Source organism: Halichoerus grypus, chromosome 7 (genome assembly GCF_964656455.1).
Source record: "Halichoerus grypus chromosome 7, mHalGry1.hap1.1, whole genome shotgun sequence".
NCBI lineage: Eukaryota > Metazoa > Chordata > Mammalia > Carnivora > Phocidae > Halichoerus > Halichoerus grypus.
Window position 1 is genome coordinate 151,081,813 of NC_135718.1, and position 52,836 is coordinate 151,134,648.

At 43.1% G+C, this 52,836-nt stretch overlaps 1 protein-coding gene, 1 non-coding gene and 1 pseudogene across 5 annotated transcripts; all 3 read left to right on the forward strand.

Annotated features, from left to right (window-relative positions):
- Positions 1–634: 634 nt before the first annotated feature.
- SLAMF6 (SLAM family member 6) lies at positions 635–31,985 on the forward strand. 4 transcript variants are annotated; one of them, XR_013449995.1, is made up of 9 exons: positions 635–781; positions 22,049–22,381; positions 26,285–26,569; positions 27,013–27,141; positions 27,382–27,420; positions 28,549–28,628; positions 30,216–30,290; positions 30,663–31,388; positions 31,646–31,985. XR_013449995.1 is itself a non-coding variant. In XM_078078456.1 (8 exons), exons 1-8 carry the CDS (start codon positions 733–735, stop codon positions 30,708–30,710), a joined length of 1,038 nt encoding a protein of 345 aa, XP_077934582.1. In that variant the 5' UTR covers positions 635–732; the 3' UTR covers positions 30,711–31,985. The 4 variants fall into 4 exon arrangements, 3 of the variants coding, with proteins under 3 accessions (XP_077934582.1, XP_077934584.1, XP_077934583.1); XM_078078456.1 differs by having other exon boundaries at positions 30,663–31,985; XM_078078457.1 differs by having other exon boundaries at positions 637–781; positions 26,309–26,569; positions 30,663–31,985.
- Positions 6,097–6,203, forward strand: LOC118521746 (U6 spliceosomal RNA). The gene has a single exon (XR_004910273.2). It is a non-coding gene; the product is annotated as a U6 spliceosomal RNA (small nuclear RNA).
- Positions 31,986–48,765: 16,780 nt separating the features above from the next.
- The window catches only part of LOC144382662 (ubiquitin-conjugating enzyme E2 variant 1 pseudogene), a 7,342-nt pseudogene continuing 3,271 nt past the window's right edge, over positions 48,766–52,836 (forward strand).

The window sequence follows — 52,836 nt, forward strand, 5'->3', positions numbered from 1 at the left end:
CATAAAAATATAATAATAATGAAAAACTTTGAAATATTGTGAGCATTGCCCAAATGTGGCACAAAGCAAGTAAGTGTTGGAAAAATGGCGCCAATAGACTTGCTTGACCCAGGGTTCCCCCACAACTTCAGTTTGTAAAAAGCACAATGTCTGCAATGCTCAATAAAGTGCAGCGCAATAAAACAAGGTATGCCTGTAATGTTGGTTCACTGAATTGAACAGTTAAAACAGTAATTTTTTAAAAAAAATATTTTATGTATTCATTTGAGAGAGAGAGAACGAGCATGGCAGGGAGTGGGGGGACAGGCAGACTCCCGACGTGGGGCTCGATCCTAGGACCCGGAGATCATGACCTGAGAGCCAAAGACAGACACTTAACCATCTGAGCCGCCCAGGCGCCCCTAAAACAGTAACTTTCAGCTTACAACACCACGACATGTCATTTAGGCCATTTCACCACACACACACAAAAAAAAAAATGAAAAAAGGATCTAGATGGAAAACAAAAATGCCAATTCACAGTGCACACTTAAGGTCTTTGTGCTTCGCTCAGAAAAAAAAGTAAAGGGAGTAGTAATAAAATCAGGCCTGCAGCATGTGGTCAGAGGGCTTACCACACCTCTGAGAGGAAGGGGAAGTCTCCCTGAGAACGAATCTCATTTATGACAGAGGAGAGAAGAGCAGGTGCCAGGCACCGGGAGGCCACCAGCACAAGCCTCTGCCGCTGACAGCATGCTCTGGTTGCTTCTGCCCCTCACGCTTGTCTTCTCCTTCAGCCCAGGTAAATGCTGCAGCAGATTCAGGTAGCCACTCACTGACGCCCTGGTTTTGTGCTGCTTGCTCGATCTAAGTCACTTGTGCATATTGTCTGTCTGTCTCTCTGCCATCGGACGGGGTGGGGATGGGGGCCTCTCGGTTGTGCCTGAGAAACTGCCACCTCCTCTCAATTTAGCACATGAGGTGCCCTCGCTCCTTCAAAGGTCACGGCTTCACCTGTGTCTGCCTTTGAGGGAAGTCTCTGCGGGGCATGGGAGGTGAGCTGCTTCTAAGACCAGACTACTTGGGCTTTACAACCAGCATGCTGTGGTATGAAGAGTCCTGAGGTTAGGAGAGTGATTTCTCTTCCCAAATTAGCTACTATCTTGCTCTGGAACCTCAGGTAGGTTACTGATTCTGCCTGAACCTCACTATCCTTATTGAAAAGATTGAAGATATATGGCTCAGCGTACCCACAATTTCTGGGCACAGTGAAGACACTAGAATAGTCCTATTAGTTTTTGCTTACTGTGAAAAGAGACATCTCGCAATCTCTCATGCAAATCAGGGTCTAGGCAGTGCAGCAGGACTTTAGGTGCCACAGAGAAAGGAACGGCTCCCCCTGTCCGTTATACGTGGAAAACATGAAGGTATTCTGTTCCGGGCCTTGGGCTAAGTGCTGCACATGCATTATATACATAAGCCTCAGGACTGGCCTGTGAGTTTGTATTATATTGACCCCATTTTAAAATGAGGAGCCAAGATGATTTAAAGAACTTGCCCAAATTTCATTAGCTAGCAGGTGGCAAGCTCTTGTAACAGTTGCAACAGTTCTGAGAAACAGTGACAACTGACGAAGCACTGCCCTAGCACAAGAGAAAAGACAGAAGTGAGAGAGTCACCACAGATGTGGAATTAACTAGACTGACTGGCAGCAGGAGTGAGGGGAAAGGCTGGTTTTCTACTTTCTGGGGTGTATCGTGATCAAAGCAGGCAAAAACCCCCATCCTTACCGAGTTCATTTGAGCAGGGGAAACTAGATGAATAAGTGAAATGGCATATTGCACAGAAATCGATGATAACTAAGGCAAGCAGGGAAGGAGGGTATGAAGTACGGCGGAAGCGGCAGGGAAATTTCAGAGTAGCCAAAGGTGGTGAAATTGGGTGACAAAGGGGAGGGGAGGAGGGAGCAGCCATGGAGAAGGTGAGTTCAGTTTGGGACCTACTGATTTTAAGACATCAGTGTGATATCCATGAGAAGATTTCCAGAGAGCAGCTGGGAACTGAGGTCTAGGGGCTGGAGGCTTGGGAGTCATGGCACGGAACTAATAAACAAAGCTAAGGAGAAAGTGCAAGGAGGACAGAACCCTGGGCAGTATGGGTAAGGTGCAGAAAGAGGGAGAATTTGTTCATATATTCGAGAGCCACTCCCTGGCTTGGTGGCAAAGCCCCGCATCTTTGCCTCACTTTTACCTCTGACAAAACCGAACCCACCCTAAAATGAAATATTCTGAATGTGCTCAGGTTAAAATTCCCCTGTTCCTCCCCATTTCCATCGATATCTCTCGTAAATACCCTATGAAATAGACACTGTCCTTATTCCCACTTCAGGGAAGAGGAAAGAAGGCACACGACACTTAAGTAACGTGCTTCGTGTCACACAATTATGGGTTGGGGTGGCACCGTAAAAAGAAACACATGGGAATGCATTTGCAGGTGTTCTGAAGCCCAGGAGAGGAGCAATGATTGCCAAGGTTGGACATCAGGGAGCCTGGCTCCAGAGTCTGTGCTCATAATCACCTGGCTATGCTACTTAGTTTACACATAGCTATGTATTCACATGAATGTATATATAATTACAAAATGTGACACCAGGAAGAAAATCAGCAGGGTACCATGAAACAGAAAAACAAGGGGATCTCCTTTGCTTGGGGTCAGAAGTTTGAGGAAGGGAAAGAAATCTGCTGCAGCAAGGATCTGGCACAAATGAAGTCAATTTTGAAAACAAGCACGAAGGAAGATGACTCATGCCATCCAAACTTCTTTCCAGTTGGTCAGACACTGTAACTTGCTATTTTTTTAAAAAGTTAGCTGAAAAGATAAACCATATTGGGAAATAATTCCCGTAGGTATAACTGGAATCGGGCATCATCATGCCCTGGAGAAAATAAATTTCATTAGTTTCTCTGTTTTATTCTTTCTAGATGGAAACTTATCAAGCATTGACATGCATACAAATTACTAGGGAGTCTTATAATACTGATTCTGAATGCAGACAAATATTCTGCATTCATAATAAGCTCCCTGGTAACCCCAATGTTGCTCGGTGGACCACACATTGAGTAGCAAGGATCTAGATTTCACGGGATTTTAGTCATATTGGGGTTGAAGGGAGGGAGAAATAGGGACTCATTCTCTGCGTATATTTGCCAGAAGCAGATACGGGTATTCTAATGTTCAGGAGAGAAGTGGTTGCAAGCATAGGCCGAGCCAATACATGTGAATTAGCCACATGATTCTGAGGTCCTGAGTCAAAACTTTTCTGCTAAGAGATTGTATCCAATGGCTCCCTTCCTCGGGGGCAGTGTTAGCTACTTCTCTTACCAACCATCCACACCTTCCAATGTTTATTGTTGCTCACCACGGGCAAGGAGTTGTTTTGCATTTTGACATTATCCTCAAGGACAACTGTACTTCTCCACCTCTCAGAGTCGTGGTCTGTCCCATGTGACCTCCAGCCTCCCGTGCCTCTCAGCTTCCAGCCTCCCGATCCCCATCTAGCCTCAGCTGGGTCTCCCCCTACAGGCAGATTTTCTTTCTTTCTTCCATTAAGGTAAAATTCACAAAACATAAAATAATAATTGTAAAGTATGTAATTCAGTAGCATTTAGTACATTCACGGTGTTGTGCAACCACCACTTTTATCATTCCAAAACATTTTATCACCCCAAAAGAAGACTCTATGTCCATTAAGCAGTAATTTCCCATTTGCCCCTCCCCCCAAACCCCGCTCACCCCCTGCAAATACCAACTAGCTTTTTGTCTCTGTGGGTTTACCTATTCTGGACATTTCATATCAGTGAAATGGTATGATGTGTGACCTTTGTGCCTGACTGCTTTCACTTAGCATAATGTTTTTGAGGTTCCATCACATCGTATCATGTATCAGCACTTTATTTCTTCTTATTGTTCAATAATACTCCGTGTGTGTGTGTGTACCACATTTTATTTATCCACTCATCTATATAGATGAACACTTGGCTTGTTTCCACCTTTTGGCTCTTGTAAATGGTGCTGTGATGAAGATTTGTGTGCAAGTATTTGCTTGAGTACCTGTTTTCAATTCTGATCCAATTCTGGATCATACGATAATTCTAGGATTAATCTTCTGAGGAGTCACAAATAGTTTTCTACAGTGGCTGATCCAGTTTACATTCCGACCAGCAATGTATGAAGGTCTTAATTTCTCCAGCACTTATTTTCTTAATAATTATTTATCTTATTAATTCTTACCAGCACTTACTTTCTGATGATGATGATGATGATCACTCTCCTGCAGTTGGTGTTCAAAAGGTTTCTTTTCCTGTTCCAGCAATTCATTAGTTAGTTTCTAAAAGATAAAATTCATAGGCAGAAGCTTCTAGGAGTTTCCTGAGTCTAGGACATCTCATTGGTGACAAATTCCCTTCTCTAGTTTTATTCTGCTTCTCATTCTTGAGGGGGCATGGGACAATGGATCATCTTCTGTAGTTACTTCCTGCTGGATGTGGGCACCATTGTGGGAATCAGCAGAGGTGCAAAACCTCTTTCTAACTAGTCTGAGATATGTGAGTCACCGGGCTCAGCTCTGAGCTGTTCATACCCTTGTGTTACCACCATCTGTAATTGTATGGCCTCTGTATGCTTGGTCACGAACTGTACCAAACAGGTAAGTATGCAGGTCCAAAAAGTAATGAGTCGCAGGATTATTAGTGGCCGCAGGAAAGAGAGGAAATTTGTGATACTGGGTCGTGCCGTTTGATAGTCGGCCAGACTTAATCAGAAGATCCTCTTCTGGTCGAAGGTACGCAGTCAAGCCTCCTGATCAAAGATTTTTTTAATATCCACTTCTACTTCATCTGAGGTATTATCACCCCAGGTACAACATGAAGTATTAGTTATTACACAGATTCCCCCCTCCTTCTGCTAACAAGTAGTCCAGAGCTGGTCTATTATCTCACACTACATTAGCTAAGGAGTCAAGGACAATTTTTAATTTCTTGAGGGCACTGCCGGTATTTCTAGCCCATGTTTCTATCGTGCCAATTCCTGAAGGGTGGCTTCATGATATAAAACCTCCCCAAGGGGCGGTTAATGTGATGGCCAATCCAAAGCTGGCCAGAATCAGTCCCAGGGTTCTCTTTCCCCGATAAAGATTGAGTAGGATTATGTAAGGTCATCCTCACAGGACTCATGAAGCGTACAGTACATTGCCCAGTGAGCTGGACATCGTCAATGGACACGTGAGCAACAGCAAGAAGCAGGGAGATAAAAATCCCAGCTGGAGATGAGTCCCTTGGGTGCCTATGGTAGGATGATCCACAAATAAAAACATATCCTGGGGTGTGCAGGCTCAGTGAGTCTGCACTGAGTTAAACCAGTTAAGCAATTTGGGACCCCAGCTCGGGGATGCCATTGCATTCAGGAGACAAAGGTCCGCTCCACAAGGCTGTGTAACTGATTGGACCCGTGGCTGCCTTTCCAGGGGCCTGATTATATAAATAGGTACGTCTCCAGCACCCTTAGGTTTGGTCAGTCTTGTCCTTGCCTTACATTGACTTTCCCACGTCCCTCTAGTGTTGTCGCATCCCTTCACTGGACACCAATGAGCTTCACTTGGAAAGCAATCCTCAGTGACGTTGAAGGGCTGTGGATGGTTCAGGGGTACACCCACAGCAGGGCCTGGCGCTGACATGCAATTTGGGTATAGCACCCCTCTCCTCCCAGTATCATTAACAATGGGGGTAAGATTTACACACAGAATTTCTCTATGGGAATGACCCAGCCGTATAGCTATGGAAGGAGAATTTTTATTTTACTTTATTCTTAAAATTTATTTATTTATTTATTTGAGAGAGAGAGAGAGAACATGAATGGGAGGGGCAGAGGGAGAGGAAGAGAAAATCTCAAGCAGACTCCCCACTGAACACAGAGCCTGACTCTGGGCTTAATCCTACAACCCTGAGATCATGACCTGAGCCGAAACCAAGAGTCGGACGCTTAACCGACTGAACCACCCAGGCACCCCTGGAATGAGAATTTTTAAAGGAATTCGGGAGCCCATAAAAAAAACTTACATTAGTTCTTGCTTCGGCATCACATACACTAAAATCGGAATGATACAGGGAAGATGATCATGGCCCCTGAGCAAGGATGACACGCAAATCCATGAAACGTTCCCTATTTTTATGTATTAATCGAAATCAAATTTTGCATTGTAATTATGTGTTATTTCCTAAGCCCAAAATGTATGTATTAAGCATAAAACCTGTTATAACTTAAAAAAAGATTTGCCACTGCTGCATTAGAATAGAGTGGACTTCACATCTAACATTTTTTTTAAGAGCAGAAATTTTTTTTTCTCTGATTTTTACCCTTTAGAACGTATTACTTAGCAAACAGGACATCTTCAGAATAGATTCAGTAGCATTTTATTAAAGGATCTGTGTGCCAAGTACTATGCATATTTGTATGTTGGCCGGTCATCTCTAACAATTTAATGTTAAAAATTGTGTGTTTATCATACAGCCCTAAGTGGAGGTAGCCGGACCTCACTGATATGCCTTTCAGTCTCATTGAAAATTTATACCACAGCTCATATCGCTTGTTCTCTGAAATGTCTAAAGGACATGAGCTCTCAGCCATGAAGAACTTTGGCTTCTCAGAAACAGCTTGTTGCCAAGGTCAGGCTAAGAGGAGACCTGTTTACCCTTGTGGTTGCCCAGCTCATGTGAGCCGTCCCCACTTTCCCACTTAGCTAGCTCGCCTCTGCGTATGAGCTATTGACCTGAAGGTACTTAACTAGTAGTCTGTTACTAGTTAGGTACCTACACAACATATCTCCGTTGACAAGTCATTTTAACATTAATTAAGTGAAAAGAAAACTGATTATTCTTTCAGTAGTTTGGAGCCTTTGTGGTCTCAGATGTCCTGATTTCAATTCTCTTTTTTTTCAGTTGTGTGCTTGGAAACAGCATATATATATATATATGATATAATGATATATATATATATATGATATATATATATATATTTTACTGTGGTTTTCAGGATTTTTTTTTAACACAATGAAGCCTTAAAAAAAAAAAAGATGTTCACACATTCTCAATGTATGGTAAAACAGATAGAAATAGCTTCTCTGGGTCCAGAGCAGGGTCCAGAGTTCTACTCACTGGGCTAACTCTCCTAAACCAGCTCCTGATGGCACCTGAATCATCTGCACGGGGCTCTTGGAAACCACTGGTCAGGAGCATTCCTTGTTCTCATTAGCCAAATAACAGTACTTCCGTCACCACTGTCAAATTGATTTGGTCTTCATAATTTTGTATTCTGGTTTCAATCAGAATCATTCCAATTTGTATTTTATTTTCATTCCAATTTTTAAATTAATTTTTTTATTCATTCTTAATCAGGTTCATCAGTAGATGCTGTTATTCGGAAGAACTGTGATTCCAGCAAATGAGGATAACTGATGCCTTTTTTGCAGTTTTGAACAAAAGCATTTACAACTTCTAAATTATTATTTTGTAAAATTCTTACAGCCTCACCATTTCACCTCAGCACATGCTGATTTAATATTGTTTTATGTAAAAATAGTCCTTTTCCCATTGTGTCGTTAGTTCTTAAAATGCATTAAAAAATAACCAAGTTGACTTTCAGACCTTATGTAACCAGCTGTATTACAAACACATATTGGAGTGACAGTGTCCTGGAAAGACATAATGTTTCTCACATATGACTTTACTGAGGAAATAATATACCAGTTAGCATGGTCATGTCACCTTGTGCTTCAAATTGAAATTTTTAGGATCATGAAATTACAAAGTCAGATAAGGGATTTATAAGTATTTTTTTGGTAATGCCTTAGGCAGCCTTTCCAGAGTAAATTCTGGGCCCCGTTGCTGTTTATGTTTTATTGGATATATTTTGCCTTTTTCATTTTATCAATTTCCTGGAAAACCATCTTCAATAAATTTTTCCTAGTCTCTTTAGGTGTACGGTTGGTAGTCATGGGAGTGACACATAAGGGAGGCCAGAAGTTGGGTTGAGAGTGCAAGAGACTATATTGTGCTTTAATATGTCATACTTGGTAATAAGTGTATAAGTTACCAATATATGAATTGATGTTAAATATATCTCCCACTTAGGGGCGCCTAGATGGCTCAGTCTGTTAAACATCTGCCTTCAGCTCAGGTCATGTTCTCAGGGTCCTGGGGTGGAGCCCCATGTCAGGCTCCCCGCTCAGTGGGGAACCTGCTTCAGGAAAGAGCCTCCCGTAAGTCGTTCTGAATGGGCTAGATTTTTGTTTACTCTTTGGGGCGGCTCTTACCCTGGTGGGAGCTATCGGTAATAATTTTAAACAGTTTTGCTCTGTTTCTGGACACAACTTCACCAGGGTCTTTTCCAGAAGATTCTTTTAGCTCCTCCTGTTTTTCTAGAGGACTGAGGTCTCCAGGCACAGAGTGTAGCCTCCATTTGATGTCCAAAGCTCTGGCTACCCCAGAAATGACCTTTGATATGAAAGCCGACCCATTATCACTTTGTAGTGACCTTGGTAACCCAAATCAGGGAAATCCCTCTTTTTCTTTCTTTTTAATTTTTTTGAGAAAGAGAGAAATGCGAGCGGGGGGGGGGTGAGAAGGGTGAGGGGGGTGAGAGGGGTGGGCAGAGACCGAGGGAGAAGGAGAGAGAGAATCCCAAGCAGGCTCCACGCTCAGTGTGGAGCCCCATGTGGGGCTCGATCTCACGACCCGGAGATCATGACCTGAGCCGAAATCAAGAGTCGGATGCTTAACCAACAGAGCCGCCCAGGCGTCCCAGGAAATATCTCTGTTGATAAGGCCTTTGGTACTTAATTTGCCCTTTCTGTCCTACAGGGAGAGGCCTCCATCCATCCCGTGAATGTATCTACAAATACCAAGAGGTATTTGGAACCCCAGGTGCTACTGGCATAAGAGTAAAATCCACTTGCCAGTCTTCCCTGGGTGCTGCCCCCCAGTCTGAGTTGCCGTGGCTAAAGGGGGTACCAGAGGCCTGGCTTGTATATTATTTGTCTGACAGTAGACACACCGGTTTGCTATTCTTTTAATAATCTCTCTCATCCCTGGAATATTTATAATCTTTGTTAACCACAGGCATAAAGCTTCTTGGCCATAATGCGTTGCATCATGTGCACTCTTAGAAACCCCCCAGACAGTTTGCTGGGTGCCTGGACTTTCCCACTGCTCTTTGTCATCCAGTCTCCGATTATCAGGGACCACGGGGAGCCCAGCTTTGCTGCCTCCTCTGTTTCATCTCGGGAGTAGGTGGGGGTGGACTGATAAAGAGGCAAAGAAGGGATTAATGGCCTCTGCAAACTCTCCCCTGATCTAGCAGAACTTTCCATGCCTGTGTCAGCCAAACGACCTCTCGGTATTATTTCTGGAATTTCCTTTCTGGTGGCATTTACAGTGAATGCCCCCTGCCACCTGTGGTGGCTTCTGCCCTGCTTCCAGCAGCCTATGGATTTCTTTGCCATATCTGATTTCTTTGTTTCCAGCATTTGAGAACCCTCTTTCTTTCCATATGGTTCCATGAGAGTGGATTACAGAGAAGGTGTATTTAGAATCAGGGTGAATAGGTACCAGTTGATCTTGACCTGACTCTAAAGCTCTGCTTAGCACAATTATGTCTGCGTTTTGGGTGAGGAGCCTGGGGCCGGCCTCTTAGCCTCCACAAGAGTGTTCAGGGACACTCACACAACCTGCCTGTCTTGCCCATTTCCTGTGAAACTGCTGCCGCCTACAAACCAGCCTTCCTCTGCATTGGACAAGGCTCCACTTTGGACAGCTCTGGGACTCGAGTACACTTGATCCGTTACTTCTGGGCAACTGTGGGTAGTAGGTGGATCAAGATCAGGAAGTGGGGTGGCTGGGTTGAAAGTGTGGCATGGGGTCTAGCTGCATGGCCTGACATCGCAGTAGTCTGTGCCGGGATAATCACAGAGGTCCTTCGGTTTCCGATAGACCGGAGACCAGGTGTGGGGTCCAGACTATTGCGGGCTGACCTGTAGTTTTTCTCTGCCTTTTTGATCGAAAGGCATGTGGCTCAGGCAGGGAGTCCGACCATTTAGAGAAATAAGCTACCGTTCTCTTCAAGGGCCCAGCATTTGGGTTAACACCCCCATAGCCACTTCTTGTCTTTCATGTCCATATAAATCAAACGGCTTTTCAAAGCCTGGTAATGCTAAGGATGGGGCTTCCGAAAGGAGGGCTTTAAGTCTATTGAAATCTTGATCACATGCTTTATCCCACTCAAACAGGTAGGTCTCAGGTCCCCGAAGCTTATCATAAAGGGATTTCACGATTAGCCCAAAGTTAGGAACACGGATGTGGCAAAACCCAGACATTCCCCCAAATCCCCCGCAATTGCTTGCGGGTCCTTGGTGGGCCTGGCTGGCATATTGCTTTTTCTTTCTTGAGGAACACCTTGTTGCCCCCTTAGAAATAATAAGCCCCAAGCATTTTACAGTTTCCTTAGAAATTTGAGCCTTTTCTTTTGATACCTTATATCCCTTGCTAACTAGAACATTTAACATGAATATAGTATTTTTGTCAGAATATCTTGGGTGAGGCTGGCTATTGGAATACCATCCACACGTTGCATGAGAGTACTCTTTTCTAGAGTTAACTCTTAAAGCTTGTTCTGGGATTTCTCCAGAGAGAGTGGGGGAGTTTTTTAAATCCCTGAGGTAGGGGCGCCTGGGTGGCTCAGTCGGTTAAGCGTCTGCCTTCGGCTCAGGTCATGATCCCGGGGTCCTGGGATCGAGCCCCGCATCAGGCTCCTTGCTCTGCGGGAAGCCTGCTTCTCCTTCTCCCTCTCCCTCTGCTGCTCCCCCTGCTTGTGTTCCCTCTCTCTCTCTGTCAAATAAATAAATAAAATCTTTAAAAAAAAAAAAATAAATCCCTGAGGTAAACCAGTCCAGCAGTATTGTTTTCTTGGGGGGCTGACGCCTTCCCACTCAAAGGAAAATAATTCTTGGGATTCAGAATCTAGTGGGGAGCAGGAAAAGGTCTTCTTTAAATCTAACACAGTGTAATATTTACTATTACTTGGCAAATTGACTCACGGTATACAGATTGAATACTATCGGATGTACGTTAATGAGTAGCCTCATTAACAGCTGGAGGCCTTGAGCAAATCTGTTCCTTGCTCCCTGGCTTTTTAACGGGTAAGCTGGGGTATTGCATGGGGATCTGCACGGCCTGATCAACCCTTGCTCCAAGAATCTATTTATTACCCAGAAGATCCCTTTTACAGCTTCCAGTTTTAAGGGGTGTTACCTTACCCCAGGCCAATGATCAATCTGTTTTATTTTTTTTTTAAGATTTTATTTATTTGTCAGAGAGAGAGAGAGAGCACAAGCAGGGGGAGTGGCAAAGGGAGAAGCAGACTCCCCGCTGAGCAGGGAGCCCGATGCGGGGCTCCATCCCAGGACCCTGAGACCATAACCTGAGCTGAAGGCAGACGCTTAACCGACTGAGCCACCCAGGCGTCCGATCGATTTGTTTTAGTTCCACCATCACGGGTGTGGCACTGCGGGCACATCCCAGTTGTCCTGGTGCTCAGACGTCCAGGTTAAGCTGGCTTCAGACACTGGCAGACTGTGTAGTAGAGCCGTGACCTGGACACTTGGGTCTCTATCCTGTCCTGCTCCCAACTGATTACGGCTCCCAGTTTGGATAAAATGTCTCCTCCTGGAAGAGGAACAGGACATTCTGGTGCATAAAGAAAAGAGTGCTTTCGTCATGTTGACCCGATGCCACAGGTCAGAGTCTCCAGAAATCTTTTGGTTTCTCCTCTTCCCGAGACTCCTTTTATACTACATTTTGTGTTAGAAAGGCTACGCTTTTGGGTGCTCGGCACAGAGAAAGCGGCTCCAGTATTGAGCGAAAATTCAACCGACTCTCCTCCCCACTGCGAGGGTCACCAGGGCTCCTCGTGGGAAATGAGGATCTGGTCATCTGAAGCTGGCCCGGGAGCCCCACGGCCCCGTCACATCCCATCTTCGCTGAGGGGCAGCTGGGATGATTCAATTTTGCCCATCCTCCTTTTGGGGCGTGTGAGCAATTCTGTTTCCATTGCCTTTCCTGTTTACAGTAAGCACCCTGAGTGTAACCCAACTCTGTCAGCGGCCTCTTGATCCCACGGGTGGGGGAGCGGGGGGGCGGGCGGGGCGGGAACTCTCACCCACGATGTCTTCCTTCCTGACCCTGGGTTACCTCCAGGCTGATAGTCTTTCAGCCCCTTCTCTGGCTTTTGCCACCACCACAGACTTTTCTTCTGCCTTTAGGAGGATGGTTAGTAAAGCTTGGATGTCCACCCAGACTGGACTGTGCAAAGAAAATATACAGTAAATTTATAAATTCAACTGGATCAGCTCATAGTCCCCTGGTGTGCCTTCCAGTCACACAGGTCTGATGTTGAAAAGAGGACACGCACATTAATGAGACGTCTGTGACCATGAGGGACCTGTCTAAATGGGAATATTCCAGCCCCAGGCTGGAAGCAGGTCCCTAATCTAGTAGTGCTATCTGGTAAGGGAGGAGACATCGGGGACTGCTTGGGGAGGTGTTAATGGGAAATCAGGGGTTAGCACTGATGGGGCTGGAGGAATTGGGATCTGGGTGTCACTAAGGATCTGGATACCAAGGAAATAAGGCAGAGGTTTATTACGACTTAATGGCTGACTTGGAACTGTAGAAGGGATTTGAGGCAAATGGTTTCTAGCTTTATGTCTTCTGACTTAAAGGAATAGTTCTTCATCAGATTTAATATGGGAAGTAGTTTTGAAGTTTTAGGTTCCACCTTTATCTTACAAATTTTACATTTCCTTTGTAAATCTTCATTTCGATATAGTTGCATAAAGCATTGAACATATGGGATCTCTTCCCATTTTCTTACTTTTCTATAAAATAGTTTTAATTGCAATGTGACATTGAATTTTAAAGTTCTGTTTCCTGGCCACTTTTCTCCATCCTCTACAGTATATTGTGGCCAGGCTATGTTGCAAAAGAAGATCACTTGCTTTTGAGTCCAAGGGAGTATCCAAAAGCCTTCCAGTTCTGGAGGCTACAGCCCGCGGGCTTTCCCTCGGAATAGAACTTGTCCCGTGTTCTGGGAATTTTCCTTAGAGTCTCCTAACCTGCAAAGGTAGCTTATAGTGAATAGCAATGATACAAATGTCACACCATCTTGCTCACAGAATATTTAAGACTCCAGTGGCTTGTCCTTAGGAAAAAAAGCTAGAGAAAGAAAGTGCCCCAGTGTCTTCTTAAAAGACGTTTGGAGACTGCCAAGGACTCTGGGGTGTCTTTCTCATCAGTTAGTAAAAGGGAAGGTAAACCAGAGAACCGGGGATCCCTACTTACAGATTGCCAGGAAAGAAAAGAAAGGAAGGACAAGGTACATTAGGCCAAGCAGCCAGGGTGGTGATCCAAACAGTCAGCAACAGTCTATTGCGTATAAACATTTGACACGGATATTAGATCAAAGAGGACGGAGATGTCTGGCAATCTCCCAGACTCTAAGCACTGGATACCAGAACAACAGTGTCCAGAGTCCCTGACAGAGGGACCAGCCAAATTTACCCTCTGACTAGTCTTTAAAGGAATGCTCGCATTTCACCAGGAGCATCCAAGCCTCCTGAAGACCCAGGTTATGCCATCTTCCTGTTTTTCCCGATTTACTCAGACTTTGGGAGACAACTCTAATTTACCTCTAAAAGCTGTGCTGTCGACCCAGCTTATGCCAGCAGAGATCATTTTGAGTAAACATACTCAGTGTGGCCGCTGGATTTCAGGGGAGGTCTCAATGCTGGTGGCGGTTATAGGCACCAAAGAGGGAGAGCCCCAGGAGGAATCCGCACCTGGCGCATCCCCAGGAGCTTGAATGGGTTAGCCCAGGACCAGCTGCCACTGCCCTCCGCTCTGCCTGTTGGAAACCGGGGAACTGGAGGGCAGAACCTCAGAAGGACAAGACTCCCATCTGAGTCACCAGAATTTGTTACTGGACCAATGTAGGTCGGGTCTGGGCTGAGTTATAGAGAGAGAGACTACACCAGCTGAAGTTGCCTTATGAAGTCTTCTTTATTTGCAGCAAATAAAGAGAACATGGAGAATAATTTCCAAAGCTGTGACTCCCCAAACAGGAGTAAGCAGGCTCCTTTTTTCTCTCTTTTTTAAGTGAATTTTTTAAAATTCAAGTATAATTAACATACAGTGTTACATTAGTTTTAGGTGTATAATCTAGTGATTCAACAATTATATACATTACTCAGTGTTCGTCATGATGAGTGTATTCTTAATCCCCTTCACTTATTTTACCCCACCCCCACCCCCACCCACCTCCCTCCTGGCAACCAGCCGTTTGTTCTCTATAGTTAAGAGTCTGCTTTTTGGTTTCTCTCTTTTTTCTTTGTTTGTTTTGTTCCTTAAATTCCACATATGAGTGAGACCACATGGCATTTGTCTTTCTCTGCCTGACTTATTTCACTTAGCATTATACCCTCTAGATCATCCATGTTGTTGCAAATGGCAAGATTTCATTCTTTTTTTACGGCTGAATAATATTCCATTGTGTGCATACCACATCTTCTTAATCCATTCATCTATGGATGGACACTTAGGTTGTTTCTGTATCATGGTTATGGTAAATAATGCTGCAATAAAAGATATAGGGGTGCCTATATCTTTTAAAATTAGTGTTCTTATTTTCTTTAGGTAAATACCCAGTAGCGAAATTACTGGATCATATAATTTTATTTTTAATTTTTTGAGGAACCTCCATACTGTTTTCCACAGCAGCTACACTGATTTGCATTACCACCAACAGCGCAGGAGGGCTCCTTTTTCTCCACAACCTTACCAACACTTGTTATTTCTTGTGCTTTTGATTTTAGCCCTTCTGACAGATGTGAGGTGATATCTCATTGTGGTTTTGATTTGCATTTCCCTGATGGCAAGTGATGTTGAGCACTTTTTCCATGTTCCTGTTGGCCATTTGGATGTCTTCTTTGGAGAAACATCTGTTCATGTCTTCTGTTCATTTTTTAATTGGATTATTTGTTTTGGGGCTGTTGGGTTATATAAGTTCTTTATATATTTTGGATGCTAACCCTTTATCGGATATATCATTTGCAAATATCTTCTCCCATTTGGTAGGTTGTCTTTTTGTTTTGTTGATGGTTTCCTTCACTGTGCTTTTTATTTTGGTATAGTCCCAGTCATTTAATTTTACTTTTGTTTGCCTTGCCAAAGGAGACATATTTAGAAAAATGTTTCTATGGCTGATGTCAAAGAGATTACTGCTTGTGTTTTCTTCTAGGAATTTTATGGTTTCATGTCTCACATTTAGGTCTTTAATTCATTTTGAGTTTATTTTTGTGTATGCTGTAAGAAAGTGGTCCAGTGTCATTATTTTGCATGTAGCTGTCCAGTTTTCCCAACACCATTTGTTGAAGAGACTGTCTTTTCCCCATTGTATATTCTTGCCTCCTTTGTTGAAGATTAATTGACCATATAACTGGCTTTATTTCTGGGCTCTCTATTCTGTTCCATTGATCTATGTGTCTTTTTTATGCCAGTGTCATACTGTTTTGATTGCTACAGCTTTGTAGTATATCTTGAAATCTGAGATTGTGATTCCTCCAACTTTGTTCTTCTTTTTCAGGATTGCTTTGGTATTCCGGGTTTTTTGTGGTTCCATACAAATTCTAGGATTTTTTTTGTTCTAGTTCTATGAAAAATGCTGTTAGTACTTTTGCATAGAGATTGCATTAAATTTGAAGATAAGCAGGCTCCTCTCATTGGAGTCTGGGATGAATATGCAGAGGGGAGTTCCTCCTCATTGCATGTAATGGGCAGGCATAGAGTTGCTCATGCACACTCAGAAAACATGCCTATACATACATTGTATGTAATGCTAATGAGGCTTATGCTCTCCCAGGGCAGGGATTTTAACATTATGATGAAGCTGAGGTAACCATTGGGCACTTTATGAGTCATCTCCCCAGGCATGTCCTGGGATCAGGGGGGGCGGGGGGATCCTACTCAAAATATTTCTTTTCCTGTTCCAGCAATTCTTTAGCTTGTTTCTAAAAGGTAAAATTGATAGCTAGGCAAAAGCTTTGAGGAATTTCTTGAGTTGTGGGGCTCTTCTCACTGGTGACAAAATCACATCACCTGGGCCCTGAAGCAGCTCTCCTTGTGTCCAATGTCTCACAGAAGGGCTTTGGAACATTTTCTGTAACCTCTGTCCTTCACCTTCCCAAGCTAAGTGCCTCCAGCCTTTTTCTTTTTTCCTAGACATTCAGGGGACTCTACCTTCCACTTCTCCACCTTCTTCCACTTTGTCTCTTCTTCTGTCACAGACTCCTTTCTCGTCCCCCTGTACCCAAGCAAACTCCCCACAAATAAAAGCAGAGGCAAACAGGTATTTGAGCTCATCCTTGAAGGATAACTAGGAGCTTACCAGGTGGAAAAGGCAAGGAAGGGCATTTCAGGCAAAAGGAACAACAGAGCAGAGAAATTACGGGGCATTTTTGGAAGAATCACAAATAATTGAGCTCTGGGAACCTCTTGTTTTTATTCAAAACTCTGCTACAATGTTATCTCCCCTGTGAAGTGTTCCCTGACAACCCCCATCTCTGCTGGCCCCCGATGCTCACTTCTTTGTCCCACAGAGCACACACCTCTATTGATTCAACATTTATTGGGCTAGAAAGTGTGCTAAGTCCTAGGGATACAGAGTAATAAGCACAATCCCTATCTTCAAGATTCTGGAAAAGAGAGGAAAACAATCTCATAATTACAACAAAAAGAAAGAAGGACTTAGTATTGAGTGCACTAGGTACAAGGCAATGCAGAGGTGAGCCCCATCCTAGCTCAAGGGCTAGTTCCCTGCACCAAAACTACTCCCTTACCTGCTGGGCTCCTCTTCCACATGGTGGGCCCAGAGGACCAGCATTTCCTATTCCTGTTTCCAATCTTCAGCCTGGAAGTTGGTTCATAAAAGGGATCTAAGACATATGGTCTGAATGCTATGATTTCTAAGGCTTCATTCACTGAATTAACATAGAACTAAGCAAATAGTAGAAAGAATTACTTGTTAAATGCATAATTGCAATCTATAAAAAACAAAGGAGACTTCAAGGAATGTGCTAGGCAGGGAGGCAACAGTTCCTGGGAAGTCCTTGGGCCCCAGGGTATGCCAAGACTCCTTGCAAAAGAGAAACTGTTCCTTAATATCCTGAACAGAGAACCTCAAAGAGAAAAAATGGAGTGTCCACATCAAATACTCATTGGATGAATAGTATGTGCCTACAATGTGCCAAGCATTGTTCAAGAGTGATCACAACAATGAAAAAGACACAAATTTCTTTGCTCTCATGGAGCTTACATTCTAGTGGAAGGGAGAGAGAATTAAAAAAAAAAATTCAAATTATAAAGTATGCTAGATGGTAAGCATCATGGAGAAAAATAAATTCAAAGGCAGCTGAATGTACAAGGGTCGGAATGCAAGCTGGTGCAGCCACTCTGGAAAACAGTATGGAGGTTCCTCAGAAAGTTAAAAATAGAGCTACCCTATGACCCAGCAATTGCACTACTGCCTATTTACCCCAAAGATACAAATGTGGTGGTCCGAAGGGGCACATGCACCCAATGTTTATAGCAGCAATGTCCACAATAGCCAAACTGTGGAAAGAGCCCAGATGTCCATCGACAGATGAATGGATAAAGAAGATATGGTGTGTGTGTGTGTGTGTGTGTGTATATGAAACATTATATATAGTAAGATATGGTATATATATGGAATATTATATATATATAAAATATATGTACATGGACTATTATAACTCAGCCATCAAAAACAATGAAATCTTGCCATTTGCAATGATGTGGATGAAACTAGAGGGTATTATGCTAAGGGAAATAAGTCAGTCAGAGAAAGACAAATATCATACGATTTCATTCATATGTGGAATTTAAGAAACAAAACAGATGATCATAGGGGAAGGGAGGGAAAAATAAAATAAGACAAAATCAGAGAGGGAGACACACCATAAGAGACTCATAACTCTAGGAAACAAACTGAAAGTTGCTGGAGGGGAGGTGGGTGGGGGATGGGTTAACTGAGTGACGGACATTAAGGAGGGCACCTGATGTAATGAGCACTGGGTGTTATATGCAACTGATGAATCACTAAATTCTACCCCTGAAACTAATAATACAGTATATGGGAACTAAATTGAATTTAAATTTCAAAAAAGGGCAGCTGAATGTATAAGGATGAGTGTTGGTGATGAGGGAAGAGTGATCCTCTCTGAGAGGGAATGTGTGCATTAAATATTTTTGGAGATGAAAAAGTGAGCCACGTGCACACCTGGGAGAAATGCTTCCAGACAGAGGGAACTGCAGGTATACACGCCCCAGTCTATTCAAGAAATAGCCAGGCCAGGGCGCCTGGGTGGCTCAGTTGGTTAAGCGACTGCCTTCGGCTCAGGTCATGATTCTGGAGTCCCGGGATCGAGTCCCGCGTCGGGCTACCTGCTCAGCAGGGAGTCTGCTTCTCCCTCTCCCGCTCCCCGCTCTTGTGCTCTTTCTCTCTCTCACTCTCTCTCTCAAATAAATAAATAAAATCTTTAAAAAAAAAAAAAAAAAAAAAAAAGAAATAGCCAGGCCAGCACAGTTCGAGCAAAGCAAACCAGTCTGGAGAGAGTAATGGGAGATTAGGTCAGAGAGATAAAAATGAGCAAATCATTTTGGTCCTTATAAGCCATTGTAACTGTTTTGGTTTGGCTTGGTTTTTGTTGTTGCTCTAACATTTTTAACTGAAATATAACACACAGTGACTCTTTCCATATTTTGGGTATTGTGGACATTGCTGCTATAAACATTAGGATGCAGGTGCCCCTTCGAATCACTGTGTTTGTATCCTCTGGATAAATACCTAGGAGTACGATTTGTATCCTTTGGATAAATACTTAGGAGTACGAATACCTAGGATAAATACCCTGGGTCATAGGGTAGTTCTATTTTTAACTTTTTGAGGAACCTCCATATTGTTTTCCAGAGTGGCTGCACGAGCTTGCATTCCCACCAAGAGTGTAGGAGGGTTCCCCTTTCTCCGCATCCTTGCCAACATCTGTCATGTCTTGACTTGTTAATTTTAGCCATTCTGACTGGTGTGAGGTGGTATCTCATTGTGATTTTGATTTGTATATCCCTGATGGCGAATGATGTTGAGCATCTTTTCATGGGTCTGTTGGCCCATTTGGATGTCTTCTTTGGGGAAATGTCTGTTCATGTCTTCTACCCATTTCTTGACTAGATTATTTGTTTTTTGGGTGTTGAGTTTGATAAGTTCTTTACAGATTTTGGATACTAGCCCTTTATCTGATAAGACACTTGCAAATATCTTCTCCCATTCTGTGGGTTGTCTTTTGGTTTTGTCAACTGTTTCCTTTGCTGTGCAAAAGCTTTTTATCTTGATGAAGTCCCAATATGTCATTTTTGCTTTTGTTACCCTTGCCTTTGAAGACATGTCTAGCAAGAAATTGCTGTAGCTGAGGTTGAAGAGGTTGCTGCCTGTATTCTCCTCTAGGATTTTGATGGATTCTTGTCCACATTTAGGTCTTTTATCCATTTTGAGTTTATTTTTGTGTATGGTGTAAGAAAATGGTCCAATTTCATTCTTCTGCAAGGTGTCCATTGACAGATGAATGGATAAAGAAGATGTGGTATATATACACAATGGAAAATTACTCATCCATCAAAAAATGAAATCTTACCATTTGCAATGACGTGGATGGAGCTAGAGGGTTTTGTGATAAGGGAAATAAGTCACTCAGAGAAAAACAATTATCAAATGATTTCATTCATATGTGGAATTTAAGAAACAAAACAGATGATCATAAGGGAAGGGGGGGAAAAGTAAAATAAGACAAAATCAGAGAAGGAGACAAACCGTAAGACTCTTAACTCTAGGAAACAAACTGAGGGTTTCTGGAGGGGAGGTGGGTGGGGAATGGGCTAACTGGATGATGGGCATTACGGAGGGCACTTGATGTAATGAGCTCTGGGTGTTATACACAACTGATGAATCACTAAACTCTACCTCTGAAACTAATAATACACTGTATGTTAATTAATTGAATTTAAATTTTAAAAAAGAAAGGAAATACAACACACAGCAAGAAAACTGTACAAATCCTAAGTGTGAACTCAATGAATTATCATAAAATGACTAAATCTGTGTATCTAGACACAGGTCAAGACATTAGCAGCACCCCAGAATTCCCCATTTATGCTCCCTCCTACCTGCTCTCTCCCTCCTTCTCAAAGGTGACCACTATAGTGACTTCTAGCAGCAGATTTGTTTTGCCTGTTTTTAAACTTTCAATAAATGGAATCAGTTATAAAAATAAAAGCAAAATAAATCTCTGCTCAAGATTTTGCTTGTGATATTCACCCATGTGGTTCCTAGAGGGTAGAAGGATGAAGACGACAAATAAGGGCACATTAAACTCCTGATGGGAAAGATGTGGTACGGAGGGCTATTGCTTGCGGTGTGTCTGCGCCCAGCTTCCACAGTCCAGGAAGGAGAGAGCAAACATGAGCTCACCCAGGAGCTAGCTGAGTGTCAGGATCTCAAGAGATAGTTCCTCTCTGCTCAGATCCTCTCCTGAGAAGTAAGAGATCTGGAGAGGGCTGGGGTCATGGCTGCAATTACTTCTTCACTGATTCACTCAAACATTTCCAGATCCTACTTCATGTCGGGCACAATGCTGAGATACAAAGATAATTAAGACATGGTCAGTTAGACAAACGAGTTAATAGGACTACAAAATGGTATGGTAAGTGCTAAGTATTTGCAAAGGATGCTAAGGAAGCATCTTTTTTAAGAATCATTGTGACAATTTCACCTTTTTTGCTCAAACATTAATGGCCCTGAGATAGGCTCATGAGAATATGGCCATTATCTGTCCCTTTGAAATTATATTTATTACTTTTTTAAAAAAGCCTTATTTATTTATTTTAGATATATATAGAGAGTGTGTGTGAGCAGGGGGAGGAGCAGAGGCAGAGGCAGAGGGAGAGAATCCTCAAGCAGACTGCCTGCTGAGCGCAGAGCCTGATGTGGGGTTCAATCCCATGACCCTGAGATCATGACCTGAGCTAAAATTAACAGTCAGACGCTTAACCAACTGAACCACCCAGGCGCTCTTTATATTTATTATTTTTATATTCATCAGTTTTATCTCCTCAGCTAGACTATAATCTTTTTGAGAATAGAAAAGATATCTTCTGCTATCATAAGAAGAGCACAAAGTAGCTGAAGTCAGAAGAGTTGGGTTTGAATCCTGACTCATATTCTTTAGCTGGACAACCCTAGGAAAATGAATTAAACTTCTATGCCTCAGTTCTTTTATCTATAAATGGAGATAGTAATATTCATCCTAGCTGCCTCCTAGAATTATAACAACATCAAAGGAAATAATGAATAAGAAGAGCTGTAAATTCTTATTATCAGTTCTCTAAACCCCACAAAACTACTATGTTGAGTGTAGTAGGTAATCAGTAAGTGTTGAGCTTTCACTAAACTTCATCAGCAAAGACTTGTGGTTTTTGGAGCCTATGCCAGGGAGTGGATGCAGTTCCCTGTTCCCCTCTACCTTATGCCCAGAGAACTCAGAAGCTGGAGTCAGATATTGTGGCCATGACCCAGGAGTGACCGGCAAGTGTGGGAGGGTGGACTGGGCCAGAACCATCTGGGCCAATGACCCATTACCCAAGAACGCCAGACATTTTGTTGGGTTGGAACCTCTGGGATTGTCCATTTCAACACTTCTCCTAACCCCTGTCTCTCTCCCTGGTATCTCTGGGCTTCAGTATCAGAAGGCTCTAATAGACGGGCAGAGTTAGGGGAAAGGGTGTGGGAGGCAGGGAGTGGGCAGAGGGGGATGGTTATAGCCGTTTCCCTTCTGTGCTTACAGGGAACAGAGCTTCACAAGACAGCTCAAACCCACTGACAGTGAATGGGGTTCTGGGGGAGTCGGTAACTCTTTCCCTGAAGCTTCCTGTACATCAGGATATTCAGTCCATCACCTGGCTTCACAATGGAAAATCTATCAACTTCATATTGCCAAAAGCTGCTCCAGATTCGCGGATCTTGGTGACTGATCCAAAACGGAAAGATCGACTGCAACTGATGGAGGACTACTCCTTACAACTCAGCAACCTGGCAACGGCAGACGCAGGACTTTACTGTGCCCAGATAACCACACAAACCTCTACAGAGTTTTCCTATTACACTCTGCAGATCTTCAGTGAGTCAAAGAATGGGGTTTAATTGTGTATGGACTGAAAGGTGTTACAGATGTCAAATCCTATGTGACAGCAAGTGTAGCCTAGTGGTTAAGAACATGGCATTTGCGCTCACACTGAGGTCTGGCACAAAAGCAAGTCAATGGCTCGGCCAGTTAGTGGCAGAGCGGAGAATAGAACATAAGTCTTGTGACTCCTGGCCTCAAATCACATCACTCTCGCTCACACACTAAAATATTCCCTCTCGACCTGAAATGTACTGGAAGGAACAGAAGTGAAGTCGCTGTGACTCTGTTTCCTTGTGCATTACCTGTATCTGTAGAATATTCTTCACAACAGCTCCACGAGGCAGGTACCACCCTTACTCCCAAGGCCTCGAGTCAGTCCCAGCAACCTGCCTACGGTCATGGAGACAGTAAGTGGGAGAGTGACATGTACCTGGCACGAGACCTCCCTTTACACAAAGGCCAGTCTGACCCCATGGAGTGATCAGTGTACAGGACAGAACTCTACCTAGAAAGTGCTCTGTAAGGATGAGCTGATAATAAGAAAGATCTTTTCTATCAAGGTTATTTAACTTCTTTTTTATAAAGATTTTATTTATTTGTCAGAGAGAGAAAGAGCACAAGCATGGGTGAGAGGCAGAGGGAGAGGGAGAAGCAGGCTCCCTGCTGAGCAGGGAGCCCGATGTGGGACTCGATCTCAGGACCCTTGGATCATGACCTGAGCAGAGGGCAGATGCTTAACCAACTGAGCCACTCAAGGTTATTTAATTTCTAACAATACTTTTTCCAGATGGCTCATGTCCTCAACATAAAATTATGGAAACCATGAGACAGCTTCTGAGTCAGTATTAGAAAAAAAAAAATCCTTCTAGCAATCAGTGATGTTCAGAGATGCCATGAATGGCTTTAAGATAATTCCTTGGTGGGAATGTTGTACAGGAGATTCAAGCATTAAATTGGCAACTTTAAAGGCCACCAAGATTCTATAATTCTTATCTACTCCAGAATCCATGGTATCTAAAATTCACCCAGAGTCCTTTGAGTTAAGACCTGGAATCCAAAAAAAGCACTTTAGTTAAAATAAAATGTCACCACAAATAGGTTACATGTGAACCTCTAGAATCCCCTGAATATTTGGTGGATTTACCATGTTAGATTGGTCAGAGTCATGTCCCTAAAAGAATAGGACACAGAACAGGTAAATATGAAGGGAAAGAAAGATTGTCTAGAAAAGTCTGCAACAGGAATTCCAAGCAAAGGGGCAGAATCGCCCTGGGGCAGTTCATTAGTGTCTGGAGGCCTCCAAGACAAAACACCACAAATTTGATGGCTTAAAACAACAGAAATTTTATTCTCTCACAATTCCAGAGGCCAAATGTCCAAAAGCAAGGTGTGGGCAGGGCTGCATTCCCTCTGGAGGCCCTAGAGGGCAATCTTCCAGCTTCTGGGTGCTGTTGGCATTCCTTGGTGTTTGTTGGTCTATGACAGCATCACGCCAGTCTCTGCCTCCTCCTTTCCCTGTGTGATGTCCTCTTCTGTCTCAAATATCTGCTTTCCTCTTACAAGGACCCTTGTCATTGGATTTAGGGCCCACCCAGATAATCCAGAATCATCTCCTCATCTCACTTAATTACATCGGCAAAGACCCTTTTCCAAATAAGATTCTGGGAATTAGCACATGGGGATATCTTTTGGCCGAGGGGTGGGGAGTGTCATCATTCAACCCACTACAGGCAGGATCACTCAGTGAAGCAGGATCATCAAGGCATAGCGAGGACACTGGAGAGAAGAGAGACATCCAGTCAAAAGTCTGAGAATAGACCCCATATCAGGCTCCATCATACTTGTTGAGACAATGTTCTTCTGCCATTCTTCAGAAGACCAAGCATGACTTCTTCTGCAATAATCATACTCCCCAGGTTCGATGCCAATCCCTTCTCAGGGCCTTTTGGTATCAAGAGTGCCAGGGAACAGGGGTGAGTTCTAAATGGGGTGGTCATAATAGGCCTCACTGAGTAAATAACATTTGAGCCAAGACCTCTTGGAGGTGAGGGAGTGAGCCACGCAGATATTTGAAAGAAGAGCCATCCAGCATAGGCATTCCCTGTGCCCAGCATGCTCAAAGAGCATCAAGGAGGTCCAACACCAAGGAGCAGAGTGAGGGGAGAGTAATAGGAAACAAGGTCAGTAAAGAAATAGGGGCCACATCTGGTAAGGCTCTGAGAGCCATCACAGGGACTTTGCGTTCTACTCTGTGAGACTGAGAACCATCAGAGAGTTTTGTAGAGCAGTAATATGATTTGACTTACTTGCTTAACGCATCCCTTTGACTGCTCTGTTAAGAATAGGCTCTAGGGGACAGCAGTAGAAGCCAATTACCGATTAGGCCACTGTGACAATCCAAGCAAGAGACGCTGCTGCTTTGCCCAAGGGTGGTAGCAGTAGAGGTAAGGAGAAGGGGTTGGACCCTGGATATATTTTGGAGGTAAAGTCACCAGGATATCCTGATATGGTATAAGATGAAGAGGTAAGTCAGCTCCAGGGCTTTTGGCCTGAGTGTCTGGAAAGGCGATTATCAACGAGGGTGCTGAAGGCTATGGACTGAGCAGGTTTGAGAGAGAAAAACAGGAATCCTTTTGAACATGTTGAGTTTGAGATACACATTATATCCAAGTGGAAATGTCACGTAGGCAGTTTTATACTCATTAAGTGGAAAAAGGCAACAAGATAGATTTTTGAGGTCAGCCATGGACACAGGTTGACGGAATGTGGCAATCATGCCAAATATTTGCCATTGCTGCACTAGGCACTGTCTCAGTTAATCCTCATAATTCCCTAAGAGGTTGGTATTATTGCCCAGGTTTACAGATAAGGAAACTGAGGCTTGCAGAGATTAAAAACGTATCCATGGTCACGTAACCAGTAAGTGACAAAGCCATGAGTCTAACCCAGGTCTTCCTAACTCCAAATCCAACACTTGCCATTACACGAAATCTCCTTTCTGTCAACATATGTCCCACCTCCTAGTCTATTAACAAAGCTTAGAGCATTCCTCAATCTCTTCCCACCAGACAGTGGGAGTCATTCAGTTCTCCATTGGGTCACTGTTACCCTCAGGCCAAGTCCAGGTCAGTGGCCTTTTCTGTACCACTCCCATGTCCCCGTTGATTCACAGCTACTGACATCTTAATAGCCAATATTTTCTGGTCTCTGCTCTCAGAAATTTCTACAGCAGATGTTCTCTTACATGCCTGAATGTTTTGTACTTCTTTGCTTGCTCATTCAGTTTCACTCCTTTCCCTGGTTTTTCAGTTCTCAACATTTCCCTTTCTGACTTGCTGGCATTCCATATCAGAGTCTCTTTGTTATCATGGGAACCAGCATCTGATACAATGAGGCCCAGGATTCCTGCAGATTTGTGAGAAATACAGTTCCTCAAGGACGTTAAGGTTTTATCTTCTATTCCAGCTAGGGGATTCTGATGGTTGAGAAAACAAGGTTCTTGAGTCTGATCTACTGGTTTCTGCCCTGGCTAAGGTAGAGTTGACCCTCAGCTGAATTCCCAAACGTCTTTACACGAGGCCAGTGTACAAGGCTAGAAAGGACACCAGGAACAAACTGGGGTCCAGAAAGTAAATGGAGAAGCCCAGAATCATCTAACTAGGTGGTGGCTACCCTGGTGTGTCCCTACCACTTCTCCCTCTGGCTACTCTGTCTTATGCTGATGCCCTTCATCATTTGGTCACCCCAGACCTTGGTGCCATCAATTAGGCAATAGGGGCCGACTTAGTTACAGATGACACATACCATAACACACAGTAGAGTGTTGGGTGGAATACAGAAACATTCTGTGGCGGGAATATTTTTCACAGAGTGCTGAACCAAGGCGTTTGTTCTTAGTTCAGGTCTTCTCTCTGCATGCAGGACGACTGAGGAACTTACAAATTGCCAATCACACGTGGCTGTCTGAGATTGGGACCTGTGAGATCCACCTGACCTGCTCTGTAGAGAATTCAAATGACACCTTCTTAAGGTGGCAGGTTGTAGGAAACACGTCTATAAATGAAGCAAACCTCACTATTTCCTGGGACCCCAGGAATTCCAGTGAACAGAAGTTCACCTGCGTAGCTGAGAATACTGTCAGCAATATATCCTTCTCTGTCTCCACCCAGAGTCTCTGCGAAGGTAACAGTCTGTCTCAGGTCCCTCTGAGAGCCTTGAGCAGCTGTGGGGTGTGGTGTGTCCCTCCTGCCCAAAGTGATTCCCCAGAACAGTGGCCCAGTGGGAAGCAGCCAAACCCTTCTGGGAGAGGACAGACACTCCTGCAGCTCTGTGCCTCTCACTACCTCCAGAGGCCTCTCCTCCCTCTCTCTCTCCCTCCCTCCCTCCCCCAACCCTTCCTCCAGCCCACTCAGAGCCCAGGAGCAAAGTCCTTGGGGAGTCAGAACTGCTCCCCATTCTGGCTCTACCATGCTCCTGTCCTGTCTGCCACATGGATTCCCACTCTCAGAAAATCTACCCAGAGCCAGGGTCCAGCCAGCCCCCAAAAGTGGCCTAGAAGAGGCTCAGTGGAGGCTCTGAGGAAAACACTCCCTGCTTCAAGTGCAACTTCTTTTTTCTTTTTTCAGGTGTTTTGAATATGAAAAATCACCCTGATACCAAATGGATTATAATTGTGGTTGTGGTTACTTTGATATGTATAGTCATCACTGTGGAGTTACTTGTTTGGAGGAAAAAAGTTTGTTTGTGGAGGACAGGTAAAGGGAGGGAGGATGGTCCACTGGGACAACCCCTGGGATGTGACCACAAACCTGCTATTTTCCCAAGGAGGGTGGGTCCTACTGGAAAATGCATGACCAAGCCTCAAGGCCTGACTGCCCTTCCCCTTCAGCACCGCCCCCCATATCCTCTAGAGAGACACCTGTGGGTGTGGGGTAGGGTGTGGGAGCCACTTTCACTACACTCACAAATTCAATTTCCCTGATTTTATTTTTCAGGCATCTTTCATTTTTCTACTCCACAAACCCAGAGTCCTGGTGAGCTTGCAGACTCTTAGCTCCCAATCATAAAACAGATGGGGAGAACCTAATGGAGGAGGAAAAGGGCTGGTCAGAGGGCTGGATAATGAGAGAGGAGGGGGTCAGAATGTCATTACTCAGATGGACCAGATGGTGCAAAAGGAGGCGATCTGTAACTATGCATGTCTGTCCCCTCTGGGACCTAACGGGTCCCTTACAAGCATGCAAACCAGTCACTCACCGAGTTTCTTGGAGTGGGATTAGGGTCATTTCCCACCCTGCTGATGAAAAACTGGGTGCCAGCAAAAGGTTCATGGCCTGTTCATTATCAACCAACAACTCCAGGGCAGGGACAGGTTTAGAGCATCAAAGGTCCAAAGACAAACTGCCTGACCCCATCACTCTTTCAGCCAAGACTTGAACATTGAGTAGACCCAGTCCAAAAAGAAAGTATGATTTAGAGACAGGAACACAGGCTCTGGCTTCAGATTGGCTGTGAGTCTCATTTCATGGGTGAGAAATAAACGACATCATGTGTAGAAGATGAACATGAGGTTCAGAGTCAGAAGGCATGTTCTGTTCCTGTTCCATCACTTCCTGTTTGACTTTGTGCCAAGTTAATTGAAATTTCTGAGCCTCCAGTTTCTCATCTATAATATAATATAATATAATATAATATAATATAATATAATATAACATAACATAACATAATATAAATCTAGAGTATAATCATCCATAGTATAACCATCTATAGTATAATCATTTATAATATAATCTGAGAAGTTTAATAATATTATATATGTGACATAATTTGGCTCCATTACGCTTGCCAACAAGGTTCTCTAGCCCTTGTGCAGGCAGTGCTATTTGGTCTTGGGAGCTCCCTGCCCAATGTAAATCCAGAGGGAGACTCTGAAGCTTTAGGATACCTCTAGACCACACACCCCCAAGTGATGAGGTCAGAAATAGAGCACATGGCTGAGAAAGTTCTGGTTCAACCCAGAACTTCAAAGACTGTCAAAAATGAATGAACCCTAGGGAAGGGGATTGCCTTGAACAACTGCCTCTTTGGGGCCAAAAAGTGCCCTGGTGTAAGCCAAGGTCCCAGGAGACCAGGACACTGACTGTGCATTCCTGTGTTAACAGCAGAGACCATAAGGAACTTAGATTATGTCTCCGTCTCTCCAGGGAACACCGTGTATGCTTGTGTCACTCATCCAAACAGGGTGAGTCCTTTCAGCTTTATACTCCATCATTGGCATGGTTTTTATAGTCTTTATTCACAAACTTGTCACCACAATCATCTGACTAATCCAATGACACACACCTTTGAGGAGAGGAGGGGCAGTGGCGGGAGCTAGGATGTTGTATGTGGGACATAGCTAGCCCCCAGGGCTCAAGCCCCGTGGTGTGTTTGCTCATACCCTGCTTTACATGGTCCTCTAACTGCGTGATGCATCAGTAAGTCTTGTCCCTTTTCAGCTTAATTACAAGCTACCTGAAGTGAAAATTACATCTTCTTCCCTCTTCCCTGAGCACAATGTGCAGTAAATACTTGCTGAATGGAACAGACTCCCATGTAAGTCTGAGAGTTTCCAGAGCAGACAATTCTGTAGCAGGGGATTTCTCACCCTGGATGTAGTGGAAATAGGGGAACTCAGAAGCAGTCTCTCAAGAGGGGAAGTGGGGCAAGGATTTGCAACAGTAGAAGACAGTAAAGGCATGAACAGCCTTCAACCCTCCCTTCCCCCCCGCAACATAACAGATGGCCTTGGTCAGCCACCAGGAACTCCTCTGCCACACATCAGCAATTTCCCACCACCCCCAAAGTAAAGCACCTGCATGTGAACATTTCTAAATAATACCATACATCTTCTGAAAAGTAAGCCAAGATAACTCAGCATTTACCAACTCATGGAAGCAATGATCCAGCTAGAAATCTTAGATTCCCCAAGTGAATGTCCCTTCACACAGCCCCTCGCAGTTACTTACAAGGTAGGCTCCATGAAGAGAGGTAACAGGAAGGGGTATTCTTAGTTGTTCAAATGTTTCTATTGCCTTTCCAGTTCCCTCTTGAAGACTAGATGAATCACCCTCAACAAACAAATAAATTAATCTCCAGCAAATTTGCTAACTTCTTCTTTAGCAAAAATTATACTTTGGAGAGTTCCAGAGGTTTTGATAAATACCCTAAATATTCCTTAATTGGTTTTAAATGTCAAACTTATGAACACAGGGCACTTCTGCTGTTATTGCTGTACTTTGTATTCCAAGTAGAACCATTCTTGAGACCGGGTGTTCCTCCTACTTATCAGTTCCCCAGGCATGAGGAGAACCCAATGGCATGAGAACGAGGCAATTCGAGTCAAGGGACAAACTTGAAGAAGGCAATAGCTCCAGTCATAGCTAGTAAAGATCTAAGACAAAAGATCCAATACTTCTGTACACTTCTAGTATAGAAGTCAGTTCTTAAAATGGAGGAAGGAGAGTAGAGTCGGATGCAGGAAACAATGCTTCCTTTTCTTCACACCACCTGCCAACAAGGTCGCCCCTCTGTCCCTGTCTGGGTCTTGAGCCACTGGTTTGCTGGGGTGTTGTGCTTCTGTGTGGGCCTCAGGAAATGTCACTAAACTTCTCAGGTTGGAGAGCTAGTGGTGTTTGTCTCCAGCTCCTCTTGCTACACAGTCTCTAGCCTTTTCCTCCTGAAGAACTTTGACATCATCCTTCTATATCGCATTGTCTTCCCCCAGAATATATCTACGCATGAATATCTCTTCATCTGTGTGAGCCAAATGTATGATTATTTTTTACAGCAAACAGATATCCTAACACCTGTGAAAAGCAGTGATTACTCCACCATTTATTCCACAGTTCATCAGTACAAAGAGGTAAGCCCATGATTGTCCCCTGTTCTCACATCTTACCTCTCTCCCCAGACTTGTAACTTTACAAATAAAGTACAAGTAAAGGGGCCATTCTATAGATGCACAAATACCAGCAGGATATAGAAAGCCTCAGGACATCACCAAAACATATCCAAGAAGTTATCTTGTATTTTAGGATCACCACCCATAACTAAGTTTTCAACGTACTTGAATTTAATGAGATTTTTTAAATTCAATTTTTAATTTAACTTTGCCTTAGCTATCAATATCCTTATCTGCCAATTAGTGCTCTCCAGACCTTCTCTATAGCCATGAGAGGTAGCCTGAGGCTCTGGTCCCTACTAACCTACTTCATTTTCCTCTTTTTTCCATTAGAGTAAACCTATTTCTTCCAGGACAACTGCCCTTGACAACGTCATCTAAATTGCTGAGAGGTCTCAAAAGGAACTCAGGAATGACACAGCTTCTCCTGATCTCATGGGAGAGAACACAGCTTGGTTTCTGCCTAGCAACAGAATTCGAATATTTAGGATTATCACTTCCAGTTCTTTGGACTAGAACCTGCTCAAGTACGTCAGACATCTAAGGAACAACATCATTTCCAGCATGTGATCCAAATAACATTTTCTAATCTGCTCCAGGCCAAAACATGCTTCCATGAACAAGTCTGGACATTGACTTTCTCTTTGGCAGCTGATGGAGTTGTGCTTGACAGGGAGTTATAATTCAGAAGACAGCCACTCCTCTCCTTTTAGAAAGGAGCAGGATTGTGATTCACTGGGAGAGAGTACAGTGTATTTGTTATGTATGTTGTCTCTGGAATTGGATGGGCCTTGTCCCAAATCCTCACACATCACTTACTAGACCTACCTCCTGGGACATGTTCTGGAACCTCTTGAGGTCTGGTCTCCTAGACTGAAAAATGGGGATCAGCCTGTTACTCAAACCAGGAATCGGAGTTAGCTTTGACTTCAGCTGTTCCATCACCAGGCCCTTTGGACTCTACCTCCAAATACGTACCTTAGACTGACACACTTCTCTCCAAAACTTTAACCTCCACCCTATATTAACCCATCATCATGTCCAACCTGGAATACGACAGTAAGCTCCAAACAGATTTTCCCAATTTTCGTTCTTATCTCCCTCCAATCCATTCTCTAAAAGACAGCCGGAGTAATACTTTTAATATAAACCAGATCCTTCACTAGTCTGCTTAAAACTGACCCTGCAAGACATCCCAGGCACTCCAGAAAGAAACTGAGTCTCTGTGGTTCTGGATGGCCCGGCCCATCTGCAGCCTCAGCCACCATGTCTCCCTCCCACCCCTCTCTGATTTGGCTTCTCTGATTCTTTTTCAGCCCCTCCATCAGAGGAGAGAGTTTGCTCACATCTGCCTCAAGACCCTTCTCTGCCTGCCTGGTTCCTCCCTACTCTACAGGTCCCAATGCATATATGTCATTCTCCAAGAAAGACCTTCAGACCACTGTAACTGAAGTGGATCCCCCTGTTATTCTGTCACACCTTCCATGTCATTTACATTGTGCCGTTAAATATTTATTTGTATTTAATGTCTGTTTCTCCTATTCTACTGTACACTCTCTAGGAACAGGGACCACGATGATTTTATCTCTGTATCCGGAGCATCTAGCACATAGAAAATGTTCAACAAATACTTTTTAATAAATAAATGAACATGTAGTGGAGTTTTGTGAGAATTAAAGACGATGTGCCTGCAGCCCTTTGCGTGGGGCGTAGCACATGAGAGAGCTCGATAAGTGTGAGCATCACTGTGGCGCTGTTGCTGTTATGACATTGCATTCCTCCCGAACCGACAGAATCTTCTCACAAACCCTCAGCACAAGAAAGGAGGAAGGATGCATCCTCTGTCGCCTGGTTCCACATCACTTCCTACCTTTTATCTCTGCTCAGATTTTAAAATTTCATTCTTTTTTTTTTTTAAAGATTTTATTTATTTATTTGACAGAGAGAGAGAGAGAACAAGTAGACATATAGGCAGGCAGTCGGAGAGGGAGAAGCAGGCTCCCCGCTGAGCAGGGAGCCAGATGCGGGCCTCGATTCCAGGACCTGGGATCATGACCTGAACCGAAGACAGCCGCTTAACCGGCTGAGCCACCCAGGCGCCCCTAAAATTTCATTCTTTTATGCCCAGGGAAGAATTCTCTGATTTTTTTGTGTGAGTTTGAGATCTTTAAACAAATTGTTTTTCAACACTTTATTGAGGTATGATCGACATACGAAAAGCTGTCTGTACTTAATGTACACAACTTAATGAGTTTGGAGATAAGTATACATTTGTGAAACCATGACCACAATCAGTACTATAAACGTATCTGGCACCACAAGGTGTTTCCTCTAACCTCTCTTTTTTTTTAATTTTTAGTTTTTTGTGTGATAAGAACACTTAAGACCTATCCTATCGGCAAATTTTTAGGTATACAATACAATATTGTTAATTATAGGCACTATGATGCACAGTGCATCTCTGGGACTTATTCCTCATGCATGACTGAAATTGTATGCCCTTTCTCCCTACTCTGCAGAGCCAGGCTAAGCGCTGAGTCACCAGTCCAACTTCCCCAGAGCAGTACGCAGACATGCCAGGATAATGGGTGTAAGCTTCATTATTCTCCTTCCCTGCTGAAGGAGCAGTCCGGGGGTTATGTGCCTTCTCTCAATCCTGCAGAGCCAAGCCAGCTTCTGGGTTCCTGTGCTGTTTGTAGGGCCATGCATGAACACGGGGCAATGGGGCACCATCCACAGGGGCGGACACAGGCCGGTTGCTGGGGTCCACCAGTGGGCCAGCGGATTGGCAGGGTCCGTGGGACGGTTTTGGAGATCCACGTGTCAGTTGCTGTGAGCCCCAGCCCCTTTTCTTTGTCCTTAGCTGCCCCTCAGTGAGGCAGAAAGGCAAATACCCTAAGCATTCTGGGGAACAGGAGCAAGTCTCTCGGGCCCGTTTGTAAAGGCTGGGGAAGCAGGACACTCATTTCACTTTCTGTGTCTCCTGTGGGAGGAACAACAGACTGAGGGAGTCTCTCTAAGCCCTGAGCTGTGCCAGCCTGGGGAGTAGGTGATGTAAGTAAAGTCAAACTGTTCTCACCCTTAGCAATGTGGCTGTTCTCAGATTTTGTGCTCCTCTGGGGTGCTAAGAGCTCTCAAGGAGACCCTGGAACTCTCGTAAAAGTATATTTGTCCACGAATGGTTGTTAAATCGGTATTCCTGTGGGAGGGCAAGGGCTGGGCCCTCTTATTCCATCATCTAGCTGATATGACTCTATTACATCTTTTTTCAATGTGTCTTTTCTGATCACAAAAATAAATACATGCTCATTATAAATAATTCAAACATTCCACAAACAAAAATCCCCTATAATCCCCAAGATACCTACCACAAATGGTTCCCTATTAAAGAACAACTTTTTTACCAGAATGAAATATTTTTTAGATTTTTTTTTTTTGCTTAAGAATATCTCTTAAGGCACCTGTGGCTGGCTCAGTCGGTGAAACCTTCAACTCTTGATCTCAGAGTTGTGGGTTCCAGCCCCACACTGAGTGTGGAGATTACTTAAAATTTTTCTTAAATCTTTTTTTTTTTAAGATTTTATTTATTTTAGAGAGAGAGTGTGTGTGTGAGCAGGGGAAGAGCAGAGGGAGAGGGAGACAATTTCCAGCAGACTCCCTGCTGAGCACAGAGCCTGACGCAAGGCTCAATTCCTAGACTCCGAGAGATCATGACTTGAGTCAGTCACTTAACCGACTGAGCCACCCAGGCACCCCAAAATTTTAAAAAATCTTTAAAAAAAGAATATATCTTAAGCAACTCTCCAGTGTTAGAACATATAGTTGTGCTACATTTTTTTTTGCTTTTGATTAATTTTTATCAGTTTTATCTACAAATAGTTCAAAGTCAAATAGTGCTTTAAAATGCATATAATAAGGGAGCTCCTGGGTGACTCAGTCAGTTAAGCGTCTGCCTTCAGCTTGGGTCATGATCCCAGAGTCCTGGGATGAGCCCTGCATGGGGCTCCCTGCTCGGTGGGGAGTCTGCTTCTCTCTCCCCCTCTGCCCCTCCTCCTCTACCCCTCCCCCTCTGCCCCTCCTCCTTTGCCCCCCTGCTCGTGCACACTCTCTCTCTCAAATAAATAAATAAAATCTTTTAAAAAAGGTAAAATGCATATAACAGCTAACTAGTCTCTTGTTTTATATTCGCCTCTCACACACTCCCCCTTCTACACACACACACACACACACACACACACACACACACACACACCTGTTATCTATTGACTTCTTACCTGTTTAGATTCATTCTTTCCCTGTTCCATCCTCCTAATATGAAGACATCTCAGTTTTGGCTGAATACATATTCAAATGCTTTCATCATTACGCCCCTGTAAAATGCTGTTGGTTACTGAGCCAAGAAGTGACTATGATTACATTTCCCCTCTTGTACAATTTTTAGTTTTTCTTGGAGTTAATTGCCTTATTTTCCTCTTTGCTTTATTTTCATTAAACATCTATATTCCCATGTCCTCCATTAGCTCTGTAAAAGCGATTTTCAATATAATTTTCCACCTAGTTAAATCTGTTAAATAATTTATCAGCTTTATGTTCTTCTAGAGGCAGCCCTACTGGAGCATCTGACCTCCTACTCCATCCTGAGCTGGTTATTTTCTATGCCTGATGCACAGCCATTGTCTTGGGAGCCCCTTTGCTATCATCTTTGACAAACTTTTTTACCTGTCTCCTCTGTGAGATACTCCAACTTTTGTATCCCACTATTTCCTGTATATATTTCTGAATTATTTAAATAGCTACAGTAATAGCATATTGTTTTGTGATTTTTAAACCAATAAAATTCTTCTTAAATCTTAAATCTATTTTTAAAGTTAAATGCAAAATTTTAAACAGGCCAGGACTGTTGGGGGGAGCCCATGTGCTGGAAACTATGTGATAGAGACCAGCTCTTAAGACCTCAAGATTCAGTGTGAAGGGGTGGGCGAGCTTGAATAGGGAATAGACGAAATAGTGGCTGCAAACAATAGATGAGCTACACAAAATTCATCAAAGTTAAATTAATCTCACATACTGGCTATCAATTATATTATCAGTCAGTGGAATAGGACAGGAGCGAGAAAATTTGATCAGGAAGAAGGAAGGACTTCTAGGAACAGAGTCGTGGAGGCACCAAGGAAAGAGAAGAAGGTTACAGCCATTCCATGCAAGATGGCGTCAAGCTCAGAGGAAATCTCTTTGGGTGGGTAAAAGAATGCTTTCCAAACCAAGGGGATCAATTAACAAAAAGAAGACTTCCTTCAAAAAGGGAGAAGGAAAAATCTGTGAGAAGGAAAAATCTGTGAAATCAGGGCATGTAGAGAAATGTTTTCAACATCTAGGATGCCAAAAACCAGCCAGAGAATTAAAGATCATGTCATGGAAGGGATGATAATCTATCTAGAGCAGTATGTCTACAAGAATCCACCCTGAGACTGGACAGCCCTGGAGAGGATCACTACTAAAATGGGAACAGAATGAATGACATTAAGATTGTTAGAATACAACCATGAATATCTAAGAAGTGAGTGAGAAAAAAAGCTTATAAGAAAAACTAAGCTGCAACTTCACTATAGATCAGGTAATAAAATATAGAGTTCTTGATTTTTATATTTCCTTAAACCTTTTAAACAACCTCCATATTTATTCTCAGTGTCACACTCTCTTCTGTAGGCTTCTGTGATGCCACATCCTCCCGCATTTTCCTCCTTCTTTACCAGCTGCTTCTCAGTTTCCTTCTGAACCTCTTTCTCCTCTGCAGGACCCATAAAGACTGGAGCTAAGCTTCAAACCTGGGCCCCTTTCACTTCTCCATCTACATGTTGTTACAGGATGTCATCCATTTCCATTGTCTTAATACGATTTATATGCTAATGGTTCCCAAATTTGTATCTTTAGCTCTGGCCTTCTGGCTTACATCACTAACTGCCTACTTGGCATCTCCACTTAGATGTCTAACACACATATCAAATTTAGGATGTCAAAAAAGAAAAAAAAAAAACAAAACCAAACCTTTGGATTTCTTTCTCCAAGGCTCTTCTTCTACTACTCTTTCCCATATCAGTAAATGGCACCATTGTTAATGGGAAACCTCCTTTACAGGCCTGAAGACCACCCAACGCTCACCATATAATTAATCTTTTTTTTTTCCTTTCTGGTGGGAAACAAAAGGAATTAGCCAACTGTAAGTAATCTATTGTTATGAAAGTAAACACATTAAGACCTGGATGCCCCGTTCCCAAGAGAGAAAATGCATTTTGCAGCCAGGGAAGAAAACATTCAATGCCTACAAAATTCCTACAAAGCAAAAACAAAAACCTTTCTTTGTCCAGAAAGTAAGCTTGTTCTTCAATGTTTTCATTGTAGAATGGAGGAAATTGCATCACTGTTAAACTACTTTGATTGAGGGAAGAAGACTGTGATTGGCTGTCCTGGGAATATGAAAGAGAAGTCCTCTCCCCTTTTAAGCAGCCCCCAGTCACACCCACTGGCAGTCCCAAACCTTTGGCATGACCTGCAAGACACCTACTTACATCTCCACTCCTTCCACAGCATCCCAACCTCGTTTTCATTTCCCTCCTAGAAGAATGCAATCTCTGCCTCTGTGCCTTTGCATATTCAATTCCCTCTGTGATACGTTCTACACACACACGCACGTGCACAAACACACCCACACAAGCTAGCCAGTTCCTAGTCATCCTTCGGGACTCAGCTTCTATATCATTTCTCCAGAGAAGCCTTCTCTGCCATATTCACCCTCACTATTCCCTCTAGGTCTCCAACCACTTATACAAATTGTAATTTAATAAGCATTTATGTAATTTTATGTTTGATATATCTAATATATCTCATTGCATTCTGAGTTCCAAGAGAATAGTGTCTGTTCCCCAGAACCTCACATGGTACCTAGTCTATCGAAGTAGACATTCAATAAATACTTGTCGAATAAATGAGCAAACAATAGGTCGGAAGTAATTTGGTAGATGGGGGTGGAGGAGGGAATTTAAAGACTAGAGGAAGGACCGGGGTACAGAATGAATGACATTAAGATTGTTAGAATACAACCAGTGTAGGTGAATGCTGGGAACACCAGAGGGGGTTCCTTGTATAAGGAGGGACAGCTCTGCAGTGGAATCACACCAGGATGGCAAACCCCAAACTGTCTCATCACAATGGCCTCTGAAATCTGAAATTCAAAATTACCCCTCTTCTTTACATTCCCCCTATGCTCACTGGGGTTTCCTCCCTCCTTCACTCATTTTAAGTCACCCAGACCCTTAGTCCCTATCTAAATAGCTTTCATTCCCTGTCCACAGATCAATAAAGTCATTATTAACACTCTCTGTGCTCTTTTCCTTAACTTTCCATATTGCCGAGCCAACATCCAATCCAAAGGATTGCCTATGCCCCATGCTGCAACATCCATGGGAAAAAGCCAGTGAACCATGCAGCACACCACAAACCCACGCAATTTCTCTTTGGACCTTTGCTCCCTTCACTGATGCTTTTACACCCCCAGCTAATCCAAACTCTCTCACCCTTCACGTAGTCATATTTTCAGTAATTACCTATCCAGTTGTTCTCAACCCCTGACTGCTCGTTTGAACCACATGAGGAGCATGTAAACCCACCAATGTAGGACCCAACATCCAGAGATACTGATCTAATTATTCTAGGCTGGGACTCAGGCAGCAATCTTTCTAAACTCCCTGGGTGACTCCAGTCTACTTACTGGAGGGAACATTCTTTTGCGCATGTAGACTACATGGGGTAGTCTTTGAGAGGAGACTGATCTTCTTGGTGAGGTAATGTGTTGATCTTCAGGGACTTCAATAGAACACTGATGGCATGCTTGTAGACTTGAGAGACTAAATGGAAGGTGAAGCTTCCCCACTCTTCCCCATTCCCATCCATAGGCCCCTGCCCACCTGCTGCCTCCCTCAGAGCCAGCATAATCACAGTCAGTGAATGGCTGAGAAAAGGGGTTTGGGAACCATGATGGACGTGCTGTGGGGGTGAGGAGTCAGTAATGAAGTGCGGAATGAAGAAAGTATTCCGTCGGCATACTTTCTCAAGTCCTAGACCAGAAATCACAAACTGGCAGCTGGAGACCAGGATCCTATCTACAGATATTTGGTCCCCCCAATGCTTTAATTTTGTTGTTATTATTACCCTATGCTCACCACAAGTGTAGCTCTCCTAGACAACGCTATTACAATACCGTCGACTATATTCTTATGCTGTGCCTTTCATCCCCATGACTTATGCATTCCGTAACTGGAGGCCTGTATCTCCCACTCCCCTTCACCTTAATTTTTTATAAAGTAACACGAAAAATTGAGACCATTTACCTCGAGACCCTGACTTCTCACTTTTCTTTAAAAATGTTTTCCAGGGGCGCCTGGGTGGCTCAGTAGTTAATCGTCTGCCTTCGGCTCAGGTCATGATCCCAGGGTCCTGGGATCGAGCCCCGCATCAGGCTCCCTGCTCCGCGGGAAGCTTGCTTCTCCCTCTCCCACTCCCCCTGCTTGTGTTCCCTCTCTCGCTGTGTCTCTCTCTGTCAAATAAATAAATAAAAATCTTTAAAAATAAATAAATAAATAAATAAAAAATAAAATAAATAAAAATGTTTTCCAGGGGCACCTGGGTGGCTCAGTAGTTAAGCGTCTGCCTTCAGCTCAGGTCATGATCTCAGGGTCCTGGGATCGAGCCCCGCATCGGGCTCCCTGCTCAGCGGGAAGCCTGCTTCTCCCTCTCCCACTCCCCCTGCTTGTGTTCCCTCTCTCGCTGTGTCTCTCTCTGTCAAATAGATAAATAAAATCTTAAAAAAAAATGTTTTCCAGATCCCTGACCATACTGGGAGCACATTTCTACAGGGCAACAATATCTGGTGCTGAGGGACATTTGTCCTATTCTAAATGGGGCTCACACTCTACAGTTCATCCCTGGCCTGGCCTGCCCACCTCACCAGCTTATTTGATCTGCCTGATATCTATAAATGTTTAAGCTTCCAACCTCTAGTTTAAGCCATGAAGCTTTGTCCCACTCCATATTGGTCCAAGAAGCAAATTAGCAAGTTAGGCAAAGTAACAATGCCTGACCTCCCTTCCTTACTCCCATCTACCCCCAAACCAATAGTTGGACCCTGTGTGGCTTTAGAATGTTTCTCTAAAGATTTTAGTAAAGAACCACTGAGCCTCCATCAGGTTCCAATGTATATGTTGATGGAGGAAGATTGCCACAGATGGATGCAGAACAGAGAGAAAGTAACCCTGCTCCAGAGTCTCGAGGCATACATTTCATGCTAAATTTCACAGTGATGAGAATGAGCTGAGGAGTGACTTCTCAACTAGAGACAGAGGAAATCTGAACTCCTGATTTTCCTCTTCCCAGAGGTTACCTAAAGACACTTTCTGTGGGAAAGAAGGAAGGGGACATTGTCATTGACCTCTGACTGCCAGACCACTAAAATGAACGGCTTATGTCCCCAGCTTTCACCTCTTCATACCTAGTCACACCATTCTTCTGAAGTTTCCCTCTTAAAAACATCAATATTCTCTGGGACATTTGACATTACAGAGTCTTCTCCACCCCGAAAGTTTCCCTCTTTTTAGCTCTCAGTACATTGTGCTGTCCTAGCCCTCTCCCCTGTCTTTCTGGCTCCTTCTTACCTCTCTTTGGCTTCGCTTCTCTTAGGATTCTTGTCTCATAAAAAGATTTGTTTTCCATGATTCTGCTGACTGGACACTTCCTGGATGTCCCACAGTCACCTTAAATTCTGCTTTTCTCTCTCCCTTTATTCATTTCCATAGACTACATATCATTAATACTCCTAGTGACTCAAAGAAAGGAGAAACTCCCTACCAAAGCCCCTCTTGAGATCTGATAACAATCCAAATCATAGGGTGCGTTCACAGCAATTTAAGACAAAGGGGAAAGTAACTTAAGTTTTTAACTTCTTACAATAGAGATTTTCAAGAGAGGAAGCGTGTAGGACAGGAGCCTGCTTATGACAGAGGGCAGAACATGCAATTTGAAAAGACATAGTCAGAGTTACAGGTTTATATTTAGAAAACAAAATGCACCTCTTCAACAGCTAATCCTACAAATAATTGCATTTATTAAGCAGTTGTTATTTAGTTATTCATTAATTCGGTAAACATTTAACTGCTCCCTGAGTGCTAGGTACTAGGTGTTAACTTTTAACCACATAGACAGAGCCTCGGTCCTCGGGAATCATGGGGATAACAGACACTAAACAAATATACAACAGATCTAGATGGGTAAACACAAATAAATACATGATTACCTCTGTGGTAAGTGCTATGAATGAGTCCTTCGGAGGTCCTGGCAATGCCGTGGAACCCACCGGGCTCTAGGACCTCAGGGCCTTTATACTTGCTATTGTCTGTGCACACCTCTATCCCCAGGTCCTTGTGTGGCCAGCTTCTTCTCACCATTCATATCAAAGAGGCTTTCTCTGATTTTCCTGCCTAAAATTGCTCTCAGCCTCCCCACCCCCACTCATTCTGTCCTGTTACCCTTTGTTTTCACATAGCACAGATCACTATTAGAAAATACATTATTTATTTCTATACAGGATTCTTGCCTGGCTCCCCCACTAGAGTCTAAGTTCAGTGATAGTATGGATTTTGTCCTTTTTCTTCACTGTATTCTTAGCACTCAGAATAGTGTGTGAGACGAGATAGATACTCTAAATTTTTGGTAAACTGATGAAGGAAAAATTATAGAATAACAAGGAGAAGCCTACCCAGATAGGGTGATCAAGGAAGGCTTCTCTGAGGTAGTGACTTTTTTGTTTTAATTTACAAATAATAACCTGCAACCAAAACTTCTTATCTGGTGTGGACACACACACACACACACACAGATCAGTTCTCAACCTAGAACATGCCCTGTCCTGAATCTCAGGATGACTTGTCAGGGTAGTGGGTTGGCATTCAACATCCATCCCATCTTCCTTCTATGTGCCTTTCTGTTCTATAGAAACAGAGCATCTAATAAACTATATGTCCTAGACTTCTATGAAGTTGGGCAGTGCCTTTCTGTTTTTCTTCACCAACTTTTTGTTGCACAGATATAGGTTTGAAGGAGGCAAATTGTCAGACTTAATCAGTGTTGACAATTCAGATATAGAACTCAGAGCTCAGAAATAGAATTCACAGGAATCAGTGACTTGACTATATATGGGAGATGAGGAAGAGACATATGACTATGATGAGTCAAATATATCAGTGATTGACTGAAATTCAAAAATGAAGAGAAGAAAGTTTGGAGAATAATAATAATATAATATAATAATAATAATTAATGCAGCCTTGAATGAATTTAAGCTGCCTGAAGGACATCCAAATTCTATTCATTGAACAGTCAGAAATAGAAGACTAGAGCAGGAGAGCCCATTTGGGGCTGGAGCTACAGACCTGGAAACCACAAACATTTGGGCGGCAGCTGAAGCCATGAGATTGGTGGGATCGTCCAGGGAGTACCTGCACAGTGAGAAGAGAAAAGGACATGTAGGGAGCCCTGAGTAACTGAGAAGTCATCCCTAAGAAGGAAAAATCCAAGAGATAACAACAAAAGGAATTGACAGAGAGGTAAGAGAACCAGCAGATCTCAGAATCACAACAGTTCAAGATAAAAAAGGTTCACTCAAAAGAGGTTCAAGAAAGTGGAAGTGATGACAAATTCTGCAGAAAACTTAAGTAAAAAGTTTGCTAAGCAGGAGATCATGCATGACCACACACTGAGAAATTCTAGCTTTGAATCTCATGTTATAAGACTGTAACACCACCACACTTCCTATTAGAGTCACATGCTATCCTCGGGTCACTGTCCCCCAACTCCTTGAGTTAGCTCCTGGCTGACTTGTACACTCCTCAACACTACTCCTTTTGAACTTCTATCCATGCACATGGTCTTTCCATTAGCCTTGCTTTTCAGATCCCTGACCTCCTCTCCTCCAATGACCTTGTCTTCCACTCCTTTCACTCGATTAGCCTTTCAGTTGCTGCATCCTGGTTTTCTCCTCTATCTTTCTGGCTCCTCATTACTGCTCCTTGGCTTGGCTCCTCTTGTGATTCCTGTCCCATAACTTGATTTGTTTCTCTCGGTTCTGCTGATTAGACATCTCCTATAGTCATACCCTAGTACCAAAACCTACAATCTTTCTGTAATCTTAGTTTCAAGCATCCTACTCTCTTTAATCCCACCTTCTATCTTTCCATTTCACTCCTTCTTTTGCCCCAACTCCAACAATCCCTTCACCTCCATGCCCCAACCAATAGTCCATTGATCCAACTACCTTTCACTGTCCCTCCTGACCCTCGTGGCATCACTTTCCTCCTTACTCAATTTAATGTCCATAGTAAGTCATTTTCACCACTCCCTCCCACATACCCTCAACTCCGTTGTTCCATTTTGAGTCATATTACCTGGCCAAAAACAACAACAACAAAAAAGTCAGTACTGCTAATTCCAACTTGGGCTCGTTCATGCCTGAATTTGTACAACTAGCTGGAAAAAAAGGATACAACTATGCTATGATTAGTCTCACTTAAATTTATGATCCCTAACTTCAGTGCTACCAAGCAATTATACTTTATTTCTCTTGTTCATTCTCTCACTCTCCTAAACAACTGGAGGTGAGGGCAGAGAAATCATAGGGGGCACCACCTTCCAATACTTCTTCAACTGTCTTCATTCTCAGCTTCCTTACTGATAAAACAGTATCAGAAGCTATCTGAAGAGTATTTCCACATGCTTCCATTATAACATCTAGCCACCCACCTTCGTTTGTATCCTACTCTGTCTTCTCTTCCTCTCTGTATCTTTCTTCATCTTCCTGTTACTATGGATGAATTTATTTAACTGTGTCAAGCGAGGGACAGTTCCTCTACTTAGGCACTAGAACCTATCTCCTCTCGCCTGCTCAAGGACATTGCTCCAGCACTTCTCCGCTTTTAAATCTGCTTTAACAAATTCCCTCTCTACTAGATCTATCCCATCAGATTACAATCAGATTACAGACATAATATTTCTCCCATCTAATAAACAAAACAAAACTCTCTTGATCCTACTTCTTTCCCTGGCTACTGCTCTATTTCTCCTTCTGTTCACAGAAAAATTCCTACTTCTCTCTTCCCACCCTCTTGACCCATTGAAATACTCAGTCCTCAAATTACATGAGCTATCAGTATTATTTGATTTGGTCAATCCTTTCTTCCTTCTTGAAACATTTCTTCAGTCATCTACCAGGACGCCACACTCTCCTGATTTTCTTCCCATCTCCTGGCCACTCCTCTGTCTCCCTCACTGGTTCATGCTCATCTTCTCTGCCTATTAACATTAGATTACTCCAAGGCTCAGCTCTTAGAACTCTTCTCTTTTCTGTGTACTCTCATTCTGTTGATGATCTCATCTATCCTCATAAGTTTAAATTCTACCCACAGGATAATGACTGCCAAAGGCATATCTCCAGTCCCTTTGACAACTAAACTCCATCTTTTATCCAGATGCTTCAAGACTTCTACATTTGAATGTCTTTTAATCACTATCTCATGTTTAATTGGTACAGACCCGATCTCCTAATCTTTCCCCCAGCCTGCTTTTCCCACAGTCTTCCCCAGCTCAGTAAACTGCAACTCCATCCTTCCGGTTTCTCAGGACAAAAATCTCTGAGTCCTTATTTCTCAGACCCCACATCCAATCTGTCATCATATGTTATTGGTTCTCTCTTTAAAATAGATCCATAACAGCTACTTCACTACAACTTCCCTGATCCAGATCACCATCATCTATCATCTAAATTACTGCAACAGCCTCCCCAACCAGACAGGCCTGCTTCCTGTCTTGCTCTTTTCAATCTACTCTCAACACAGAGTTACCCTTTTAAAACTTCAGTCAGAATGTATCACTCCTCTGCTCAAACCTCTCCAACAGCTTTTCAGTTCACTCACAGTACAAGTTAGGGTCATTAAAATGGCCCAAAAGGCCTGACATGACTTGATCCTCCTCTCCTCCATTACTTCTCTGACCTCAATTCCTACTAAATTTTCCCCTCACTCTCAGCTCCAGCCACATTGGCTTTCTGACCGTTCTTGAAACATGCCAAACATTCCTACCCCAGGCCTTGACACTTGGCTATTTTCACTCTCTGGAATTATTTTCTTCCAGATATTTACATGGCTCACTTTCTCACCTCCTTCTGGTTTTGCTCAGATGTCATTTTCTGGAGAAAAAGATTTGGGAATCATTTGCATCTGGGTGACAGCTGAAGCCATGGTATTGATAAGGTCACCCAAGGAGTGTGTCTATAGTAAAAAGAGAAGATGGTCACCTACAGAGTCCTGAATAATACCATGGTGGAAGAGAATCCCAACAGAAGAACAAAAAAAAAAAAAAAAAAAAAATCAACAGAGAGTTAGAAAAAACCAGAAAATCCTAGTGTCACAAAATTCAAGGAAAGGGAGTGACACAGGAAATAGGAAGCACACAAAAAAATTCTGCAGAAAATTTAAGTAATATGTAAGTGTGGTGAGTAGGAAGTCATCAGAAACCTCAGAAAGGACATTTTCCTTGACACGATGGGTTGGAGCTACTGAGCAAGGGGTTGAGAAATATCTGGAAAATATTTCAGAGACTGAAATTGGAGAGATTATTATTTTGAGAAGCTTGGTTCAGTAGAGAAAGCAATTAGATGTTAGCTAGGGGGTAAATGGAGGTACATGAGAGGAAGGTTTTGTTCCTTTGGGGGAAAAAAGCTTGAGTTTGTTTATAGACTAAAAGGAGGTAAAAGGGAGAAATGAAAGATCCAGTAGAGGATCACTGATACAGCAAAGTCCTGCAAAGAGGATTCAATAGCATCCAACAAATATTTATGGTGGACCCACTACCAAATGATGCCAAGTGTTGAGATACAATGGATGAAATAAACATATTGTAGCATAATGGATGTGGGCAAGGTTAAAACCACAACCACAGATTCTGATTTTAAAGCCAAAAGGAATAAAAGAAGGAGGAAAGGATTGGTTACAGGAAATTGAGGGACTTCATATTTTTATGGCCTCTATTTTCTCAGCAAGCAAGGGACTGCAATTTGCTGACAGTGAAGGGAATATGAGAATGGGGCATAAAGAAGGTATTTCAGGTTAAAGATTTGCAATAATAATTAAAGGGAATAGGAGAGAAAGCTAATAAAACTAAAATGAAAAATAACTATCAAATGGCTCTGGGATACCTGGGTGGCTCAGTCGGCTGGGCGTCTGCCTTCGGCTCAGGTCATGATCCCAGGATTGAGCCCCGCATTGGTCTCCCTGCTCAAAGGGGAACCTGCTTCTCCCTCTGCCTCTGCCCCTCCCCCTGCTTGTGTGCTCGCTCTCTCTCTCTCAAAATAAATAAATAAAATCTTTAAAAAACAAAACAGCTCTGAATGCCTACAGGATATTAAATGCCATTAATTTGTAGAGGCTCCATTCTCTGCAATTATGTGATTTTTATCCACTAACCTTCAACACTCAAGTACAGAATGGTTTGTAGAACTCGCAGATGGTTGGTGGCTTACAGAGCAGGGAAAGAGGTCACGTGTAGTGGTAGGATCCTGAAAACAATTAGCTTGGGTTTGTCTACTTCCAACCTGTCTTTCCTTTACTTGCCTCTAATAGAGAGACAGTAAAAGCTAAACACTTAAATCCCCAGCTCCCCTGTAGCTAGGGGAAGCCACGCATCCATGAGACATAAGCATAAGTCTACAAATGATGCCCTTCTGTTTCTCCTTTCTAGTGTCTACAGCACAGGAGTGAGGCCTGGCGAAGCAGCAGCCACTTGGTGACCTTGAGGCCACAAGTAGGTGGATAAAGTCAGCACAGTAAGGACATCAGAGCAGAAAGGGAGAAAGAACATGCATTCCTGACTGTGTTCAGTGCTGTTGTTATCAGCTCTGGACTGCCTTGCCTCAGGCTTCTTATTATGTGGAATAAATAAACCCTTACTTATGCAGGACATGGTTTTTGTGTTTTCTGGTGGTTTGCAACCAAATGTGTTCATATCTGAAACAGAGGTCCAGGTTATGTAAATATGTTAGTCAAGATGCTTTTGGTTGTAAAAAAACAAAAATATTAGGTAAATGTAGAAGCTTCTTTTGTATCCCAGGGGTGGGATACAAAACAGACCCAGCTACATTGCAGTTTTGATCTGACAGGGCCTCTGCTTCAATGACATCTGTCTCAGAATGTCTCCAAATCATTTCTGTACTGCAAAATAAAGCCAAACTTGGGGCGGCGGGGGGGGTGTTATAAAGTAATTTAAAGGAAAATAAGTGGGAGAGGATTTATTGACTCATATGGCTGGAACAGCCAAGAGATAAAATTGGCTTCAGGTCCAGCAGGATCCATAGTTCAAATAATATCATAAGAAAAATTATCTCTCTTTATCTCTCAGCTCTGCTTGCCTTTGCTTGGCTTTATTCATCCCCAAATCTCTCCAAGTATCCAGCAGCTCCGTTTTTACATATTCTTTAGAGCTTATGACCCCATAGGCTGACCCTGGCCCTTTCTCTTACAGTGTACATATCAACCCCCAACAAGGATTGCTTGGATGGCCTGGGTCAGGGGCCCACATCTATGGTGGAGATGGTTAGACCACGAGAACAACAGCCCCACCAATACCACGTGGAATGCAAGAAGAGTTCCCAAACAAAACTGATGTTCAGCATACAGAGAAGCAATAGTCCAATGATGGTGGGAAAACAAAGTGAGGCTAGGAAGGAGACAAATAAACTGGGGGGAAATGAGTGGGTTATTGGACTGGAGATAATGATGAGGCTTATGATTTGTATTGAGAAATGATGCAAGATATGGAAGGATAAAAATTTGTGGTCAAACAGTAGGTTAGAGAAGTTCAATACTTCGGACAGGTGGAACAGTTCTAGATAATTGGCAAGGTCTAGTTTGTGCATATAGAAGATGGTAAAAATAAAGATCTGAGTCAAGAAGATTAAGGTACTAGATCAAGATTATCAAGGATAGATTTATATCTTAAAGGCCTTAAACTAGTAAGATATTTATGATACCTGTGTAATTATCTATGGCTATGTAACAAATTACCCCTGGAAACCACCATTCTACTTTCTTTTTCCTTGATTTCAGTGATTTCAGATACTTCTTGTAAGTGGAATCATACAATATTTATTCTTTTGTGACTGGCTTACTTTACTCAGCAAAATATCCTCAAAGCTCATCCATGTTGTAGCATGTGACAGAATTTCCTTCCTTTTTAAGGCTGAATATCTATTGAGTTTTTAATTTCAGCAATTATATGCCTCATTTCTGGAAATTAAATTTTATAAAATCTTGTTTTTTGTTTTACTTTATGTTTTCAATCATTTTAAGCATAAATATTTTACTTTCTAGAATATGATGCCAACCTATTATTTTAAGTGCTTGAGGGCTCAAATTTTCCTTTTTTAAATATGCTGACTTTTTAAATCCTAATGAGTTGTTCCCTTGTGTGCTTTGAATTTCCCATCAAGGGAAAAATGGGAAGTTGTTCCAATTTTGCAAGATGAAAAAGTTCTCGAGATCTGTATACAGCAATGTGGATACAGTTAACGCCACTGAACTGTATACTTAAAAATGGTGAAGGGGGTACATTTTATATTGTGTTTTTACCACAATTAAAAATTTTTAAATTTAAAAAAACTCAATAAACACAACCACCAAGATAAATTTGGTATATTTTTCTGTTCTTCCCACTGAGGACAATGTAAAACCCTAGACATTATATATAAAACAAACATAAGAAGATGCTGAAGGTGGACAGAAGAAGGCAGAGAGGCTAGGGAAGTCAAGACCCAAGGAAATACTCAGTGCTGAGATTTTTGGGTTCTGTTTTTGCTTCATATATCCCAAACTTGGAGCTGAAGAAGTCAGCAGTCTAAAAATGCCAGTGGGTGTAGACAACTTATACCTGGAGATCACCAACACGTGGGTAATATTTAAAGGCATGAGACCAAATGTGGTCCCATGGAGAGTTAATATAGATTGAACAGAGGAAAGGTAAAGCAGACTGTTGCCTCTGGAAGAGGAAGTCATAATAAAGAGTCTGACAAGGAGTGGTCAGAGCGGGGGAGGGGGAAGCCACTTATGCACCAGGCATCAGGCTCATATTGTATACAAATTATCTCATTTAATCCTCACAACTGCTCTATGGTTTAGGCACTATTATTATTTCCACTTTACAGATGAAGAAAGTGAGGCTCCTGGCTACTTTGTCACCAGTTTGACCCCTGACCCTCAAAGTACCACCAAACACAAGTCTGTGTGTCTATCACTCCTTCACTTGTTGAAATAACTTTCTAGGCCCAAGATGGGCCACCCTGCCCACAATGCCCCTGCAGCAAGCTGGAACAGACAACGCTCATATCCCCGTAAATGCTCTGCTTGACCAGAAACACAGTATGTCCAGTCAGCCAAGCCCCACCACCCAAGCCAGCCCTGGGCTCTGTGTCTGCTTTCTTGTTCTTCATTCTTCATCCTATAAAAGTGTCCTACCTCCCGCCCCATTTTGCAGTGCTCCGAGTGGAGACGGTCTGCTTCATGAAGTGTTAGATAAAGTTTGTATTACCTACAGGGTCTTCTTTAATCATTTTAAAAAACACTTAAGGGACACCTGGGTGGCTCAGTCAGTTAAGCATCTGCCTTCAGCTCAGGTCACAATCTCAGGGTCCTGGGATTGAGTCCAGCATGGGGCTCCCTGCTCAGTGGGGAGCCTGCTTCTCCCTCTGCCTCTCCCCCTGCTTGTGTGCTCGTGCTCTCCCTCTCCCTCTCCCTCTCCCTCTCTCTCTCTCTCTCTGTTAAATAAATAAATAAATAAATAATAAGTAAATAAAACCTTGAAAAAAAAAAAAAAAAGATTTGAGGGAAAGGACCAGAGTGCACGGCACAGAATAAGAAACAAATTAAAATGGAGTCCTTCAAATCACTGTCTTCGGAGTCCCTGGGCCAACCACGTACAGAGACGTTCTCACTGGTGACATCCTCCTTAGGTTCCAGCGTGTGCCTCTCCTGGGAGCTCGCTCATCCTCTCTTCTCCTCTCAAAATCCCAGGGCCCACAAGCCAGAAGCTGCTCATACAGGTTCACATAAGTCAACTGTTAAAATTTCAAAAATTTTGCAAACCTGTTGTTAAGCACAGCCATTATTAAAAACTGATTTATATAAGTTTACATTTAAATACATTAATTTTTAAAAAGGTAATAAGTACTCAAAACACATCACTTCCTAATTATTTTACTACATGTTACATTCTATGCCCCTGAGATGATTTACATCTATTGCTCTCATATGGTGGAAATACTTTATAATAGTGCACATCTCTATGCAAACACCACCACAGATGCGGGCAAGTGCTGCAAATCAGGGTTTTGGGGGCGTGTTTGTTTGTTGTTGTTGTTATTGGAGAGGTAGTTGTTAAACCTACTGGCACTCCCCTCCCCTCCCCCCACGAGAAAACTGAAACCCACCTGTTATTCTACCTGCGGACCAATTTAAACTCCGTGTCTCCCAAGTTCCCTTTTCTGAGCATGCTCTGGGGCCAAAGCTGAACAAAAGAGACCTACTGAGGAGCTCTTTGAAGCCGGAGAGCTGGAGAGCCTTCCATTTCCTCAGATGAGTTTTACCATCCATAAAATTTGCACCTGCTGCTGGGTTTTTCTAAGCAGTGCATTTACAAATCTTTGACTAATCCTGTTTCTTCAGTAGCAGGTACAGAACACAAGTATTCAGTATTAAGATGGCTTACGAGAAATTAGTGAGAGAATACGGCAGGGAAGTGACTTTGGAAAAGCTGAATCTCCCTCCCAGGAAGGAGTCAGGAGAGACTGCGTTGTTGTTGAGAGAAAAATCCTAAAAACAAAGCAAATGGAAACTCGTCTTTCTGTGAGGGGGATAATAAAAGGGAGGGGGAGCGCCCCTTCTATGGTTTATGAGTCATTTCCTGTTTTAATTCTTCCTGTTTGTCCTTGGTTTTTCCACAAGTAACCGGTGAGGCTCGACCTTCCACTCTCACCACCCTTCCGGGGTCATGATTACCGCAGTCCTGGTGTTGGGTGAATGGCGGGGATTCTGGGGCCCTTTGGTGTTCAAAGCTGTTAGGGGCCAGAAATGACATCTAAATTTGCAAACTTTCCGGTGGCTGTGAGCCTTTCTGATTGAATATGTACATATGAGCTCTGCCTTCTCTCTATCTCTCCCTGTCTCCTCTCCTCTCTTCTTTCTTTTTCTTTCTTTCTTTCTTTCTTCTTTCTTTCTTTCTTTCTTCCTTTCTTTCTTCCTTCCTTCTTTTCTTTTCTTTTTTTCTTTCATCCTGCCTTCTCTCTGTCTTCCTCTCTCTTTCTGATCTATCCCCTCCCCCATCCCCGCTCCCCCCCACCACCACCTCCTTTCTTTTTTCTTGGGTGTTACTCTCAGTACTTCAAATGCATCTTGATTGGGGGGGGGGTGCTATCATGAGGAGAGGAAATAGGAGGCCGAGCATATGATTTTGAGGCTCATAACTGAACTACTTTTGGTCCACAAGAGGCATGAGAAAGAGACAGATAGATAAGGCAAAGGAGACAAACAGTGTTCGTTTGAAAGAGGAACCGTAAAAACGAAACTTATGGGCCTTGTTTACCTTTTTCTAAATAACATCAGAGTACTTACATCTGAGAATAATAATAGTTCTACCCTGTATAGCTACTTTCTTGTGAAGTATTCGCTGCAGTAGCTGGAAAGAGCATGGACTTTGTTGTGGGGCTGCTCTGGGAGCAGGCCCGGCCCCCTCGCTGGCTGTGTAACCTGTGTTGGCTGCTAAGCCCGTGTCCTCAAGGCCCACACTTGGGCCGGCCTCATGGGCACAGCCTACTGACTGTTAACCACCAGCGTCCTGGTTGGTGGCTGACTGTGCTTACCCGTTGCTGAATGTTTTTAGTCAATCCTAATTGAACAGTGTGCATGAAGAACCTATCACAGAGTGACTGGAACATAGTAGTGGGTGTTCAATAAATTTTAGTTCTGTCAGTTCTTTTCCTACCCACCTACCCCCAAATATTTTCACCAACACAGTTCTATAAGAAAACAGTAAAAATATATATATATTTATATATTACTATTATGTTCCACAGCTTATGTAACAGAAAGCACAGACACAGAGGTGAGTGGGTTAAGAGCACGATGATCAGAGGCACCAACCCTTGATCAAAGCTCCTCACGCCCCATTCAGAGCACTAACGGCAAGACTCAAGGTCTCTCTGGTAATCAGTTAACAGTTTTAAAGTGGAAGAAGCGTAAAGTTTGGAGTCAGAAAAATCTGGGCTCAGACTCTATCCTTGTCACTTACTATCTGTATGATCTTGAAAAAGTCACATAACCTCACTACACCTGTCTCATCTGTAAAATGGGACCAATATACCTAAATGTTTCAGTGGGATAATGTATGTGTAAAAGGAACTTAAAATGAGATTCTCTCTTTTTTAATTTTGGCTAAGCCTCCAAAAACCATAAATAAAACAATAGATGCTAAGTTCTCCCCACATTACAGAGCTGGCCCACTTTTTCAGGCATCTACAAAGATGATGAGAAAAAGCTGGCTTTGTGGCCCTTAACACTTCACTTCTAACAGAAGTTGAGGTTGAAGAGAAAGGAAGGACAGAATTTCTCTGCAAAGAGTTGTGGGAATGTTGTGTTCTACACAGCACAGGGCAGGGGATGTCCCCTCCCCTCAAGCCAGTTGGACGGACTCCAATAGAATCATAAGTGGCAGATCATTCAGAGTGACATGTGTCCTCTGGAGTAAGGGCTATGAAGAGAGGTTGTGGATAGATGGGCCTAAGGCCACAGAGCAGAGGACTGGTGACCATCTGCAGATGACGGGACAGATGCAGGAGTGTTTCCCCAGACCAAACATAGGCTGTCGGAGGTGGAGTTGATCTGGAGCCAGTTTGAAAGCTCATCACTCCATAGATGTCCCCCATGACCAACTTTGGGAAGCTCAGTACTGAGAATTGAAGTTAAAACCAGCCAATCAGATAAGAAGCATCACCCACATCACGGGAATTACAGTTAAAGATTCCCAGTGCAGGAATCTTTGAAGAACTTACAAAACAGCCAGTAATGTCAATCTGCCCCAATCCAGATCACACGGATAAAAATGAGCTCAAACCTCCATCCTGCATCCTTTGTCAATGCAATCCCCTCTTTTACTGCTCATAGTTCTCATAGTCACCTTTGGCTCCAAATTCCTGCTTCTGCTAAATTAGTTCAGTTTATGGATCATTTGACCACCCATGTGCATTTCCCTATTCTTTACTACCTTAAACCCAGAGAAGAGTCAGATCATTCCCCAAATTTCTGCCTAAGTAGCCCCATTTACACAAAGCTGTTGCATGGATACAACATTACGATTGTAAGAAAGGTTT

Coding starts and splice junctions, on each gene's coding strand:
- SLAMF6 (XM_078078456.1), top strand. CDS start 733: ATGCTCTGGTTGCTTCTGCCCCTCACGCTTGTCTTCTCCTTCAGCCCA. Junction 26,570..27,012: donor CACCCAGAGTCTCTGCGAAG/GTAACAGTCTGT, acceptor TTCTTTTTTCAG/GTGTTTTGAATATGAAAAAT. Junction 28,629..30,215: donor GTGTCACTCATCCAAACAGG/GTGAGTCCTTTC, acceptor TATTTTTTACAG/CAAACAGATATCCTAACACC.